At 45.8% G+C, this 71,786-nt stretch overlaps 2 long non-coding RNA genes across 8 annotated transcripts, besides 1 other annotated feature; both read left to right on the top strand.

Moving 5' to 3' along the window:
• The first annotated feature begins 2,470 nt into the window (after positions 1-2,470).
• LINC02968 (long intergenic non-protein coding RNA 2968) lies at positions 2,471-26,036 on the top strand. 6 transcript variants are annotated; one of them, XR_007068380.1, is made up of 8 exons: positions 2,525-2,775; positions 4,002-4,263; positions 11,983-12,078; positions 13,335-13,745; positions 13,839-14,626; positions 17,344-17,595; positions 21,339-21,398; positions 25,736-26,036. It is a non-coding gene; the product is annotated as a long intergenic non-protein coding RNA 2968 (long non-coding RNA). The 6 variants fall into 6 exon arrangements; XR_001755765.2 differs by having other exon boundaries at positions 2,608-2,775; positions 4,002-4,248; positions 13,529-13,745; XR_007068378.1 differs by having other exon boundaries at positions 2,608-2,775; positions 4,002-4,248; positions 13,532-13,745.
• Positions 34,992-35,492: an enhancer, noted in NCBI's record as "H3K4me1 hESC enhancer chrX:1883833-1884333 (GRCh37/hg19 assembly coordinates)". NCBI's record gives its function as "activates a minimal SCP1, AML or CMV promoter by ChIP-STARR-seq in naive H9 embryonic stem cells {active_cell/tissue: H9 hESC(naive)}" and the evidence as "EXISTENCE:reporter gene assay evidence [ECO:0000049][PMID:30033119]".
• LOC105379413 (uncharacterized) lies at positions 41,105-54,654 on the top strand. 2 transcript variants are annotated; one of them, XR_001755770.2, is made up of 3 exons: positions 41,105-41,681; positions 46,372-46,585; positions 51,526-54,654. It is a non-coding gene; the product is annotated as an uncharacterized LOC105379413 (long non-coding RNA). The 2 variants fall into 2 exon arrangements; XR_001755773.2 differs by having other exon boundaries at positions 46,372-46,534.
• Positions 54,655-71,786: the final 17,132 nt, after the last annotated feature.

Here is a 71,786-nt window from a genome sequence, read left to right on the forward strand (position 1 = left end):
ACAGCGCCGGAATCTACCGGTCAGCATCAGGCTTTAAAAGACGCCCTCGTGGCACTGTTGACAACAGCAAAGACTTGGAACCAACCCAAATGCCCATCAATGATAGACTGGATTAAGAAAATGTGGCACATACACACCATGGAATACTATGCAGCCATAAAAAAGGACGAGTTCATGTCCTTTGCAGGGACATGGATGAAGCTGGAAACCATCATTCTCAGCAAACTCACACAAGAACAGAAACCCAAACACCACATGTTCTCACTCATAGGTGGGAGTTGAACAATGAGAACACATGGACACAGGGAGGGGAACAGCACACACCGGGGCCTGTCAGGGGGTGAGGGGCTAGGGGAGGTATAGCATTAGGAGAAATACCTAATGTAGATGATGGGTTGATGGGTGCAGCAAACCACTGTGGCACGTGCATACCTATGTAACAAACCTGCACGTTCTGCACATGTACCCCAGAACTTAAAGTATAATAGTAATAATAAAAATAAACAACCCCCTGGAGGCCAGGCGCAGTGGCTCACACCTGTCATCCCAGCACTTTGGGAGGCCTAGGTGGGTGGATCACTTGAGGTCAGGAGTTCGAGACCAGCCTGGACAACATAGTGGAACCCTGTCTCTACTGAAATAAGAAAAAATTAGCCTGGTGCGGTGACGCATGCCTGTAGTCCCATCTACTTGGGAAGCTGAGGCAGGAGAAATCGTTTGAACCTGGAAGCCGGAGGTTGCAGTGAGCTGAGATCACGCCATTGCACTCCAGCCTGGGCGACAAAGCAAGGCTCTGTCTTGCAAACAAAACGGTCTGAAAGCATGTAGCCTGGTTTTTTAGCGCAGTCTTAGGGGCTGGCTGGGGTAGATATGTCTGTGCTTCCTTTCTGCTGGAGCCTGCTAACTTTCTGTTACTCTTTTGATATCAGGCCCCTAGCTCCTCTGAGGCACGGGAATATCCAGTTTCTTCTCCCCTCTGAAGAACCTGCCTGATAACAACCATAGTGCTTTAAATGGCATCTCCCAAAAGATAAGTCCGTGCCCTTCTCCCTAAAACCTGGGAAGGTGACTTTATTTAAAAAAAAAAAAAAGGGTCGGCCGGGTGCGGTGGCTCACGCTTGTAATCCCAGCACTTTGGGAGGCCGAGGTGGGTGGATCACGAGGTCAGGAGTTTGAGACCAGCCTGGCCCACATGGTGAAACCCTGTCTCTACTAAAAATACAAAAATTAGCCGGGCACGGTGGTGCATGCCTGTTATCCCAGCAACTTGGGAGGCTGAGGCAAGAGAATTGCTTGAACCCAGGAGGCGGAAGTTGCAGTGAGCCGAGATCAGGCCACTGCACTCCAGCCTGGTGACAGAGCAAGACTCCATTTCAAAAAAAAAAAAAAAAAAAAAAAAAAAAAAAAAAAAGGGTCTTTGCTGTCACAATTAAGCCTCTCAACATGAGATCATCCTGGATTGTTTAGATGGGCCCTAAATATCACAACTAGAGTTTTGTTGTTGTTGTTGTTGGTTTGTTTCTTTGTTTTTGTGACGGAGTCTCACTCTATCACCCGGCTGGAGTGCAGTGGTGTGATCTTGGCTCACTGCAACCTCCACCTCCCGGGTCCAAGCGACTTTCCTGCCTCACCGTCCTGAGTAGCTGGGATGACAGGTGCCCCCACCACACCCAGCCTAATTTTTGTATTTTTAGTAGAGACGGGGTTTCACCATGTTGGCCAGGCTGGTCTCGAACTCCTGACCTCAAGCGAACAACTAGCATTTTTATAAACTACAGAAGACGGTGGCTATTCATCTGCCCCCTCTCTCCTGGGTATTTGCGTGTCAGGTGCAGAGATGGAGTCTTCTGAGGGCGCACATCACAGCGTAGACAGAAAGTTGAGGTTGTACATGCCGCAGGTTCCAGATGGAAATCACTAGTGCCTCCTCTTCTCTCTAATAGGCACACTAGACACAGCAGGTGCATTTTGGCGGTGGGATGAGGTCCGACAGTCACCTTTATTTTTTATTTATGTATTCATTAGTATTATTATTTTTTGAGACTGAGTCTTAAACTGTCACCCAGGCTGGAGTGCAGTGGCGGCATCTCGGCTCACTGCAACCTCCACTTCCCAGGTTCAAGGGATTCTCCTGCCTCAGCCTCCTGAGTAGCTGGGATTATAGGCGCCCATCACCATGCCCAGCTAATTTTTGTATTTTTAGTAGGGACGGGGTTCGCCATGTTGGTGAGGCTGGTCTCCAACTCTTTTTTTTTTTTTTTTTTTTTTTTGAGACGGAGTCTCGCTGTCTCCCAGGCTGGAGTTCAGTGCCTCAATCTCGGCTCACTGCAAGCTCCACCTCCCGTGTTCTCGCCATTCTCCTGCCTCAGCCTCCCCAGTAGCTGGGACTACAGGCGCCCGCCACCACACCTGGCTAATTTTTTGTATTTTTAGCCATGGGGTTTCACCATGTTAGCCAGGATGGTCTCAATCTCCTGACCTCGTGATCTGCCTGCCTCGGCCTCCCAAAGTGCTGGGATTACAGACATGTGCCACCACGCCTGGCTAATTTTTTGTATTTTTAGTAGAGATGGGGTTTCACCGTGTTGGCCAGGCTGGTCTCGAACTCCTGACCTTGGATGATCTGCTCGCCTCGGCCTCCCAAATTGCTGGGATGACAGACGTGAACCACCGTGCCTGGCCGACAGTCACCTTTAGAATGTGAACAGTGGACACTGTGTTGGGGTCTCCTACCTGTGCCTGTGATGTGGACTGGCCCATCTCGTCATGGACAAGGTGGGGAACCTTGACTCTGACCCCTGATTTTGGATGTTTCCTCGTGGAAAATAAATATAAACCCAGGGTAGAGTGTGTGAGACAAGCTGGATGCATCCTGTTTTTCTTTATTTATTTTTTTAAGTTGGAGTCTCGCTCTGTCGCCCAGGCTGGAGTGCAGTGGTGCAATCTCGGCTCACTGCAACCTCCGCCTCCTGGGTTCAAGCGATTCTCCTGCCTCAGCCTCCTGAGTAGCTGGGATTACAGGTGCATGCCACCATGCCCGCCTAATTTTTGTACTTTTAGTAGAGACGGGGTTTCACCATGTTGGCCCTGGTCTGGAACACCTGACCTCAGGTAATCTGCCTGCCTCAACCCCCCAAAGTGCTGGGATTGCAGGTGTGAGCCACCATGCCCAGCCAGATGCATCCTGTTTTTTAGCCCACTCAGCAAAGGTCTGTGCCTCACCCGTCTACTAAGCTGCTGCTCTCGGCATTGAAGAAAAAAAGGAGAGGGGGCCGGGCGCCGTGGTTCACTCCTGTAATCCCAGCACTTTGGGAGGCTGAGGCAGGCCGATCACCTGAGGGTCAGGGGTTCGAGATCAGCCTGGCCAATATGGTGAAACCCCGTCTCTACTAAAATTACAAAACTTTGCCAGGCTTGGTGGCGGGTGACTGTAGTCCCAGCGACTCGGGAGGCTGAGGCAGGAGAATTACTTGAACCCAGGAGGTGGAGGTTGCAGTGAGTCAAGATGGCACCACTGCACTGCAGCCTGGGTGAGAGAGTGAGACTCTAACTCAAAAAAAAAAAAAAGGAGTGGGGGAGATTCTCTGTCATTCCCTTCAAGCCAAGAGAGGGCATTGAGCCTCCTGGGCTGAAGCAAGGAGCAGTCTGCCCACTCATGTATAAGTTGAGTCACAGAGATGACATGGTTCTGAAGGACGGGTGAAGTAGATGGGTCTGGACTGTGAAGACGAACTGTCAGCGTTCATAGCACAGAAACCGGCTCGCGTCTGTCTGTGAGCCTCCGAGAGGCAGATTTGAGATGGCTTTCCTTTATTTATTTATTTATTTTTGAGACAGAGTCTTGCTTTGTCGCCCAGGCTGGAGTGCATTGGTCATCTTGGCTCACTGCAACCTCCGTCTCCTGGGTTCAAGCGATTCTCCTGCCCTCAGCCTCCCGAGTAGCTGGGATTACAGGCGCCCACGACCACACCCGGCTAATTTTTTTTTTTTTGTATTTTTAGTAGAGATGGGGTTTCACCATGTTGAGCAGTCTGGTCTTGAACTTCTGACCTCGTGATCCACCCGCCTCAGCCCCCCAAAGTGCTGGGATTACAGGCGTGAGCCACCGCGCCCGGCCTGAGACGGCTTTCCAAGGCTGCAGAAATGAAGTCTGCAATAGCAGATCCTCTTTGCCTGGGTTTGCACGTGATCCAGCAAACCACCCACCGACCCGTTGCCTCATGTGAGACATCCTCAGGGAACAGCAAGGTGAGCGTGCCGCAGGTACGAATCTCTGGTTGTGGCAAATGCGTCTTTTGCAAAAGCCAAACCTGGCCAGCTTTTTGCACCAAATGGTCAGAAAGTAGAATTGAAGAGAAGCGGGTGCTTCGAGACCTGAAGCACATTCTCCAGGATCGGTATTTGAAGTCTCGGACAGGGACCTTCTGCAGCCAGATCATTTCTTGCCATGTTTTCTTCTCAGTCCTCAGACTGGAGAGTTCAATCTTGAGCTTCTCAGGCTGGAGATGAGCGGTGGGTGAGTAGGATGAGGCTTGGCAACTTCTCTGCAGGGTCTGTCTGTTATCACCACTCGGGAAGTTTATGATCCTGCTAACACTAGTTTTTCATGCCTTTTTTTCTTTTTCTTTCTTTTTTTTTTTTGAGATGGAGTTTCGCTCTCGTTGCCCAGGCTGGAGTGTAATGGTGCGATCTCGGCTCACTGCAACCTCTGCCTCCTGGGTTCAAGCGATTGTCCTGCCTCAGCCTCCAGAGTAGCTGGGATTACAGGCATGTGCCACCACGCCCAGGTAATTTTTGTATTTTTAGTAGAGACAGGGTTTCACCATGTTGGTCAGGCTGGTCTCGAACTCATGACCTCAAGTGATCTACCTGCCTCGACCTCCCAAACTGCTAGGAGTATAGGGGTGAGCCACTGCCCCTGGCCTAATTCTTCACATCTGAATAAGGTCACACTTAACTTTCCCCGAGCTCTGTCTTTCCTGACTGAGTTAATGCTGGAGCCGTTAAAACCGAGAGAGCACATCCGTTCTCAGGCAGCATTTGCTAACTTCTTCAGAGCTTCATGGAATGTTCTGCCTTCTCAGGGCATGCTGTGGTTTGGTTTTCTCCTTTTTCTTCTCCTCCTCCTTCTTTCCCCCTCCTTCTTCTCTTCCTGTCTTCCTGTTCCTCTTTCTCCCCCTTCTCTTCTCCCTCCACTTCTCCTCCTCCTCCCCCTCCTTCCCTTCCCTCCTCCCCCTCCTTCCCTTCCCTCCTCCTCCTCCTTCCTCCTCCCCTTCATCCTCATCGTTCTCCTCCTCCTCTTCTCCCCCTCCTCCCCCTCCCCCTCCTCCTCCTCCCCCTCCTCCTCCTCCTCCTCTTCCTCTTCCTCCTCCTCTTCTCCTCTTCTTCCTCCTCCACTTTCTCTTCCTTTCCCCCACTCTTTTCCCTCCTCCTCCTTTCTTCTTATCCTGTTTCTCCTTCTCCCTCTTCTCCCTCCTCTCCTCCCTCCTTCTCTTTCTGCTCCTCCTCCTCGTTCTCCTCTTTCTCCCTCCTCTTTCTCCCTCCTCTTTCTCCCTCCTCCTCTTCTCCCTCCTCCTCTTTCTCCTCCTCCTCTTTCTCCTCCTTCCTCGTCCTCCTCTTCTCCCTCCTCCTTCGTCTCCCCCTCCTCTTCTCCCTCCACTTCCTCTTCCTTCCCCCTCCTTCCCCCCTCCCCCTCCTTCCCCCCTCCCCCTCCTCCTCCTCTTTCTCTCCCTCCTCTTTCTCTCCCTCCTCTTTCTCTCCCTCCTCTTCTCTCCCTCCTCTTCTCTCCCTCTTCCTCCTCCTCTTCCTCCTCCTCCCTCCTCCTCTTTCTCCCTCCTCCTCTTTCTCCCTCCTCCTTTCTCCCTCCTCCTCTTTCTCCCTCCTCCGCTTTCTCCCTCCTCCGCTTTCTCCCTCCTCCGCTTTCTCCCTCCTCCGCTTTCTCCCTCCTCCGCTTTCTCCCTCCTCCGCTTTCTCCCTCCTCCGCTTTCTCCCTCCTCCGCTTTCTCCCTCCTCCGCTTTCTCCCTCCTCCGCTTTCTCCCTCCTCCGCTTTCTCCCTCCTCCTCCTCCGCTTTCTCCTCCTCCTCCTCCTCCTCTTTCTCCTCCTTCTCCCTCCTCCCCACTCCTCTTTTTCAGAGAAGGTCTTGCTCTGTCACCCAGGCCGGAGTGCAGTGAGTACAATCATAGCTAACTGCAGCCTCAAACTCCTGGGCTCAAGCAATCCTCCCACCTCAGCCTCTCAAGTAGCTGGGACCATAGGCATGAGCCACCATGCCTGGCTAAATTTTTAAAATTTTTGTAGAGACAGAGTTTCCCTATATGTTGCCCAGGCTGGTCTCAAACTCCTGGCCTCCAGTGATCCTTCCATCTCAACCTCCCAAAGTGCTGGGATTACAGGCATGAGCCACCCTGCCTGGCCTATTACCTTCTTGTTTATCAAGTTACTTCTTTATATCTGAGGCTAGCTAGATACCTGGAATTTTCCATGTAGAAACTCAAGATTTTCCTTTATTTTCACACGTGAGTTCTGCAGGCCCCTAAAAAGAAGGGTCTCTGCTCCACCTCAGAGCCATGGTTTATAGAAAGATTGAGGACAAAACTTGGTGACCAGGACTCGGGCTGAACCTCCAGGCTCCGTGTCTGGGTCTACAGTTTCTCCTACAGCAGAAGGTTGAAGCATCCCTCATAAACCTGACTCTGAACTTGGGGCCCCCACGGAGCTGGGAAAAGCAGGCACAAGAATTGGGGGTGGCACTGGCACTTAGACCCAAGACAAGGGGAGTGGGAACTCTGAGCTTTGGCCATCATGCTTTGTTCTAAATTTCTTCCTGAGGACGGGCACGGTGGCTCACACCTGTCATCCCAGCACTTTGGGAGGCCGAGGCAGGCGGATCACGAGGTCAGGAGATCGAGACCATCCTGGCTAACACGGTGAAACCCCGTCTCTACTAAAAATACAAAAAAATTAGCCAGGCGTGGTGGCAGGTGCCTGTAGTCCCAGCTACTCGGGAGGCTGAGGCAGGAGAATGGCGTGAACCCGGGAGGCAGAGCTTGCAGTGAGCCGAGATCGTGCCACGGCACTCCAGCCTGGGTGACAGAGTGAGACTCCATCTCAAAAAATAAAAATAAAAAAAATAAATTTCTTCCTGAGGGTCCTGCAGAGAGTCACCCCACAAGCCAGTTAACATTTTAGTTCTGCTGACCCCAGATTTCTAAATAAGTCTTCCCTTCCTTAACCAATTACAAATCAGAAACATCTTTGAATCTACCTATGACCCATAAGCCCTCACTTCAAGACATCTCACCATTTTAGATTTAAACAGATGTATAACTTGCATGTATTTGCAAACCAAAAGGCCTCTGAGACAGGTCTTAACCTTGGCAAAATAAACCTCTACATTGATTAAGGACCATGGTCCATGACACAGCCTTAGAAGGTTCTGAGAACATGGGCCCAACATGGTTGGGTTACAGCTTAGTTTGTTTTTTTGTTTTTGTTTTTGTTTTTGTTTGTTTTTTGTTTTTTTTTTTTTTTTTGAGACGGAGTCCTGCTCTGTCGCCCATGCTGGAGTGCAGTGGTGCGATCTTGGGTTGCTGCAACCTCCGCCTTCTGGGTTCACACCATTCTTCTGCCTCAGCCTCCTGAGTAGCTGGGACTACAGGTGCCCGCCAGCTCACCTGGCTAATTTTTGTATTTTTAGTAGAGACAGGGTTTCACTGTGTTAGCCAGGATGGTCTCAATCTCTTGACCTTGTGATCCGCCCGCCTCAGCCACCCAAAGTGCTGGGATTACAGGCGTGAGCCACTGTGCCCAGCCTACAGCTTAGTTTTATACCTTTTAGGGAGACAGAAGTTACAGGCAGACACATAAATCAGCACATGGAAGGGACACATTGGTTTAGCTCAAAAAGAGGGGACAGGCTTCCAGGTCATAGGTGAATTTAAAGATTTCTTAGGCCAGGAATGGTGGTTCACACCTGTAATCCCAGCACTTTGGGAGGCCAAGTCAGGTGGAACAGTTGAGGCCAGGAGTTTGAGACCAGCCTGGACAACATAGCAAAACTCTGTCTCTACTAAAAATGCAAAAACAAAATTAGCTGGGTATGGTGGTACATGCTTGTAATCCCAGTTACTTGGGAGGCTGAGGCATGAGAATCACTTGAACCTGGGAGGTGGAGGTTGCAGTGAGCCAAGATTGCCCCACTGCACTCCAGCCTTGGTGACAGAGTTAGACTCTGTCTCCAAAAAAAAAAAAGAAGAAATGACTTCTTGATTGGCAAGTGCTTGAAAGGGTCAAGCTCTGCCTGCAAAGTTTGAAATCACGGGAGAGAAATGCTTGGGTTTAGAGAAAGGGGGCTGCAGAAGCCAAGGTTTTTGTTATGTAGATGAAGCCTCCAGATAGCAGGCTACAGAGGGAATGGATGGTGAACTTGTCCTATTGGGCGTTAACAGCTGTCAGAATCTCCAGAAAGGACCTTGTACATCTCTACAGAAGAAATGGCTTTGCAGGGCCATTGGGGTCAAATACTTTGATTCCTTCAAGGCCTGCTATCTGTCATGTAACGCTCTACCAGAGTCAAATCGGAGTTTGGGATCTCATTGCACAAAAAGTCTGGTCCATCTTAAACTCTCTGTTTTAAATGTTAATGCTGGTCAGTGGTGCCTAAACTTCCAAGGGAGGCAGGTCCAACCCCCATTTCCTGTCATGGCCTGAACTAGCTTCTCAGGTTGCTTTGAGAACCCCTTGGCCAACAGGGGACCCATTCAGTCCGTTGGAAACGTGAGAAGTGTATTTTTTTTTTTTTTTTTTTTTTTTGAGATGGAGTCTCTCTTTGTTGCCTAGGCTGGAGTGCAGTGGCACGATCTCGGCTCACTGCAACCTCCGTGTCCCGGGTTCAAGTGATTCTTCTGCCTCAGCCTCCCGAGTAGCTGGGATTACAGGCACGCCCCACCTCGCCTGGCTAATTTTTGTATTTTTAGTAGAGATAGGGTTTCACCATATTGGCCAAGCTGGTCTCGAACTCCTGAACTTGTGATCCGCCCCCTCCAAAGTGATTGGCCTCCCAAAGTGCTGGGATTACAGGCAGGAGCCACCGTGCCCAGCCACTGGGGTTACAGGCACGCACCACCTCGCCTGGCTAATTTTTGTATTTTTAGTAGAGAGGGGGTTTCACCATCTTGGCCAGGCTGGTCTCAAACTCCTGACCTCAGGTGATCCGCCCGCCTCGGCCTCCCAAAGTGCTGGGATTACAGGCATGAGCCCCCGTGACTGGCCAGAATTGTATTTTTTAATTTGGGTTTGTGTGTGTGTGTGTGTGTGTGTGTGTGTGTGTGTGTGTGTGACAGGATCTCTCTGTGGCCCAGGCTGAAATGCAGTGGTGCGATCTTGGCTCACTGCTGTTTCCACCTCCTGGGCCCAAGTGATCATCCTGTCTCAGCCTCCCAAGTAGCTGGGACCACAAGTGTGCAACACCATGCCTAGGTAATTTTTATATTTTCTGTAGAGACAGGGGTCTCACTATGTTGCCCAGGCTGGTCTCGAACTCCTGGGCTCAAGTGATCCACCCTCCTTGGCCTCTGAAACTGCTGGGATTATGGGCATGAGCCACTGCACTTGGCCTATTCTTTAAATTGTATGTGTGTCTGTGTGTGAGAGTTGGAGTCTCACTCTGTCGCCCAGGCTGGAGTAGTTCAGTGGTGTGATCTTTGGTCATTGCAACCTCCGTCTCCTGGGGTCAAGCGATTCTCCTGCCTCAGCCTCCTGATTAGCTGGAACTACAGGCATACATCACCATGCCTGGCTAATTTTTGTATTTTTAGTAAAGACAGAGTTTCACCATGTTGGCCAGACTGGTCTCAAACTCTGGACCTCAGGTGATCTGCATGCCTCGGCCTCCCAAAGTGCTGGGATTACAGGCATGAGCCACTGCATCTGGCCTATTCTTTAAATTTTTCTTGTGTGTGTGTGTGTGTGTGTGTGTGTGTGAGTTGGAGTCTTGCTCTGTCACCCAGGCTGGAATAGTGCAGTGGCACGATCTTGGCTCACTGCAACCTCTGCCTCCTGGGTTCAAGCGATTCTCCTGCCTCAATCTCCTGATTAGCTGGGACTACAGGCGTGTGCCACCATGTCTGGCTAATTTTTATATTTTTAGTAAAGACAGGGTTTCACCATGTTGGCCGGGCTGGTCTTGAACTCCTGACCTCAGGTGATCTGCCCGCCTCAGCCTCCCAAAGTTCTGGGATTACAGGCATGATCTACTGCATCTGGCCTATTCTTTAAATTTTTCTTGTGTGTGTGTGTGTGTGAGTTGGAGTCTTGCTCTGTCACCCAGGCTGGAATAGTGCAGTGGCACGATCTTGGCTCACTGCAACCTCTGCCTCCTGGGTTCAAGTGATTCTCCTGCCTCAGCCTCCTGATTAGTTGGGATTACAGGCGTGCGCCACCATGCTTGGCTACTTTTTGTATTTTTAGTAGAGACAGAGTTTCACCATGTTGGCCAGGCTGGTGTCGAACTCCTGACCTCAGGTGATCTGCCTACCTCGGCCTCCCAACATGCTGGGATTACAGGCCTGAGCCCCTGCACCCAGCCTATTCTTTAAATTTTGTGTGTGTGTATGCATGTTATTTTGGAGTCTTGCTCTGTCACCCAGACTGGAATAGTGTAGTGGCAGGATCTCAGCTCACTGCAACCTCTGCCTCCTGGGTTCAAGCAATTCTCCTGCCTCAGCCTGCTGATCAGCTGTAACTACAGGCATGCGTCACCATGCCCGGCTAATTTTTGTATTTTTAGTAAAGACTAAGTTTCACCATGTCGGCCAGGCTGGTCTCGAACTCCTGACCTCAGGTGATCTGCCTGCCTTGGCCTCCCAATGTGCTGGGATTACAGGTATGAGCCCCTGTACCCAGCTTATTCTTTACATTTTGTGTGTGTGCGTGTGATTTTGGAGTTTTGCTCTGTCGCCCAGGCTGTAATAGTGTAGTGGCACGATCTTGGCTCACTGCAACCTCTGCCTCCTGGGTTCAAGTGATTCTCCTGCCTCAGCCTGCTGATCAGCTGGAACTACAGGCACCTGCCACCATGCCCGGCTAATTTTTGTATTTTTAGTAAAGACCAAGTTTCACCATGTTGCCAGGCTGGTCTCGAACCTTGGACCTCAGGTGATCCGCCTGCCTTGCTTGGCCTCCCAAAGTGCTGGGATTACAGGCGTGAGCCACCGCGCCGGTGTAGTTAACTTTCCTTCTCCAAAGCTCTTGGCAGAATTCCAGGTAACTTATTTTATCCTAATGAAATAGACGACATAGCCCTTTGATGTTTGTATTGACTCCTGTCTCCCAGTGGAGAAAAATCACGAGGAAAAGAAAAGACAAAAATATTTACCCTTTAGGGTTCCCTTCATGTATCACAGTGACCTGCAGGGAAGCTCACATAAATGTAATTTAGAAAAGCTTCCTGTGGCCAGGCACGGTGGCTCTCGCCTGTAGTCCCAGCATTTTGGGAGGCCAAGGGGGGGTGGGGGCGGGGAACGGATCACGAGGTCAGGAGTTCGAGACCAGCCTGACCAACATGGTGAAACCCCATCTCTACAAAAAATTAGCTGGGCATGGTGGCGGGCGCCTGTAGCCCCAGCTACTCGGGGGGCTGAGGCAGGAGAATCGCTTGAACCCAGCAGGTGGAGGTTGCAGTGAGCCGAGATCATGCCATTGCACTCCAGCCTGGTGACAGAGGGAGACTCAGTCTCAAAAAAAGAAAAAAAAAAAAAAAGAAAAGCTTGTTGTGATCAATCAGATGTTTCCAATGATAACGAAAAAGCGACATCCACTGTTCACCTCGTGTTCACTCACCAGCTCACTCAACCCAAAGCACCGTCGTTTCTCAGGACGCACCATCCCATCATTTTTCCCGTAATTTCTCCGGTTAGTGTTGATTCGTGCTGTTAACATGCAAACCCACCTTACGTTCCTGCTTTACGGTTATGAATTGCAGTCTCGCTGTTCTTGGAAGGGACTTCCAGCCTGGAAAGAAAAGGGAGGGATAAGAGAGCATCTGTGGATCTTCCTGGCATATTCCTTCTCCTACAAGGTGAGCTCAAGAGCACAGAGCTTATCTCCACACAAGCAAACTCCCACTCTTCCTGTCATTGAACATAAGGAAGAAACAGGATTCTCCTCTTTTCTCAGTTGCATAAGCAAATCCTTATGCAAACATCTGAAGAGACATCAGAGAATCTTTGCCCGTGCCAGATGCCCTTCGGGGGACAGTCTGCGTCTGCTTTGCTTGGAGTAGCACAGGAGCTTGATGTGCCTGTGGAGAAGAGCATTGAGAGCTTGTTGGAAGGAAAATTGGTCCTGAAACTGCACAGGGCTACCCTAGGATTGGCTTATCAGGGGAGGCATATGTCCTGGTCCTGTAGGTCACAATCCTAGTGTTACTAAAAGGGCTCCCTCTCGGGTCAGGTGCAGTGGTTCACGCCTGTCATCCCAGCACTATGGGAGGCTGAGGCAGGCAGATCACAAGGTCAGGACATCGAGACCATCCTGGCTAACACGGTGAAACCCCGTCTTTACTAAAAATACAAAGAATTAGCCGGGCATGGTGGTGGGCACCTGTGGTCCCAGCTACTCCGGAGGCTGAGGCAGGAGAATGGTGTGAACCCAGGAGACAGAGCTTGCAGTGAGCCGAGATCACGCCACTGCACTCCAGCCTTGGGTGACAGAACAAGATTCCGTCTCAAAAAAGAAGAAAAAGAAAAAAAAAAAAGGGTCCCTCTCCAGACCCCAAGAGAGGGTTCTTGGACCTCAGGCAAGAAAGAATTTGGGGCAAGTCCCTAGACTAGAGTGAAAGCAAGTTTCTTAAGAAAGTAAAGGAATAGGCTGGGCGCAGTGGCTCATGCCTGTAATCCTAACACTTTGGGAGGCCAAGGCGGGTAGATCACTTGAGGCCAAGAGTTCGAGACCAGCCTGACCAACATGGTGAAACCCTGTCTCTATTAAAAATACAAAATCAGCCGGGTGTGGTGGCACATGCCTGCAAATCCCAGCTACTTGGGAGGCTGAGGCAGGAGAATTGCTTGAATCCAGCAGGTGGAGGTTGCAGTGAGCCAAGATGGCGCCACTGCACTCCAGCCTGGGCAACAAGAGTGAATCTCCATCTCAAAAAAGAAAAAGTAAGTAAAGAAATAAAGAATAGCTACTCCATCGCAGAGCAGCCCTGAGGGCTGCTGGTTGGATATTTTTGTGGTTGTTTCTTGATGGTATGGTAAACAAGGTGGATTATTGATGAGTTTTTCTGCACAGTGGAGGAGATTTCCCAGAGTGAAGGGTTCCTCCCCCTTTTAGACCATACAGGGTAACTTTGAGTCATGGCCATGGCATTTGTAAACTGTCCTGGCGCTGGTGGGAGTGTCTTTGAGCATGCTAACACGTTATAATTAGTGTATAAAGAGCAGTGAGGATGACCAGAGGTTGCTCTCTTTGCCATCTTGGATTTGGTGGGATTTGTCCGGCTTCTTTACTACAACCTGTTTAATCAGCAGGGTCTTTATGGCCTGTATCTTGTGCCGACCTCCTATCTCATCCTGTGACTTACAATGCCTAACCTCCTGGGAATGCAGCCCAGTACGTCTCAGCCTCATTTTACCCAGCTCTGTATTCAAGATACATTCACTCTGGTCCCAACGCCTCTGACACTACGTTCCAGGGATTACGGCATGAACATACTGTTTTCAGGACCCTATCTAGCCCACCATGGTAAGGAAACACCCAACAAACATCATGCTTATTAAGTTTCCAGGCAGGTGCCTCTCTATCCCAGCTTCATTGTTGTGTTCTTTTCTTCACAAGTATTTTCAGAGCTGCCCTTGGCCATCTGGAAGATGCATGGTGAAAGAAACGGATGCTTGCTCTCAGCACACACTTCCTTCCCTGACAGTTTGTCGCCTAGCAGCTATTTTGGCTTCCCAAGGGAAATCTTGTCCTTTGCCCTTGTGGGGCTTACTGCAAATCAACTCATCATGAGGAAGATTAATCAGAGAAAAGACATACAATTTTTTTTTTTTTTAAACTGTGAGCATGAAGAGAATCACAGAGTGTATACTCAATCTCCCAATGGGGGCAAAATACTTCTGTAACCTCCTTTCAGGTGGCGAGAGGGGACATGGGAATGTAGGTAATTCTGTTGAGTGGTAATAAGTGATGACTAGGAAGATTGAATGGATACTTGGGAGAATGAATAGGGGGAGGAAACAGAGATTGACTTATTAATGGTTCCCTTTGGAAATTAAATACTCCTTGGAGACCAGTCATTACTTTGTAAAAAAGTCTGTTTGAGCGGGCTTACATCTTAACGTTCTTTCCTGTAGTCAAGAAGAAGATCCCAGGGAGGGAGGGAAAGTGAATTGTAATAATCCCGACATGTTCAGGGAGGGACCCTGTGGGAGGTCATTGAATGATGGGGGGCAGGTGCTTCCTGTGTTGTTCTTATGATAGTGATTAAGTCTCACAGGATCTGATGGTTTTATAAAGCCAGGTTCCGCTGCACATGCCCTCTTGCCTGCCGCCATGGAAGATGTGCTTTTTCTCCTCCTTTGCCTTCCGCCATGATTGTGAGTCTTCCCCAGCCATGTGGAACTGTGAGTCCATTAAACCTGTTTCCTTTATACATTACCTAGTCTTGGATATGTCTTCATTAGCAGCGTGAGAACAGACTAATACAGAACGGAAAAAAAAAATGTTTTACTTGGTGGATGTCTCTGGTTTTTATGTCAATGGGGAAAAGTCCCTTCCAAGGTCTTTTAATCTTTAAGGGTTTTTAATTTAAAATATTCGTTTTGCAAAGGAGCCATATTTTGGGGTGAAATTATCTGTACAGAGCCAGTAATTCATCACAGAGGAGATAATTCTGTTTTATCAGAGACTGACCAAGAGCTATGTTGATCTTGTGAATTTGGGAGATTACCCTTTGCTCAGCTGATGTTCAAGGAAGGCAACGGCTTTGGGAAAAAGTTCAATATGTATCCGTGAAACTGCTAACCTTTGGGAGTTACCGTAGTTTGGATATGGGTTATTTGTTCCCACCAAATGTCATGTTGAAATTTGATCTCCAGTGTTGGAGGTGGGGGTAGTGGGAGATGTTTGGGTCCTGAGGGTGGTTCCCTCCTGAATAGATTAATGCCCTCCCTCAGGGCTGAGTGAGTTCTCACTCTATCAATTCCCTCAAGAAATGCTTGTCAGAAGAGTCTGGCACCTCCAACCCGTCTCTCTTTCTTCCTGTGTCTCTGTGTGATCTCTACACACTGGCTCCCCTCTGCCTTCCGTCATGAGTGGAAGCTCCTTGAGGTCCTCAAGATCCTTCTTGAGAAGAAGATGCTGGTGCTAAGCTTCTTGTACAGCCTACAGAACTGTGAGCCAAATGAACTACTTTATAAAATACCCAGCCTCAGGTGTTCCTTTCTGGCAACATAAAATGGACTAAGACAGGGCCCCATACTCATAGCTACCTTTTCATGTAGGGCTGAAATGAGGAGAGGAGGACACAGACACACACAGATGGAAGACCCTGTGAGTTCTCAGGGAGAAGATGGCATCTACAAGCCAAGGAGAGAGGCTGCAGGAGGAAGCAGCCCTGCAATGCCTTGATCTCAGACTTCCAGCCTCCAGAACTCTGGGAAATAAATACCTATTGTTTAAACGACCTGGTCTGTGGTCCTTTGTAATGGCGGCCTTAGCCAACTAATATACTCCTCAAAAGCCTGACACATATGCTCATTTGGAGATTTGGGAGATGTGCTTGGAAATGACATGATTGAAAGTCTACCAGGCATTTCACATCAATCGTTCCGTCATCCTCTCCAAACCTCGGGGATGGCTTGTCTTTCTCTCTTGTAAAAATCACTTCTCCCTTCTGACCACATAAATATTCCAGACAACAGACTCTTCGGAAACAAGTGCTCACACTTCGGTCCTCTGTTAACTCTCTTCCTAAAGACACCAGACACTGGGGGAGAGATCGGGGCTGGAGGGGTGACTGACTGACAAAAGCGAGACTGTAGGAGCAGAGACATGTCGGATGGGTTTTACAGGTTTCCTGGAGCAACAGCTCTTATTCTGGGCTCCTGGGGTTGCCAACTGCCTGTTATGGGCCAAATTGTGTCCGTCTCCAATTTTATACATGGAAGTCTTGATCCCCAGGACTTCAGACTGTGACTGTGTTTGGAGATGGGGTCTTTAAAGAGGTGATTAAGGCACAATGAGGTTATTAGGGTGAGCCCTGCTCCTATAGCTATGGTATCTTTACAAGAAAAGGAGATGAGGACACAAACACACACAGAGGGATGACCCTGTGAGGACACAGGGAGAAGACAGTGTCTCCAAGCCCAGGAGAGAGGCCTCAGGAGGAACCAGCCCTGCCCACACCTGGATCTCAGACTTCCAGCCTCTAGGACTGTGGGAGAATCAATGTCTGTTGTTTATAAGCCACCGAGTCTATGATATTCTGTGATAGCAGCCTGAAATGGACTAAGACATCCCATAAGAAGAAGAGACGAGGACACAGACACACACACAGGGATGACCCTGTGAGGACACAGGGAGAAGACAGTGTCTCCAAGCCCAGGAGAGAGGCCTCAGGAGGAACCAGCCCTGCCCTCACCTGGATCTGGGACTTCCAGCCTCCAAGACTTGGGAGAATCAATGTCTGTTGTTTATAAGCCACTAAGTCTATGGTATTCTGTGCTAGCAGCCTGAAATGGACTAAGACATCCCATAAGCAGAGGAGATGAAGATTCAGACGCACACAGAGGGACGACCCTGTGAGAACACAGGGAGAAGACAGTGTCTACAACCCCAGGAGAGACGCCTCAGGAGGAACCAGCCCTGCCCACACCTTGATCTCAGATTTCTAGCCTCCAGGACTGTGGGAAATAAGTATATATTGTTTAAGTCACCCAGTCTGTGGTGATTTGTTATGGAGGCTTTAGCCAAGTAATATACTCCTCAAAACCCTATTTCTATTGGGAGATTTCTATTGGAAGGAAGATTCAGAGTGCAAATTTGTAGTATCCCTGCTGATCTATCTCCTAAATGAAACACATCATTCCCAAGCACTTGTCTTTGTGCGAAGATCCATTTTGCAACCAACCATATATAATGTGTGAGGCCTTTTCACAAGACTGGCTTAATTAAAAATTCACATCCTCCTGACATCTTAAATATAAGAGCAGTAAGATATGCAGCTTTAACAGTTTGTAGTGGCTGGGATTTTGAGGAGGGATGTTTTGTCGTTAGCTTGGGAAAATAGGTTCTACTGACATCTGTTCAGCTTAGCTATTATTGTTCTTTTTTGTTACAGAAGTAAAACGGGGAATTTTTTAGAAACACGTCAATTACCTTTGATTTTGTGTCATATACAGAAGGGAATGTTTTTATTCCTGCAAACCCCATAAAAGCCAGTGATGCATTTTCATAGCCCTCTCTTGGCAGAAAACTGCCTTTGAAATTTCTGGATCAAGAACGTATTATTTTCTGATGGCTTTTTTTTTTTTTTTTTCTGGTGATGTATCTCAAAAGCTTCAACTTTTCCCCTCCTGTTAGCAGAATACAGGTGAGTAGTAAAGTACGAACCATTTTTTATTTTCTTCTTACAGTAGAATTTTTTCATCGCTTACAAATATAGGTGCCCCTGGCTTCAGAGAATCACACTTTTCCATGCCACTAAATTCAGACACCACCAAGGACTGTGAATTTGAGCAGAAGTGAGGTGTGTCACTTCCTCCCAGAAGCCTGGGTCGTGGTTGCCCTTGGAGAACATAATTTTTTGAAAATATTTATTTTACTTTAAGTTCTGGGATACATCTGCAGAACGTGCAGGTTTGTTATACTGGTGTACATGTGCCATGATGGTTTCCTGCACCTATCAACCCATCATCTAGGTTTTAAGCCCCACGTGCGTTAGGTATTTGTCCTAATGTTCTCCCTCCCCTCACCCTCAACCCCCTGACAGGCCCTGGTGTATGATGTTCCCCTCCCTGTGTCCATGTGATCTCATTGTTCAACTCCTACTTATGAGTGAGAACATGTGGTGTTTGGTTTTCTGTGTCTGTGTTAGTTTGCTGAGAATGATGGCTTCCAGCTTCATCCATGTCCTTGCAAAGGACATGAACTCATTCTTTTTTATGGCTGCTTAGTAATTCATAGTATATATGTGCCACATTTTCTTTATCCAGTCTATCATTGATGGGCATTTGGGTTGGTTCACTGTTTTTGCTATTGTAAATAGTGCTGCAATAAACATACGTGTGCATGTGTCTTTATGGCAGAATGATTTACAATACTTTGGGTATTTGCGCAGTAATGGGATTGCTGGGTCAAATGGCATTTCTGGTTCTAGATCCTTGAAGAATTGCCCCACTGTCTTCCACAATGGTTGAACTAATTTACACTCAACAGTGTAAAAGCGTTCCTATTTGGAGAACATCTTTTGTTCTCTCTCTCCCTCCCTGAGAGTGGAAGTATTCCAGAACAGGGCTGCTTTATCCCCCTGGGTCCTAGTCTTAAGATGACAAATAGTGAAGCCCCCATTGGTGAGCAGGTGGTATGGGTGAGAAACAGACTTTGGTGATGTTAGCTGCTGAGATTCTGGGATTGTTTGTTATAGCAGCATCACCTGGTCTGTCCTGACTAATACACATATTGACAATTTACTTTTCATCGAATTACTTTGTTGAGCTGTGTGTTAATAGAATGAAAACGCTGCTTTGTGCAAAAAACACTAGCTAATAATATAGACCCTTAGTTCCACGAGCATTTTCTACCTTGTATTCCTTGGTGCAAGGACTTAACAAATCATTTGGCACTTGTACAAGAGCATTCATATAAAGAGGCAGCAGCTTAATTTTGCTTGTTTCCCAAGCAATGTGTTCAGGGAGGTCTAGACACAGAGTGGACAGATGAAGGAAAATGACCCAATGAAGACATTTTCCAGGACATGTTCCCTGGCTGTGCTGTAGGGGTGACCACATTTTAGTCTAGTAAGGTTAAAGATCAGAGCTGAATACTGCTGAAACTTGAGCGTCCTAAAAATTCCCTGTTAAAGGTATCCCATGGAGAGATCCAGGTCTCACTACATGATTTGAAAATGGTCTTATTTGGAGGAATCAAATTAATCAGCTCACAACAAGATGCTTGTATACTTGTGGTGTTGAGACCTCAGTGATGGATACCTTTTTGTTTTTTCTTTGAGACAGAGTCTTCCTCTGCTGCCCATGCTGAAGCGCAGTGGCAATCACATAGCTCACAGCCCCCTTGAACTCCTGGGCTCAAGATATCCCCTCAACTCAGCCTTCTGAGTAGCTGGAACCACAGCTCTGTGCCACCACAGCTGGCTGATATTGTAATGCTGAGATCTTCATCTGTACAAAAAAAATAAAAAATAGCCAGGTGTAATGGTGCACACTTGTAGTCCCAGCTACTTTGAAGGCTGAGGTGGGAGGATTGTTTGAGCCTAGGAGTTTGAGGCTACAGGGAGCCATGATTGCACCCACTGCACTCCAGCCTGAGCAACACAGTGATGTTGCCCAGGCTGGCCTTGAACTCCTGACCTCAAGCAATCCTCCCACCTTGGCCTCCCAGATTGCTGGGATTACAGGTGTGGGCCATCGCACTCAGCCGGTGTTGAATACTTTCCGATGGCAGGTTGAGAAGACATGACTGGTAGAAGAAAAATGTTCCTAGGGCCAACCACATGGGGGCAGACTTTGTTGGGGCACCATGGCAACAGTTCCCAGTGGCAGGACCTGACGTTTCAGGAGCTAGGGAAAAGGGAGGCCATGGAATACAGGTTGAGACGTGGTAAGGACAGTCCCAAATGTTGCCTACCCCAGTTTTGTTCAGCAAAAGTCTCAGTCGTTGATTCCTTTTGTGGGCTGAAGGTATAATTCGGCTTTTTCTGCCCAATATGATGTTTGTGAGATTCATCCATATCATCCAGATGTAGGAGCCTCCTGGATTTGGAGCCTCCTGGATTTTACAGCTCAGGGTACCTTGGGGAACTGGAGGCAGAGCTTACTCTTGTTAATAACTAAAATCATAACAGTGATAGTTGACATTTACCCAGCTCTTGCAGTGTCTAAGGGGCTATCCCAAGAGCTTCCTTTATGTGCGTTGCCTCGTTTAATTTTACAGCCTTCTCATCATGGTTACACCATTATTATCTGAAGTTACAGGTGCACCAACTGAGACCTAGAGGGTTTCAGGACTAGCTGTGCATGCCTGGAAAAGTTTATGACAGTTCTGGGTTTGCAGCTTCAGTCAGTGTGGCTGAGAGCTTGTAATCACCAGGCTTCTGCCCACAGGAAGCAAGCAGGGTGAGGATGGACTGGGTTCCTGGTTATCTTGATTCTGATTCTTTGATAGTAATTAGACACACATGTAGCTGAGGTGCCATCAGCCCTGTTGTTTCCTGAGGTAGCTTTGATGCTGATGGTAGGGTCGGCTTTTCAACTGTGCCTTTGCAGCCCTTGGAATAAATTTCATTGTAGGAAGCACTGAGTCACCATCTTCAAAGCAGGCAGCAAAGACCTTCAGAGCTGCTCCAGGGAACGCAGACAGCTCAGCTAAGTTTGTTTACCTTCTGGAAATGTCAGATTTGGAGGTTCATTGCATTTGTCAGGGGAGCAACGTGCCTCTGTTGACATCGCCTCACCCTGCCGTGCAGCTATGCTTCTCTTCTCTGCTCCTGAAGGTCTCAGACAGCCAGGCTGCAGTCCAAGTGTCACCCCTTAATTTCAGCAGGCAGGCTGTTCTCCCGTGTCAGGGAACAACCTGAGTTTCAGAAAAGTGTCAATTTTGTGCTGCCGAGGAAGAATTTGGGCTTAGGCAAATGGTAAGGTCATAGCAGATGCAAGCCCCAAATTTAGTTCCGAATCGTGTTTTAATTATGATTTCAGGCAAATGTAACACATTGAAATATGTGACAAGTATAAATGTAGTCATACCACCTACATTGGGGAATGACTTGTCCTGCAGCATTTTGGGGTGGGGAAGAGGGAAATTCCCAACATTGTGTTAAAATAATATCCTACATAAGAATACAGAATTAATCAACTGAAATGCTAGATTTGTTTTGGTTTTACTCCAAAGACTAGTTAGACATACTCATGACACAAGAGTCACATAGTCTACTTTTGAGACTTAAAGAGAGAAACTAGAAGCTCAGAAAGCAGACTTTGGCGTTAAGCACTGGGTAAGTGGGAAGAACAGGGAGAAGAATGAGTTTCTATCCTTCATCCGTCTTTGTTCTGCTGCCTGTAAGCCCAGTTCATCTGTTGTTGTTGTTTTTTTCCCAAGGGGATCCGGTACCGAATGCAGCATCTACCAACCACAGGCACTGGATGTAACTATGCTTTGGTGAGCTTTCTTCTTGGGAAAACATGAAGAAATCACAGGCATTATTACTGTGTCTGCGAGTGTTGCTGGCAGGGCTGGCGGTCTCTGTTTTAATTCGCTTAATTGTGCACTAAAGCTTATCTTTTCCTTGCTGGTGCTTGTCCTTAGTTTATCACGCGAGGGAATTAAGATTCATTGGTTGGCCGGGTGCGGTGGCTCATGCCTGTAATCCCAGTACTTTGGGAGGCCGAGGCAGGCGGATCACGAGGTCAGGAGATCGAGACCATCCTTGCTAACACGGTGAAACCCCGTCTCTACTAAAAATACAAAAATTAGCTGGGCATGGTGGTGGGAGCCTGTAGTCCCAGCTACTCAGGAGGCTGAGACAGGAGAATGGCGTGAACCGGGGAAGGCAGAGCTTGCAGTGAGCTAAGATTGCACCACTGCACTCCAGCCTGGGAAACAGAGCAAGACTCCATCTCAAAAAAAAAAAAAAAAAAATTCATAGGTAAGGAATGCGTGGAGGGCTCTTTTATAACGTATCAATGCACAGCATAGATGGAAAGCATTCTTAGATCAAAAGAGCATGCCCAGGTTATTTCCCCAAATGAAACTACCCATAAACAGACTGAGATCCAGATGGTGACTCACCACTAGCAGCTCCCTGGAGAGCTCCACACACGCCTGCTGACAGTCACCATCCCTCTGCTGCCATCACGGTCTTCTAACGCTGCTGGTAGTTTTGAACATTTTCATACTTCATGCAAATACATCATATAGAGTAGGTGATTTTGGGGGTTCAGGGTATAATTCAGCCTTTTCTGCCTAAGATGATGTTTGTGAGATTCATCCATGTCATGGCGTGTCAATATAGCTGTTTCATTGTCAACGACGTTTAGCATTTTCTTGGGTCAACACATCGAGACTTATTGATCCACTCTGCTGCTGATGGGCATTTCAGAAGTTTCCCATTTGCAGATACTGTCAATCAGGTACCTGGGAGCACTCTCGTCCATAGCATTTGTGACATATCTGTGGCTTGCTAGGGAATTTCTACCCGGGGTGGACTTAGCACACCGGGGTCTGGAGGACTATTTTGAAAAGAATGCTGGAAATTCGGTGAAAAGAGGGAGTGACTGATGACAAAAATCCTCCTATGGCAAAGAAGGTGGTAGTGGGCAGAATCTTCTACAGAGATCATCTCACTCTTCATGCACATCCCCACTAAACTTAGGAGAAACTTGAAAAGGGAAGAAATCTTTGCCCAAGGTCACTGTTGGTAAAAACCTAAGATCCTTCCTCCTTCCCTGGATGGCTTGTATTCTAACAGAAGCTCAGATAAATTCTGAAGTAAAGGGTTGGTATTTGATTGAAACCGATTTTGACATGATTTGTGAGTTTTTAAACCTTCCCAGGGGCATTCATTACCTTAAAATTCTAAAAGAAATTCAGGGCCATCTTAAAAGAGCTGATGGTTATAGACAAATCAGGCCATCTAGCAGAAGCATGAAAGAATGGATGTAAAATGAAACTCACCTATAGACAAATCAGACCCTCTAGCAGAAGCATGAAATAATGGATGTAAAATGAAACTCACCTATAGACAAATCAGGCCCTCTAGCAGAAGCATGAAAGAATGGATGTAAAAATGAAACTCACCTATAGACAAATCAGACCCTCTAGCAGAAACAGGAAAGAATGGATGTAAAATGAAACTCACCTATAGACAAATCAGGCCATCTAGCAGAAGCATGAAAGAATGGATGTAAAAATGAAACTCACCTATAGACAAATCAGGCCCTCTAGCAGAAGCAGGAAATAATGGATGTAAAATGAAACTCACCTATAGACAAATCAGGCCATCTAGCAGAAGCATGATAGAGGATGTAAAATGAAACTCACCGTGGCATACTGGAACACTCACTATCTTAGTCTGTTTTTTGTTGCTATGACCGAATACCTAAGACTCGGTAATTTGTAACGAAAAGAAATATACTTATGACAGTTCTGGAGGCTGGGAAGTCCAACAATGAGGAGCTGCATCTGGTGAGGACCTTCTTGCTAGTGGGGACTCTCTCTGGAGAGTTTTGAGATGGGGCAGGCCTCCGAGAAAAACAACCTGGCTTTTGATCACAGACCTGCTCTTCTGATAACTAACCCACACCTTAGATAACTCATTAATTGATTAATTCATGAAGGGATTAATCCATTCACGAGGGCAGAGCCTCATCTAAACACTCTTACATTGGGGACCCAGCCTCAACATGACTTTTGGTAAGGGCAAACCATATTCTAACCATAGCACTTACAAACCATCTGCTTATGTTGAATTAAATTTAGGTGGTTGAATACACACTCAGAGCTGTGACTCTTCGGTTTGATTTATCTCAGAAAGCTCTCAAAGTCCTCATGCTCTACTGAGCCCTCTCAGTATAGGTGGCATTTGCTACATAGCTGGACACTGAAGTTGGCAGCTGAACTTGGCTAGCAACAGGAGAGACTGATGGGTTAGAGTCGTTATGAATTAGTACTATTTTACATTTGTTAGAAAAAAATTGCAAAACTGAACTATTATTATTAATCTTATCATTATTTTGAGAGGGGGTCCTGCTCTATTGCTCAGGCTGGAGTACAGTGGTGCAATCGTAGCTCACTGCAGCCTCAAACTCCATACTGCAGCTCTGACCATACCACGGCTCCGACCACAGCACAGCTCTGACTATACCCCAGCTCTGACTTTACTGTAGATTGGACTATACTGCAGCTGAGACCATATTGCAGCTCCTGCCACAGCACAGCTCCAATCATACCGCAGCTCTGACTGTACGGCAGCTCTCAGCATAGCACAGCTCTGACTATACCGCAACTGTGACCATACCTCAGCTCTGACCATAGCACAGATCTGGCCATAGCACAGCTCTGACTCTACCGTAGCTCTCACTATGCTGTAGATCTCGCTATCCTGGAGCTCTAATCATACCACAGCTCTGAGCATAGCACAGCTTTGAGCGTATCTCAGCTCTGACTGTACTGCAGCTGTGATCATACCGCAACTCTGACCATATCTCAGCTCTGACCATAGTGCAGGTCTGATTGTGCCACAGCTCTGACCCTACTGTAGATCCGACTACACTTCAGCTGTAACCATCCTGCAGCTCTGTGCAGACCTTACATCTGATCTTGCTTCAGCTTTGACCATCCTGCAGCTCTGACCAGACCCCACGCAGTGCTCATCTCACTGCACATCTGACTGCTGCAGCTCTAACCATGCCGCAGGAAGTGAAGGAGACGAGAGAGAGAACTAAGGCTGCAATGCTGTTTGCATAGCTTGTTGGCACGGCCGCCAGGAATCTTGGATCCAAAGTTAGGAGTGCTGCTGCTGCTTCTCCCAGGGATGGGTCTGCCTCAGTATCCCTGCAGAGTCAGTCCTGGGGTGTTGGGGCAGCCGTGCACATGTGGTCTCTGTGGCCGGTGTTCCAGTGGGTTTCAGAGCAGTGGCTGAAACTGTCAATGAAACCCCCAATGTCTGACATCTCAGGAGGCTTCTCAGGTCTCCCACATGGCAGCTTTTTTTTTTCCTCTTTAAAATAAAAACTTTTTTTCATCCTTCACTAAGAAATAGCATTTCCCTATACACCTGACCTCAGCAATGTACACCGTACCAAATAATTACAAATGGTAAGTGCTTTTGTGAAAAGATAATCAACATGCCAGATAAGGAAAGAAATACAACATTAAAAAAAAAGAGGCCATAATTGTCCATACATTTGGCAAACATACAAAGAAAATGGACAATACTGACACGTTTCAGGGTATCGGGCAAAAGGATTCTCTGTTAAGGGTGGAAACTGGTAACATCAACTCTAGATGGCCCATTTACACATTATTTGGAGAGATTAAAAAAGTACCCATCCATTGAACCAGCAATTCAATGTGTAGGAGTGTAGCCTGCAGGTCGCAGGTGCACAAAGACTGTGTAAAGGGAATTGGCTGCAAAAAGGTATTTATTTGCAAAACACTGGGAATGAGTTGGAATCAATTTATAGGTTGATGGTTAAGGGTTATGTACAGTTGTTGGTTGCCAGCAAGAGAAACAGACTCTAGTTGATTGAAGAAATTTAATAGATATCGGGCAGGTCAGATAAAGGATGAGAAGATTAGGGAATTATAAGTAGAACCCCATGAAGGCTGGTGGATAAGAAGTCCATGTGTATACCTGCCATGCCCCAGTTATACACAGCCTGCTTAGGACACAGCTTTGTTGAATTACCTGTAGACCCCAGACTCTGTTGAAGCATTCTTGCTTCCATCACGAATAACTACTGAACTTTTTTTGTTTTGTTACATCCTTCCCTCAGAATTTTGAAGGTCCCTGATAAGACATCTTTGAGGTCAGGCATAAATCATCACTTCACATCTTGACGGCAATGCAACGAAGACAAGTATCTGTCTCTTTGGGTCTGTCTAACAAGGAGCAAAGCCTGGCCTCCCACCAGCATCCAGACAATAGTGGATTCCCTCTCCATAGATGTCAAAAAAGAAACAGATGCTCCCGCAGGTGAAATGAGCTCTGGTCCACAATGCAACGCAGGCTGTGCAGAAAATCAAAGAGGAACCAACCCAGAAGTATCCCCCAGGACAAATCATTAAGGGGGAAAAGGCAAGTGGTACAACCCTTTATTTTATGATTCTACTAGGAAAAAAAATAGCGGCATTCCTTAAAATATTGAGATAACTGGCAGGTAGAATGAACCAAAAACTATTAACAGGGGTTCCCAGGAGAATGGAGGACAATTGAAACAGGGTGTGAAGCGGAGAGGCATAATTCGTTCTAGTGATCCTGTCATTCTCGCCTTTCCAATGATACTATATTGGTGAATGCATTGCCCAGATAACATTTAAAAAGGTTTTAAGTGGCTGGGCACGGTAGCTTATGCCTGTAATCCCAGCATTTTGGGTGGCTGAGGCAGGTGGATCACCTGAGGTCAGGAGTTTAAGACCAGCCTGGCCAACATGGAGAAACCCCGTCTCTACTAAAAATACAAAAAAATTAGCTGGGCGTGGTGGCACATGCCTGTAATTCCAGCTACTTGGAAGGCTGAGGTACGAGAATCACTTGAACCCAGAGGGCAGAGGTGGCAGTGAGCCAAGATCGTGCCATTGCACTCTAGCCTGGGCAACAAGAGCAAAACTCTCTCTCAAAACAAAACAAACAAACAAAAAGATTTAAAGTGGCCGGGTGTGGTGGCTCACGCCTGTAATCCCAGCATTTTGGGCGGCCGAGGCAGGCGGCTCACCTGAGGTCAGGAGTTCAAGACCAGCCTGGCCAACATAGAGAAACCCTGTCTCTACTAAAAATACAAAAATTAGCTGAGCCTGGTGGTGGGCAACTGTAGTCCCAGCTACTTGGGAGGCTGAGGCAGGAGAATCCCTTGAACCCGGGAGGCGGAGGTTGCAGTGAGCTGAGATCTCGCCACTGCACTCCAGCCTTGGAGACAGAGTGAGACTCTGTCTTAAAATAAATAAATAAATAAATAAATGCAATCTGTCTTAAAATAAATAAATACATAAAAAAGTTTAAAACATGTTTAACAAGCATGAATACATATATATGGTCATGTGAGAGTGAGTATACAAGCAGATAATGGTCTGGCCATCTACATAGATAAAACTCTGACCCACAACCTGCCAAGAAAACCAACCCCTTATCCACTGTAACCAGCGCAGGAAGTCACCTGCTGTGTACAAGTCAGACATGCAGGATGTCAGATTACTATCTCCAGCAAACAGTCCAGGAAGGCAAACAATATCTTCAGGCACCATGGGCCCTAAACAAGATTTGATTCATAACCACCAGATTTCCTAATGTTTGCCCCTGATTTAAAATTAGATGGCTGGCCGTGGTGGCTCACACCTGTAATCCCAGCACTTTGGGAGGCCGAGGCGGGCAGATCACGAGGTTAGGAGATTGAGACCATCCTGGCTAACATGGTGAAACCCCATCTCCACTAAAAATACAAAAAAAAAGTAAACTGGCATGGTGGCAGGTGCCTGTAGTCCCAGCTACTTGGGAGGCTGAGGCAGGAGAATGGCATGAACCCGGGAGGCGGAGCTTGCAGTGAGCAGAGATCATGCCACTGCACTCCAGCCTGGGTGACAGAGCGAGACTCTGTCTCAAAAAAAAAAAAAAAAAATTAGAAAGCTGAAGAGACACCGTCCTAACCAATCCCAGGGGTGCCCCACTTCTCATGAGCCTCCTACAGCTTTAGAATGTGGACAGCCTCTAATTAGGGCATGCCTGCAGTCTTCCTGATTCTCCTATCTGGGGTTCCTGCTTTTACATTTTTGCTAAATGCAAGGGACGGTGGCTGCCTCCCTTGGTATAGCAAGCCCTGGATAAATCGTTTCTTCTTGCTCGCTGTTGGGTGAGCTTCTATTATTTCCATAGTGACCAGTCATCATCACCTTGTCATCAGCAGCATGTCAATGTAGCGTGGAAAGTGGGGCTGGTGGATGGAGATGTCTTTTGCAGAGCCAGGGATTCCACGTGGAGCATTTACATTGGGACATTCACTGTTGAGGGTGCTTCCCCTCTCCCCTGCAGACCACCCCCACCAAGGGTCAACCCAAGACCCCCAAGCTCACTTTCTTTCCTCCAGGTCTTCACTCTGATGTCAAGTCGTTTCATCTCTCTGAGTTCCTCTTTCTTTATTTGCTAGAAAGGGATCCTGCCCTCCCTTTCCTATGACTCTTAGGTTTGTTCTGTGATAAGGTGATTCAAGGGGTAGACACTGCTTCATAAGCTGACCCACAGTGACTGCTGGAAATGAAAGAGGTTGGCTGGGCTCAGTGCTTCATGCCTGTAGTCCCAGCACCTTGGAAGGCCATGGTGGGAGCATTGCTTAAAGCTGGGAGGATCGTTGGAAGCCTGGGCAACATGGCAAGACACTCATCTCTACAAAAATAAAAATAAATTATCCAGGTGTGGTGGTGTGTGCTTGTAGTCCCAGCTACTCTGACGGCTGAAGTAGGAGAATCCCTTGAGCCTAGGTGTTTGAGACTGCAGTGAGCTAGGATTGCATCACCTCACTCTAGCCTGGACAACACAGTGAGACCCTACCTTCAAAAAAAAGAAATTAAAAAAACAGCTCACCCTTCATTTCCACACCACTGATGTTGGCAGTTGTGATGCTAGAAGTGAAATTGGTCCTGTTCTCTCTTTGCAAATAATTTCATTTAGACTTGAGGGGGTCTCCTTCTAGCTCCTAGTTTCTTTGTGTATCTGTGTGTGTGTGTGTCAGAGAGAGAGAGCAAGACAGAGAGAGAGAGACAAGGATATTTTTCTCTTTTGGTGTTCAGTGGATAGGCGTCCAGGAAGGAGTGTTTGCTGGTTTTCTGGGGAGTAAAATAAAAACAAATGTGGATTTAGATAAGAAAGAGATTTGAAAAGACAATTACAGGCTGGGTGTGGTGGCTCATGCCTGGAATCCCAGCACTTTGGGAGGCTGCGGTGGATCACTTGAGGTCAGGAGTTCAAGACTATCCTGGCCAACATGGTGAAACCTTGTCTCTACTTAAAAAAAAAAAAAAAGAAAAAGAAATAGCCGGGCGTGGTAGTACACAGCTAAAATCCCAGCTACTCCAAAGGCTGAGGCTGGAGAATCACTTGAACCTGGGAGGTGAAGTTTGCAGTGAGCCGAGATTGCACCACTGCACTCTAGCCTGGGCAACAGAGCGAGACCCTGCCTCAAAAACAAAACAACAACAAAACGATAAAAGAAAAGAAAAGACAATTGCAGTAGGGAGATTGCTTGACTGTAAGATTTGTAAGCATCTCAAAGACTCAGGCAGAAACAAATTTCATTTATAGGGAGAGGCATGTCAGAATAATTGATCAGGAAATACTTCCCCTTGTCGTTTGTTGATTTTTCAGGAGGGGTTGTTGAAGAGGGGCTGTCCCACGTTCCAACGTACGAGGGTGTTCAGAGGAGCTGGGGGTGGGTGGGGGAGGAGAAAACTTCAAGTTTGGTCCACAAGCACTTTATTCCTATTGATTGTGGGGATGAACAGGTCAGCTAGACATTTACAAAGGAAAGAAGGAATTTGGAGGCCAGGCACTGTGGCTCACACTTATAATCCCAGCACTTTGGGAGGCCAATGCGGGTGGATAACCTGAGGTCAGGAGTTCAAGACCAGCCTGGCCAATATGGTGAAACCCGGTCTCTATTAAAACTACAATGTTAGCTCGGCCTGGTGGAGCATGCCTGTAATCCCAGCTACTCGGGAGGCTGAGACAGAGTTGCTTGAACCCTGGAGGCAGAGGTTGCAGTGAACCAAGATCACGCTATTGCATTCCGGCCTGGGCAACAAGAGCATAACTCTGTCTCAAAAAAATAAAAAATAAATAAAAATTTAAGAAGAAAATAAAAAGAAGGGATTTGGAGAGTCTGGTCTGGCCTTGCTCTGGAGATCAAGAGGAAGGCAGCCATGCATCTTTCCTAAGTCATGAGAGAAAGGCAGGAGTTTACAGCAAGTCACTTCTCAGAATACAAAAAGGTAAGGGGGATTGAGACTATCCTGGCTAATGCAGTGAAACCCCATCTATACAACAACAAAAAATTAGTCAGATGTGGTGGTGCATGCCTGTAGTCCCAGCTACTTGGGAGAGGCAGGAGAATGGCGTGAACCCAGGAGGCAGAGGTTTCTTCCTTCCTTCCTTCCCTCCCTCCTTCCCTCCTTCCTTCCCTCCTTCCTTCCTTCCCTCCCTCCTTCCCTCCTTCCTTCCCCTTCTCCTTCCTTCCTTCCTTCCTTCTTTCCTTCCTTCTTTCCTTCCTTCTTTCCTTCCTTCCCCCCTTCTTTCTCTCCTCTCTCTTTCTTTCTCTCTCTTTCTCTCTCTCTCTTTCTTTCTTTGATGGAGTCTCACTCTGTCACCCAGCCTGGAGTGAAATGGCACATTCTTGGCTCACTGAAACGCCCACCTCCCAGGTTCAAGTGATTCTTCTGCTTCAGCCTCCTGAGTAGCTGGGACTACAAGCGTGCACCACCACACCCAGCTAATTTCTGTATTTTTAGTAGAGATGGGGTTTCAACATGTTGGCCTGGCTGGTCTTGAACTCCTGACCTCAGGCGATCTGCCCATGTCGGCCGCCCACAATGGTGGGATTACAGGCATGAGCCACCCCACCTGGCCCAGGTAGGGGGATTTCTTACCCTTCACTGTTTTCTAGAAACACAGTGCTCAGAAAACGTTCAATAGTGTCTGGGACAAGATACTTAGGTCATTTGAGGGTCTTTTAAATAAAAGAATAAAAAATTACGTATACACATTTAGACATGAAAGAGAATTTTTGTTTAGAATAAAATCACAGCAAATTGCAAAATCTGGAAAAGCTGATGGGCAGCCTCCAAAATCACAGGATTTACAGAACTAACATTGTTATGCATTCACCGTCAGACCCAATCCTATTTCCCCTACAACTTCTAGCCGGAAGGTCTTTGATCAGCGATTTTTGTCTCATCCATACAGGCACGGGAAAGGTATTTCATTCTTTCCTGTAGCACAGCTGACTGTCATTTATTTATTTTTCAGACTTTAGAAAAGTATCTTTGAGCCGGGCGCGGTGGCTCACGCCTGTAATCCCAGCACTTTGGGAGGCCGAGGCGGGCGGATCACAGGGTGAGGAGATCGAGACCATCCTGGTTAACATAGTGAAACCCCATATCTACAATAAAATACAAAAAAAATAGCCAGGCGTGGTGGCGGACACCTGTAATCCCAGCTACGTGGGAGGCTGAGGCAGGAGAATCGCTTGAACCCAGGAGGTGGAGGTTGCAGTGAGCCGAGATCACACCACTGCACTCCAGCCTGGGCAACAGAGCAAGACTCCGTCTCAAAAAAAAATAATTGAGCATCGTAATTTCTTATTTATTTTGAGACGGAGTCTTGCTGTTTTGCCCAGGCTGGAGTATAATGGTGCAATCTCGGCTTACTGCAACCCCCGCCTCGCGGGTGCAAGTGATTCTCCTGCCTCAGCCTCCCGAGTAGCTGGGACTACAGGCACCTACCAGCACATCCGGCTAATTTTTTTTTTGTATCTTTACTAGAGATGGGGTTTTTCCGTGTTGGTCAGTCTGGTCTTGAACTCCTGACCTCAGGTGATCCAGCCATCTCGGCCTCCCGAAGTGCTGGGGTTACAGGTGTGGGGTACTGCACCCAGCCAATTTCTGTTTTTTGTTTTTTGTTTTTTTTTTGAGATGGAGTCTTGCCCTGTCGCCAGGCTAGAGTGCAGTGGTGCGATCTCGGCTCACTGCAACCCCCGCCTCCTGGGTGCAAGCGATTCTCCTGCCTCAGCCTCCTGAGTAGCTGGGACTACAGGCCCCTGCCAGCACATCCGGCTAATTTTTTTTTTTGTATTTTTACTAGCGATGGGGTTTTTCTGTGTTGGTCAGTCTGGTCTTGAACTCCTGACCTCAAGTGATCCAGCCATCTCAGCCTCCCAAAGTGCTGGGGTTACTTACAGGTGTGGGTCCCTGCACCCAGCCAATTTGTTTTTTTGTTTGTTTGTTTGTTTGAGATGGAGTCTTGCTCTGTCACCAGGCTGGAGTGCACTGGTGCGATCTCGGCTCGCTGCAACCTCCGCCCTCCCGGGTTCATGCCATTCTCCTGACTCAGCCTCCCAAGTAGCTGGGATTACAGGAACCTGCCATCAAGTCCGGCTAATTTTTTTTTGTATTTTTAGTAGAGAAGGGGTTTTTCCATGTTGGTTCAGCCTGGTCTTGAACTCCTGACCTCAGGTGATCTACCCCCTCAGCCTCCCACAGTGCTAGGATTACAGGCGTGAGCTACTGCACCCATGTCAACTATGGGGAAAAGCTCATTAATTTTCTCTTCTATAAAATTTGAAAGATTTCTTGACGTTGCAGTTTCTTTTCCCATGATCATTTATCTCAATCTCATTTGAATTGACAGCATTCATTAGCTCGTTGGTTCTCAGTGTTCTCAGAGTAGCAGTATTTCAAACATTGTATGCTACCTACGTTGATGTTGTACTTTTTCCTAAATTGCTAAAAAATAGAAGGGTTTTTGCAATGAGATAATATGAGTGACTTTTTTTTTTTTTTTTTTTTTTTTTTTTGGAGATGGAGTCTCACTTTGCCATTCAGGCTGGAGTGCAGTGGTGCGATCTCGGCTCACTGCAACCTCTGCATCCCGGGTTCAAGCAATTCTCCTGCCTCAGCCTCCCGAGTAGCTGGTACTACAGGTGCCTGCCACCACGCCCAGCTAATTTTTGTATTTTTAGTAGAGATGGGCTTTCACCATGTTGGCCAGGATGGTCTCAATCTCTTGACCTCGTGATTCACCCACCTTGGCCTCCCAAAGTGCTGGGATCACAGGTGTGAGCCATGGTGCCCGGCCTCTTTTTCTTCTTTTTGTTCTTTTGAGGCTGCGAATGGATTGGATAAGGCCATCCCATGTTGGAGAAAATGATCTCCCTTTCTCAGGCTACCAATTCAATTTCTAACATCACTGGGAAGCACCCTCACAGATACCCCAGAGTGACATTCAATCAGACATCTAAACACCCCATGATCCAGTCAAGTTAACACATAATATTGTTCCAACCTCATTCTAGATATAAGAAGGGCCCTAAATGCAATGACAGCTGTTCTAAGAGACAGAAGAGGAGACGCAGACACAGAGGAGAAGGCCACGTGTAGACAGAGGCAGAGACTGCAGTGATGTGGCCACAAGCCCAGGGATGCCTGGAGCCCCCAGGAGCTGGGAGAGGCAGGAAGGATCCTCCTCTAGAGCCTCCAGAAGGAACTGGATACAATTGGAATGGGTTATATGGTGATCCCCAAAATATATGTTTATTTCCTTTTCCCCAGAACCTATAAATGCAATCTTACTTGGAAACAGGATCTCTGCAAATGTAATTAGTGAAGGATCTTGAAATAAAACCTGTCCTAGATTAGGGGGTCCTAAATGCAAGGACAGGTGTCCTTCTAAACACAGAAGGGGAGACCCAGACAGAGGAGAAGGCCACATGGAGACAGAGACTGGAGTGGTGTAGCCACGAGCCCAGGAATGCTGGGAGCCCCTGGGAGCTGGGAGAGGCAGGAAGGATCCTCCCCTAGAGACTCCAGAGGGAGCCCAGCCCTAACATACCTTCATCTCAGACTCCTGGTATCCAGGATTATGTGAGCATACATTTCCATTTTAAGCCTTGAAGGTTGTGAAATCTGCCACGGCTGCCCTGAAGGTTGTGAAATCTGCCACGGCTGCCTTGAAGGTTGTGAAATTGCTCACGGCTGCCTTGAAGGTTGTGAAATTGCTCACGGCTGCCTTGAAGGTTGTGAAATTGCTCACGGCTGCCTTGAAGGTTGTGCAATTGCTCACGGCTGCCTTGAAGGTTGTGAAATTGGTCACGGCTGCCTTGAAGGTTGTGAAATTGGTCACGGCTGCCTTGAAGGTTGTGAAATTGCTCACGGCTGCCTTGAAGGTTGTGCAATTGCTCACGGCTGCCTTGAAGGTTGTGAAATTGCTCACGGCTGCCTTGAAGGTTGTGCAATTGCTCACGGCTGCCTTGAAGGTTGTGCAATTGCTCACGGCTGCCTTGAAGGTTGTGAAATTGGTCACGGCTGCCTTGAAGGTTGTGAAATTGGTCACGGCTGCCTTGAAGGTTGTGAAATTGCTCACGGCTGCCTTGAAGGTTGTGCAATTGCTCACGGCTGCCTTGAAGGTTGTGAAATTGCTCACGGCTGCCTTGAAGGTTGTGAAATTGCTCACGGCTGCCTTGAAGGTTGTGCAATTGCTCACGGCTGCCTTGAAGGTTGTGAAATTGGTCACGGCTGCCTTGAAGGTTGTGAAATTGGTCACGGCTGCCTTGAAGGTTGTGAAATTGCTCACGGCTGCCTTGAAGGTTGTGCAATTGCTCACGGCTGCCTTGAAGGTTGTGAAATTGCTCACGGCTGCCTTGAAGGTTGTGAAATTGCTCACGGCTGCCTTGAAGGTTGTGAAATTGCTCACGGCTGCCTTGAAGGTTGTGCAATTGCTCACGGCTGCCTTGAAGGTTGTGAAATTGCTCACGGCTGCCTTGAAGGTTGTGAAATTGCTCACGGCTGCCTTGAAGGTTGTGAAATTGCTCACGGCTGCCTTGAAGGTTGTGCAATTGCTCACGGCTGCCTTGAAGGTTGTGAAATTGCTCACGGCTGCCTTGAAGGTTGTGAAATTGCTCACGGCTGCCTTGAAGGTTGTGAAATTGCTCACGGCTGCCTTGAAGGTTGTGCAATTGCTCACGGCTGCCTTGAAGGTTGTGCAATTGCTCACGGCTGCCTTGAAGGTTGTGAAATTGCTCACGGCTGCCTTGAAGGTTGTGCAATTGCTCACGGCTGCCTTGAAGGTTGTGAAATTGGTCACGGCTGCCTTGAAGGTTGTGAAATTGGTCACGGCTGCCTTGAAGGTTGTGAAATTGCTCACGGCTGCCTTGAAGGTTGTGAAATTGCTCACGGCTGCCTTGAAGGTTGTGCAATTGCTCACGGCTGCCTTGAAGGTTGTGCAATTGCTCACGGCTGCCTTGAAGGTTGCGAAAGTGGTCACGGCTGCCTTGAAGGTTGCGAAATTGCTCACGGCTGCCTTGAAGGTTGCGAAATTGCTCACGGCTGCCTTGAAGGTTGCGAAATTGCTCACGGCTGCCTTGAAGGTTGCGAAATTGCTCACGGCTGCCTTGAAGGTTGCGAAATTGCTCACGGCTGCCTTGAAGGTTGTGAAATTGCTCACGGCTGCCTTGAAGGTTGTGAAATTTGCCACGTCTGACTTGAAGGTTGTGAAATTGGTCACGGCTACCTTGAAGGTTGTGAAATTGGTCACGGCTGCCACTGCAAACTTTCGTATGGATAGAAGACCCCCTTTCTGACTCATCTGCACGTTCTGGTCTGGAATTTGGGATGGCAGTGAACCAGCTGCCCAGTGTATACTGATCTCTCCCCTTGTCTGTGTGTCTAGGAATGGAACAGCCATACAGCCAAGAAACCCACCACAAAGAGTGTTCTTGAATGTCCCAAACTGCAGGCAACTTTTCTGCTCTGGCCCATGGGCATGTCCTGGGAAGCTTGTGGTACAGAAAATCCAGCTTACAGCTTCCATCCGGGTAGAGCTGACCTTCCAAAGAGTGGAAGCTGTCTCAGTTCCTCGCCTGGTTGGGGGCAGATATCTGAAGGCATGGATGCTAGAGAGATTTCTCCTTGGCTAAGGTCCAAGGTTATTTTCTGGGTACTTCCTTGCTCGTGATATTATTTTGTGAGCTCTCTAAATGCTTTGGAGTGTTGAGCTTTACCCTGTTGTGTGTTGTGTATTAAGAAACGCAATTAGATCCCGTCTCTACAAAAGAAGAAAAAGTAGTGAGGTATGGCAGTGTGTGCACCTGTGGTCTCAGCTACTCTGGAGGCTGAGGTGGGAGGATCGCTTGAGGCTAGGAGGTCGAGGTTGCAGTGAGCTATGATTGCACCACTGCACTCCAGCCTGAGTGACAGAGCAAGACCCATCTCTTAAAAAAAAAAATGCAGCTGGGTGCGGCGGCTCATGCCTATAATCCCAGCACTTTGGGAGGCTGATGCGGGTGGATCTCCTCAGCTCAGGAGTTCGAGACATGGTGAAACCCCATCTCTACTAAAATACAAAAATTAGCTGGGTGTGGTGGTGCATGCCTGTAGCCTCAGCTACTTGGGAGGCTGAGGTGGGAGGATCGCTTGAGGCTAGGAGATCGAGGCTGCAGTGAGCTATGATTGCACCACTGCACTCTAGCCTGGGTGACAGAGCAAGATCTTGTCGCAAAACAAAAGCAAAACAAAACAAAAAAAAATGAAAACAAAAACAAAACACATTCATGCTTCCTCCCCCAGGATTGCAAGTGTGTTGTCTGGGAGCCGTTTCCTTTTTCCTCCCTTTTCCTTCACACCTCATTGAAACTGGCAATTGTACTTCCTACTCCCCAGGAATTTTTCCATTTCTACCACTCTCCGTCTCTCCACTACCCCCTGTTGCAAGCTCCTTGGCTGGGACACTCTCAGCGTGGGATACATCAGCCCATCTCCTCCCTGCTCTGTTGCCTTGGGGATGTGCCACCTCCCACCAACCACCTTGCCTCTCCATGCTGCGCACTCTTCACTCAGAAACTCGAGATGATGGCCGGGTGCAGTGGCTCACGCCTGTCATCCCAGCCCTTTGGGAGGCCGAGGCGGGTGGATCACAAGATCAGGAGATCAAGACCATCCTGGCTAACGTGGTGAAACCCCGTCTCTACTAAAAATACAAAAAATTAGCCAGGCGTGGTGGCAGGTGCCTATAGTCCCAGCTACTCGGAAGGCTGAGGCAGGAGAATGGCGTGAACCCAGGAGGCGGAGGTTGCAGTGAGCCAAGATCGTGCCACTGCACTCCAGCCTGGGTGACAGAGCGAGACTCCGTCTCAAAAAAATAAACTCGACATGATGATGGCTGTGTGTTCACCTGAGAGGTCCAGAGCTCCCCAGATAAACCACGTCATGCAAAAAAATGCTTTGAGACAACGACAGGCAAGCCCAGGTGGTACAACAGGACACAGAAACCATCCCAAAACAAACACTCATGATTCTCCTGTATGACACCAGGAGCCAGCTGTTTCTCACATGCCCCAGCCACCTCCCAGTCCCAAACCTTTCTTCCTTGGCCAGCTCCATGTCTTCCATTTGGAATGTCTTCCAGGGGTCAAGTCTGGGGTTCCCTGGGGTCCCCAGTTGGCCTCACACCGTGGATGCCCTGGGTATTGGCTCTGGACGATGACTTTTGAGCAGCTTTTCTGACAGCATCCACCACCTGTGGCTGCCTCCCTGGCAGAGGCGGTAACCATGGAAACGGGGAAGCCAGCCAAGGATCATCTGTGATGGGAGAGTGGGAGGGAAAAGGAGGCAGACAAAGGGGGCAGGCATCGGTTCATGAGTCGAAGGGCGTCGGCACCTGAGTGTGGTAGGCCTTTTACAATTCACACCTCCCCAGCGTGTCTACAGGTATCACGTCCCAGGCCCCCAGGAGGTAAGGAGGAGGGTGAGAGCTCCTCACATCTGTGGCTCCGTGGAAGAGGACGCGTCCTGTGCCTCCACACCACACCCTTGACATTGGCTGTTGTGATGCTCTGGGTATAATCAGTCCCTGCTCCAACTCTTTCCATGGCACTGAAGCCTGGATAACACAGTGTAAGACCTCATCTCTAAAAATAAGAAGGAGGCCAGGCACGGTGGCTTAAGCCTGTCATCCTAGCACTTCGGGAGGCCAAGTCGGGCTGATCACAAGGTCAGGAGATCGAGACCATCCTGCCTAACAAGGTGAAACCCCATCTCTACTAAAATACAAAAAAATTAGCTGGGCGTGGTGGCGTTTGCCTGTAATCCCAGCTATTCAGAAGGCTGAGGCAGGAGAATCGCTTGAACCTAGGAGGCAGAGGTTGCAGTGAGCCAAGATCGCACCACTGCACTCCAGCCTGGGCGACAGAGTGAGACTCTGTCTCAAAAAAAAAAAAAAAAAAAAGAATGAATACACAATAAGTCAACAAATAAATAAATACCTCCAGAGTGACTGCAGCCCAGAGGGCTTCTTTCTGTTTTTTTCTAGCACCATCCTATGTGGGGGTCTCCAAGAGCAATCCTCAGGTGTTGTGATACGGCTGCTAGGAGGTCTCCTGGGATGCTACATATAGTTATACTCACACTATGATTTCTTCTTATTTTTTATTCATTTTATTTTATTGTTTGTTTTAAGACAGAGTCTTGCTCTGTCACCCAGGCTGGAGTGCAGTGGCGCAATCTCTACTCACTGCAACCTCTGCCTCCTGGGTTCAAGTGACCCTCCTGCCTCAGCCTCCCAAGTAGCTGGGATAACAGGCACGCAGTCACTACATCCGGCTAATTTTTGCATTTTTTTAGTAGAGGTGGGGTTTTTCCATGTTGGCCAGGCTGGTCTTAAACTTCTGACCGCAGGTGATCTGCCTGCCTCGGCCTCCCAAAGTGCTGGGATTATAGGTGTGAGCCACCACGCCCAGCCTATTCATTTATTTGTTATTTGTTTATTTTTATTTTTAGAGATGGGGTCTCAGTCTGTGGCCCAGGCTGCAGTGAAGTGGAAGGAGGAAAAGAATGGGACCTATTTCACCTGGAGTGTCGCATCCACCAATATCAATGCTGCTGAAATGAAGGAGATTCTCTCTCTCTTTCTCTCTAGAGGTGGGGTCTCTGTGGCCCAGGCTGTAGTGCAGTGGGGCCATCATGGCTCACTGTAGGCTTGGCCCCCAGCCTGAAGCAATCCTCCCATCTCAGCCTCCCAAATAGGCCTGACTGCAGATGCTTACCACCACACCTGGCTAAATTTTCTATTTTTATTATTTTATTTTATTTTTTGAGATGGATTCTTGCTCTGTCGCCCAGGCTGCAGTGAAGTGGCATGATCTTGGCTCACTGCAACCTCTGCCTACCGGGTTCAAGTGATGCTCCTGCCTCAGCCTCCCAAGTAGCTGAGACTACAGGTGTGCACCACCACGCCCGGCTAATTTTTGTATTTTTAGTAGAGACGGGGTTTCACAATGTAGGCTAGGATGGTCTGGATCTCTTGATCTCATGATCCACCCTCCTTGGCCTCCCAAAGTGCTGGGACTACAGGCGTGAGCCACTGTGCCCAGCCCCCCTCCCCCACCCTTTTTTTTAAAAGTCTTCTGCAGTGGGCTGAAGTATGTCTCTGCAAAGTTTATGTCCACCAGAACCTCAGAAGGGAAACTTATTTGGAAATAAAGTCTTCGTGGACGTCGTTAAGATGAGGTTGCACTGGAATAGAGTGGGCCCTAAATCCAATGACTGGAGCCCTTGTAAGAAAAAAAGAGAACACACAAAGGAGAAGATGGAGACAGAGGTTGGACTGACACATCTATGAACCAAATGTGTTTGTCTGTTTTTATGCTGCTATAAGAAATACCTGAGTACCTGAGACTCAGGTATTTCTTGCTGCTATAAGAAATACCTGAGTACCTGAGACTGAGTAATTTATTAAGGAAAGAGGTTGAATCAACTCACACTTCCACATAGCTGGGAAAGTCTCAGGAAACTTACAGTCATGGCAGAAGTCAAAGGGGAAGCAAGCACTTCTTCACAAGCTGGTAGGAGAGACAGAGAGTGAGGGGGGAATAGCTAAACACTTATAAAATCATGAGATCGGCCGGCACGTGGTGGCCCATGCCTGCAATCCCAGCCCTTTGGGAGGCTGAGGCGGGTGGGTCACCTGAGGTCAGGAGTTCAAGACCAACCTGACTTACATGGAGAAACACTGTCTCTACTAAAAATACAAAATTAGCCAGGCACAGTGGCTCATGCCTGTAATCCCAGCTACTTGGGAGGCTGAGGCAGGAGAATTGCTTGAACCCGGGAGGCGGAGGTTGCAGTGAGCCAAGATCATGCCATTGCACTCCAGCCTGGGCAACAATAGTGAAACTCCATCTCAAAAACAAAAAACAAAAAAAAAAGAAAACAAAATCATATCTCATGAGCATTCACTCACTATCATGAGAACAGCATGGGGGAAACTGCCTCCCTGATCCAGTCACCTCCCACCAGTTCCCTCCTTGTACACCTGGGGATTTGACATGAGATTTGGGTGGGGGCACAGATGCAAACTATATCGCCAGGCATGCTGAATTAACCGCTTCCCATACCCACATGTAAAACTTCAAAGCTGTCAGTAACGCCTCACGCATGATCCTCTTCCATCAATCCCACCTCCAGTTACGGCCAGAGAAGACACAAGACCCCAGTTCAAAAAACTGTCTTTTTTGTGGAGCTCTTCTTTCTACTAAGACTTTAGTTGTGTATATCAATTGTGACTTCAATTACGTATAATGGATCTCTCCCGATTTGGGTGAGATTACAATTCCTGATGAGATTTGGGTGGGGACACAGAGCCAACCATATAATTGATATGAGCAGGGGGGCTGGTGAAAGGTGATTGGATGACGGGGGCAGAGTTCTCGTGAATGGTTTTCATGAATGGTTTCGCACCATTACCCCCTTGGTACTACAGTAACCGAGTTCTCATGAGATCTGGTTGTTTAAAACTGTGTAACACTTTTTCTGTCTTCTCTCTTCCTCCTGCTCTGGCTAGGTAAGACACTTGTTCTCACTTTGCCTTCTGCCATGTTTGTAAGTTTCCTGATGTCTCCTCTGAGCCTCCAGAAGGAACCAAGCCTACTGATACCTTGATCTCAGCTGTTGGCCTCCAGAAGTTCGAGAGAACAGACGTCTGCTGTTTCAAGCCACGCAGTTGTTGGTATTTTTCTACAACAGCATCTGAATCCTAATGCATGCCCTCTAACTGTGGGATCGATTTTGGGGTGCTGAGATGTGGCCTGTTTCTCCTATGACCTTCCTTGTGTTTTTAGTGCTCTTGGAAGAAGAGAGAATTAAGCATAGAATACCCACAGAGAGGAATCTCTCTTTCTTTTTTTTTTTCTTTGAGACAGAGTCTTGCTCTGTCACCAGGCTGGGAGTTCAGTGGCACGATCTCGGCTCACTGCAACATCCGTCTCTCAGATTCAAGCAATTCTCCTGTCTCAGCCTCCCAAGTAGCAGGGACTACAGGCGCATGCCACCACGGCCGGCTGATTTTTTTTTTTTTTTTTTTTTTTTGTATTTTTAGTAGACATGGGGTTTCACCATCTTGTCTAGGATGGTCTCGATCTCCTGACCTTGTGATCTGCCCACCTCAGACTCCCAAAGTGCTGGGATTGAGGAATCTTTCAACCCCTTGCTACCTTTCAAATTGCATAGGAACATTGAAAAGATGATAAAATGTGGAGGCTCAAAGAAAACAAGCAGTGTTCAGCATTCCGAAAGTGGCCTGGTTTGAGGAAATTAATTATTTGGCATCTCTGAACAAGTGGTGTTTTGGACTCCTAAACTTAAAGATAAATACATATTGTTTCCTACCCTTCATTCGTCTTCCTTCTCCTCGCCCGACCCAGAACTCCAAGAAGGCTAATCTCTTCTGCAATATCGTAATGGCCTTGAAGCAATCTAACATCTGTGTTCTTCCTTTCCTCATCTATGAAATTACTTTCAAATAACCAAATTAAACAGGATCTTCCATTTGGGCTGGAATGGTAAGAGCGGCAGAGGACAGCATGTTCCCATTTATAATAGCAGGCACGGAAATTCAACCAGACTTTGCTGATCTAAGAGATGCTCTTGGAAGACCCCATTACTTAAATGATCTAGAAAATGTCCTCCCGAGTCAAGGTATGTCTTAAGGAAGAAAAACGTACAAACAAAACCCAGAAAACTGTTTTAAGAGTCTTATTCTGATGAGACTCTATTTGTATTTGCCAAATAGCTGTGATTTTCTGGAATGCAGGACAAGCTGATAAATTAGGCAGGATGAAGACACTTTTTTTCTCAAGGGCAGGAACACAGATAAGAGCACCTAAGTGTAACACTTTGTTCTGGGACACAGCCCAACTCCAGTCCTTCTGTAGAATATCTGTATTCAGTCAGAGGATATCAAAGATGGATAGAGCCTTGGGAATTATCTAGCACAACCTTATCCATTTTACAGCTGGGGAAACCAGAGCTGGGAGGGCAACTTCCAAATTGGTAGTGATCCATCGTACACAATTGAAGTCATCATTGGTAGACACAACTGAGGTCCTAGTAGAAAGAACAGCCTCACAAGACAGTGATTTGAACTGGGGTCTTGTGCCTTCTTTGGCCATGACTGGAGGTGGGATTGGTGGAAGTGGGTGATGGGTGAGGCTTTACTGACCAATTTGAAATTTTGCATGTGTGTACGGAAAGGAGTTGACTCAACAGGCCTGGCGATATGGTTTGCATCTGTGTTCCCACCCAAATCTCATGTCAAATTGTAATCTCTAGTGTTGGAGGTAGAGGAGCTGGTGGGAGGTGATGGGATAAAGGGGGCAGAGTTCTCATGAATGGTGTAACGCCATCCCCCTTGCTACTGTATAGTGAGTGAATTCTCATGAGATTGGGTTGTTTAAAACTGTATGGCATCTTCTCTCTCTCCTCTCTTCCTCCTGTTCTGGCCATGTAAGACACCTGCTCCTGGCTGGGCATGGTGGCTGAAGCCTGTAATCCCAGCACTTTAGGAGGCTGAGGCAGGTGGATCGCAAGGTCAGGAGTTCAAGACCCACCTGGCCAACATGGTGAAACCCTGTATCTACTAAAAATACAAAAACTAGCTGGGCATGGTGGCAGGCACTTGTAATCCCAGCTACTTGGGAGGCTGAGGCAGGAGGATCACTTGAACCTGGGAGGCAGAGGTTGCAGTGAGCCGAGATCTCGCCACTGCATTCCAGCCTGGGCAACAGAGTGAGACTCCATCTCAAAAAAAAAAAAGACAAAAAAAAGAGATACATTTTCAACTTTCACCCCCCCACACCCCAACACTCTCCCCTTTGGACTCCCCAGTGTCTGTGAACTCCATCTCTTATGTTTATGGGTACCTATTATTTAGCTCCTACTTATAAGTAAGAACATACAGTATTTGATTTTCTTTTTCTGAGTTATTTATCTTAGGATAATGGCCTCCAGCTTCATCCACATCTCTTTGGAAGACATGATTTCATTCTTTTTAAGCCTGTGTAATATTCCATGGTGTATAAATACCACAGTTTTTTTTTTTAATCTAATTCTCCAATGGCAGATACCTAGACTGATTCCGTATCTTTGTTGCTGTGAATATACTGTGATAAACATATGACTATGGGTGTATTTTTGATGGGATGATTTCTTTCTTTCTTTTTCTTTCTTTCTTTCTTTCTTTCTTTCTTTCTTTCTTTCTTTCTTTCCTTTCTTTCCTTTCTTTCTTTCCTTTCTTTCTTTCCTTTCTTTCTTTCCTTTCTTTCCTTTCTTTCTTTCTTTCTTTCTTTCTTTCTTTCTTTCTTTCTTTCTTTCTTTCCTTTCTTTCTTTCTTTCTTTCTTTCTTTCTTTCTTTCTTTCTTTCTTTCTTTTCTTTTCTTTTCTTTCTTTCTTTCTTCTTTCGAGACAGAGTCTCATTCTGTCACCCAGGTGGAGTCCAGTGGTGTGATCTCGGCTCACTGCAATGTCCACCTCCTGGGTTCAAGCAATTCTCCTGCCTCAGCCTCCCAAGTAGCTGGGATTACGGGCACCTGCCACCACACTCAGTTAATTTTGTATTTTTAGTAGAGATGTGGTTTCACCATGTTGGCCAGGCTGGTCTCAAACTGCTAACCTCAGGTGATACATTGAAAGGATGATTTCTTACCCTTTGGGTTTATGCCCAGGAGTGGGATTCCTCGATCAAATCATAGTTTTATTTTTAGTCTTTTGAGAAATCTTCATACTGTTTTCCATTCAAGCTTTATTTACAGCCGTGGTTCCCAACCCTTTTGGTACCAGGGACCAGTTTTGTGGAAGATGATTTTTTCCATGGATGATGACCTGGAGATGGTTTTGGGATGATTTGAGTACATGACATTGATTGTGTTCTTCATTTCTATTATTATTATTACATTGTAATACAGAATGAAATAATTCTACAACTCACCATTGCATAGAATCAGTGGGAGCCCTGAGCTTGTTTTCCTGCAACTAGATGGTCCCATCCAGGCGTGATGGGAGACAGTAACAGATCATCACACATTAGATTTTCATAAGGAGCACGTAACCTAGATCCCTCACATGTGCGGTTCGCAATAGGGTTCACACTGCTATGAGACTCTAACGCCACTGCTGATCTGACAAGAGGTGGAGCTCAGGTGGTAACACAAGTGATGGGGAGCAGCCGTTAACACAGACGAAGAAGCCAGGTATGGTGGCTCATGCCCGTAATCCCAGCACTTTGTGAGGCCAAGGTGGGCGGATCACCTGAGGTCAGGAGTTCAAGACCAGCCTGGCCAACATGGTGAAACACTGTCTCTACTAAAAATACAAAAATTAGCTTGATGTGGGGTGTGACTACCTGTAATTCCAGCTACTCAGGAGGCTGAGGCAGGAGAATCGCTTGAACCCAGGCGGCGGAGGTTGCAGTGAGCTGAGATTGCACCACTGGACTCCAGCCTGGGTGACAGAATGAGACTCCATCTCAAAAAATAAAAAATAAAAAAATACAGATGAAGCTTTGCTACTCACCTGCTGCCCACCTCCTGCTCTGTGGCCCGGTTCCTAACAGGCTATGGACCAGTGGTGGTCTGTGCCCTGGGGATTCAGGACCCCTGAGTTACAGCACCAATTTACAATATCCCTTTTTCTGGGGTCAGACGTTGAATGCATACCTAGCTTAGCTCCGTACCTGGTGCTATGCCCCGAATGCTTATTGATCTTGTTTTCTGGGTATTGTGGATGAGTGAAGATCCATGCACTGATGTTGGGTTGTTTCATTGTGGTCACTTCTCATAGCCCCCATCACACTGCAGCCTTCTCTGTGTCTCTGCATCCACATAGTTGGAGCTAGCCATCTCACTCAGGGCTTTCTTGGAAGCATAGGGAGTTGCTCCATGCTGCAGAACGGATTCCATCTGTGCAGTGAGAGAACAGGAATTGATAGATAAATGTTCCAGCCTTTCCATCCTTCAGAGGGTCCTCAGCAGGATACAGACCCCCTTGCCCATGGCAGTAACAAGTGCCATAGCAACCCCAGCTGTTGGATCTTCCCCATATGGCAGCACTCCTCTCACCATCTCTTATTTTTGCTTTATGCAATCACCTTTTTTTTTTTTTTTTTTTTTTTTTTTGAGACGGAGTCTCGCTCTGTCCCCTAGGCTGGAGTGCAGTGGAGCGATCTCGGCTCACTGCAAACTCCACCTCCCGGGTTCGCGCCATTCTCCTGCCTCAGCCTCCCAAGTCGCTGGCACTGCGGGCACACACCACAACACCTGGCTAAGTTTTTTTGTTGTTGTTTTTGTTGTATTTTTAGTAGAGATGGATTTCAACATGTTAGCCAGGATAGTCTCGATCTCCTGACCTCATGATCTGCCCGCCTCGGCCTCCCAAAATGCTGGGATTACAGGCATGAGCCACCATGCCAGGCTGCAATCACCTTTTAAATAATCTATCAGTATCCAGATACTGCTTTTCTTTTCTCTTTTCTTTTTTTTGAGATGGAGTTTTGCTCTTGTTGCCTAGGCTAGAGTGCGATGGCGTGATCTTGGCTCACTGCAACCTCCGCCTCCCGGGTTTAAGCGATTCTTCTGCCTCAACCTCCTGAGCAGCTGGGATTACAGGTGCCCGCCACCAGGCCCGCCTAATTTTTTTGTATTTTTAGTAGAGACTGGGTTTCACTGTGTTAGCCAGGATGGTCTTGATCTCGTGACCTCGTGATCTGCCCACCTCGGCCTCTCAAAGTGCTGGGATTACAGGCATGAGCCATTGTGCCCTGCTGCAATCACGTTTTAAATAGTCTATCAGTACCCAGATACTGCTTTTCTTTTCTTTTTCTTTTTTTTTTTTGAGATGATGGAGTTTCACTCTTGTTGCCCACGCTGGAGTGCAATGGTGTGATCTTGGCTCACTGCAACCTCTGCCTCACGGGTTTAAGCGCTTCTCCTGCCTCAACCTCCTGAGTAGCTGGGATTACAGGCGCCTGCCACCACTCCCGCCTAATTTTTTTTTTTTTTTTTTTGTATTTTTAGTAGAGACGGGGTTTCACCATGTTGGCCCAGCCGGTCTCAAACTCCTGACCTCAGGTGATCTGCCTGCCTCCGCCTCCCAAAGTGCTGGAATTACAGGTGTGAGCCACTGCACCCAGCCAGATGTTGGTTTTCATCTCTACTTTTGAGGAATGCTGATCTAGTACATGTAGGGAAGACTCATGTATTGTCACAACAACCATGAAAGCAAAGGACAGAATCTGGGTGTCAGGGAGTGACATGGGTAGAATTGTGTGCCCTACAACATTAGGTTCAAGTTCTGACGCCAGGTACCTGTTAACGTGACCTTCTTTGGAAATCAGGTCTCTGCAAATGTAATGAGTCCAGACACCAAGGGAAACGGAGAAGATAAGAAGCAGAGATTGAGGTAATGCGTCCACCAGCCAAGGAGCACCAAGACGTGCTGGCGACCACCAGATGCTAGCGGGGAGACCTGGAACAGATTCTCCCTCAAAGCCTCCAGAAGTAAACCAACTCTGTAGACACCTTCATTTCAGACTTCTGGTCTCCAGAGCTGTGAGAGAATCCATTTCTGTTCATTGCAGCCACTTTTTTCTTTTCTTCCTTCTTTCTTTTCTTTTTTCTTTCTTTCTTTCTTCCTTCCTTCCTTCCTTTCTCTCTCTTTCTCTCTTTCTTCTTTTCCTTCCTTTGCTTCCTTTCCTTCCTTTCCTTGTTTCTTCTCTCTTTCTGAGATGGAGTTTTGCTCTGTCACCCAGGCTGGAGTGCAGTGGCGCAATCTCGGTTCACTGTGACCTCTGCCTCCTGGGTTCAAGTGATTCTCCTGCCTCAGCTTCCTGAGTAGCTGGGATTACAGGCACAAGCCACCATGCCCGGATAATTTTTTATATTTTTGGTATAGACGAGGTTTCACCATGTTGGCCAATCTTGTTTCAAACTCTTGACCTCAAGTCATCCAGCCACCTTGGCCTCCCAAATTCTGAGATAACAGGTGTGAGCCACTGTGTCTTGCCTGAGCCATTTCTTCAGCAGTGATTTTTTTTTTTCATGGCTGCCCTAGCTAAGGAATACCATTACAATGAAAGCTGAGCTGCTTAAGCTACAATTTTTTTTATTACTTATTTATTTACTTTTGTTTCAGTCATTTTTGGAGAACAGGTGGTTTTAGGTTACATGGATAATTTCTTTAGCAGTGATTTTTGAGATTTTCATGCACCCATCACTCAAGGAATGTACACTGTACTCAATGTGTAGTCTTTTATCCCTCACTCCCCTCCTACCCTTTCCCCCGAGTCCTCAAAGTCCATTGTATAATTCTTATGCCTTTGCATCCTCGTAGCTTAGCTCGCACTTATGACTGAGAACGTTTGATATTTAGTTTTCTTATACCCAAGTTACTTCACTTGGAATAATGGCCTCCACTTCCATCCATGTTACTGCAAAATACATTATTTTGCTCCATTTTATGGGTGAGTAGTATTCCGTGGTGTATATACACCACACTTTCTTTATCCACTCCTTGGTTGATGGGGATTTAGGCTGGTGTCATATTTTTGCAATCGCGAATTGTGCTGCTATCAGTTACCACTAAAGAACTCATCCATGTAACCTAAAACCACCTGTCCTCCAAAAACTACTGAAACAAAAGTCAGTCAATCAATAAATAATAATAAAAGGCAAGTGCCTTTTTTCATATAATGACTTCTTTTCCACTGTGTAGATACTCAGTTCTGAGATTGCTGGATGAAATTGTTGATCTACTTTTAGTTCTTCAAGGAACCTCCATACCTGGATCAAATGGTAGTTCTATTATTAGTTCTTCAAGGAGTCTCCATACCTGGATCAAATGGTAGTTCTAGTATTAGTTCTTTAAGGAGTCTCCATACCTGAATCCAATGGTAGTTCTACTATTAGTTCTTTAAGGAGTCTCCATACCTGGATCAAATGGTAGTTCTATTATTAGTTCTTTCAGGAATCTCCATACCTGGATCAAATGGTAGTTCTAGTTTTAGTTCTTCAAGGAGTCTCCATACCTGGATCAAATGGTGGTTCTATTATTAATTCTTCAAGGAATCTCCATACCTGGATCAAATGGTGGTTCTATTATTAGTTCTTTAAGGAGTCTCCATACCGGGAACAAATGGTAGTTCTAGTATTAGTTCTTTAAGGAATCTCCGCAGTGGTTTCCATAGTGGTTAAACTAGTTTACATTCCCACCAGCAGTGTAAAAGTGTTCCCTTTTCACCACATCCACACCAACATCTGTTATTCTTTGATTTTTGAATTATGGCCATTCTTGCAGGAGTAAGATGGTATCTCACTGTGGTTTTAATTTTCATTTCCCTGATCATTAGTGATGTTGAGCATTTTTTCATATGCTCATTGGACATTCATATATCTACTTTTGAGAATTGTCTATTCATGCCCTTTGCCTATGTTTTGATGGGATTGTTTGTTTTTTTTTCCTGCTGATTTGTTTGAGTTCCTTGTAGATTCTGGATGTTAGTCCTTCGTCGGATTCATAGTTGGGCAAATTTTTCTCCCATTCTGTGAGTTGTGTGTTTACTCTGTTGATTCTTTGTTTTGCTGTACAGAATAAGCTACAATTTTAAGGAAGAGGATTTGTGGCAACTTACGTAGCTCAGTAAAGAGAGTGAGTAGGACCTCAAAGCATTCTTTAAAGGAGAGAGAGGACATGATCCAACTTAGACAAAGAGAATGTTCTGGCCACAGAGGCAATTTGGCCAGAAACTAGATAACAGGATGTCAAACTAGATAACAAGGAAGTCTACCTTAATTCAATGGCACAAGAGCTTGAAATCATCAAAGAGTCTTTCTGAATACTACGCTAAAGCAATTGCTTTTAATGAATATATTCAGACTTGCCAAGGCTGAGACCTCAAATACTATCTTGAGGTCTTTAACAGCTATCTGATGCTGTCAATGATTTTGTATATAAAAAGACCTTGGAACAGGAGGTTGCCATTTAGTGAACAGGGTTGGCAGTATACCTTCCCGCCTGCTTTGCATAGTGACTCATTGTCTACTCAACGAGGATTCTTAATAATCATGTCATTGGTGACACATAGGCAGTCAGTGGATTTTTTTTTTTAATGACAAGTGGAAAAATGTTAAAAGCCAGCTTTGATTAAAATGTGAGTTAAGCTGGAAAGCTCAGTGAAATCCATCCATGGCTGTATATTAAGAACTGTAACCTGCCACTGTGTGTAACACCCGTTATATAAACTCATGTAAAGATTTCAGTCACGCCGCCGGACGTGGAGACTCATGCCTGTAATCCCAGCACGTTGGGAGGCTGAAGCGGGTCGATCACCTGAGGTCAGGAGTTTGAGAACAGCCTGACTAACATGGTGAAACTCTGTCTCTAACAAATACAAAAAATCAGCTGGGTGTGGTGGCTTATGCCTGTCATCCCAGCTACTTGGGAGGCTGAGGCAGGAGAATCGCTTGAATCCGGGAGGCGGAGGTTGCAGTGAGCTGAGATTCTGCCATGGCACTCCAGCCTGGGCAACAAGAGCAAAACTCCTTCTCAAAAAAACAAAAAATGAATTTCAGCCACGCAATACATTTGGGTAACTACCAAGTATGTCTCCGCTGGCAATCCTTGAGAATCAATAGAAGTTATTCCAAAATATAAGCTGGTATAGTGATAAACCTGGTGAAAAGCACCGTGTTTTATAATGCAATGTCTAAGCCCACAGTGGCGCCTGTGTCATGGATGGAAACAATTTCCAAGTATGGCAGTGTGGGCTGCAGCTGTTCCACAGAAGATCGTAAAGTATATGGAATGGTAAATGCATGGCACGTTTTGTAAAATAATTAAATGAAGCCCAATGCTGCCATCCCTCAGGTCATATTTACATAGATGATTGAGCTGTCTGATTCACTGAGGGTTCTCTCTGTGTGTCTCTTTGGTGAAGCAATTTATTCTGCTTTTACAGATTAGAGTAGATATTTTCTAAGTGACGAAATACAATTCTTCCAGTGGCACAATATAAAATCGTATTAAAGAGCATTAAAGCATATAAGCTAACAGCATGCATACTTATCTACAAACTGGTTTCTAAAAATGGAGAAGCATTTTTTGCTTTCAGATGGAGATTGTGTACTCAGATCTCGAATTCTGTTTCCTTAAAAAATGGTTTAATGAACCCTAATGCATCTACCACTCAGGTTTTAACGATTACAAACAGTTATCAATGTGTTTTATTTTTCCATTTTAATTTTTTTGGCCACGGTATTTGAAAGAAAATCTTAGACATCATTATCATTCTGCCTTTCAATTCTACAGAACTTTTTTTTTTTTTTCCTCATCAGGCCTTTTTGTTCTTCGACAGAGTCTCACTCTGTCGTCCAGGCTGGAGTGCAGTGGCGTGATCTCGGCTCACTGCAACCTCTGCCTCCTGGGTTCAAGCAATTCTCCTGCCTCAGCCTCCCAAGTATCTGGGATTACAGGTGCCCGCAACTATGCCCGGCTGACTTTTTTGTATTTTTAGTAGACACTGAGTTTCACCATGTTGGCCAGGCTGGTCTCAAACTCTCGACCTTGTGATTCACCCGCCTTGGCCTCCCAAAGTGCAGGGATTACAGGTGTCAGCCACTGCGCCCGGCCCAACAATACTTTTATCTACTCATCAGTATGTGTTCAAATTTCCCTCAGTCTTAGAAATGACTTTCTGTGGTTGGTTTCTTTAAATAAAAATGGAAAGAAACTCCACACACTTTAGATGGCTGATTTGTCTCATAAAAGTTTTTTGATTTGTAATAATTCACCATCTTCCCTTTATTTTGTCCTGATTATATAGTCCATATCCCTTGTGACTTTCACCATAGAAGGACTTTATCCCTGTCTTCAAAAGCCATAAAAATAGTCCCCGTTGCTAACTAACAACATTGATGCTTTTGTGACCTAGGAAAGCTTCTAAGTGTAGCTTTGATCTCCTTTGTTGAGACAGAAATGGGCTGAACAGGGACCACCCCTGAGCCAAATTCTCCAGCAAGTCACTCCTGGGCCCCTTCTCTTTCTTTTCTTTTCTTTCTTTTTTTTTTTTTTTTGACGGAGTTTTGCTCTGTTGTCCAGGCTGGAGTACAGCGGTGCAATCTCAGCTCACTGCAATGTCTGCCTCCTGGGTTGAAGCAATTCTCCTGCCTCAGCCTCCCGAGTAGCTGGGATTACAGGTGTGCACCATCATGCCCGGCTAATTTTTGTATTTTTAGTAGGGACGGGATTTCACCATGTTGGCCAGGCTGGAAGGAAGGAGAAAGAGAGAGAGAAAGAAAGAGAAAGAGAGAGAGAAAGAGAGAAAGAGACAAAGAAAAAGAAAAAAAGAGAAAGAGAAAGGAAGAAAGAGAAAGAAAGATGAAAGAAAGAGAGAAAGAAACGAGGGAGGGAGGGAGGAAGGAAGGAAAAAGCAAAGCAAAGTTGAGTGACTACAGTTTCTGTACATTGGACCAATTTGGCACATTTCTTTATATAGGACAATCCATGTCCATTTACCTGTGTTCTGTGAGACAGATGAAGCCTGGACTTCTGCTATCCTGCCCTTGCTGGGAATGAGCAGGGTTGTACCTGCACTCATCATGGAATAAGCACTAAAGAAACAAAGCTACAACAGAAGATGTCCTCTACTGCAGGGCACCTTACATTCCAATCCTCCAATATGGCAGCGAGTCAAAATCTCAAAAGACCTGAGTGCCTTCTGCGTAAGTCCCCGTAGGCTTCTAGTATTCATTTTACAAGTATACTGATGCTCTCAGTTGATGCTGAGGGGGTGGCTGTTCATGAAGATGATGGAATTGGCTTCGGCAGAGGTCTCTCTTTGACCATCTAGAGGCACTGTTGCTTATCTATCAGGAAACGGAGGGAGGCACTGGGAATTTGAACTCGAGCTCTGGAGTTCTTCCATGCAGCTGTGTTTACGTATCATCAAGCACCGATTCATTGCCCGTTGGGACAGAGGAGAATCAGGCCTGGTCTGGCATCATTGCCGGGTGGGTGTGAAATGCCACTTCTACCGAGACCAACTGGAAATGAAAGATCGTCAACAGTCAAAAAGGTCACTGCATAAATGCCTGTGAAGTCCAAGTAACTGTCAGAGACAGAATACGCTTTGCAGCGGAGAGTTTTCCAGGAAAGAAAAATGGTCTCTGTGAATGTTCTTTGGGAGGCCACGGATGGCTTGTTCTGAAGTGAATGGAATTGCTTTGCAGAAGACGCATAGCCAGGCTGAGTTCAGGAGGTATCTCTTTTTTTTTTTTTTTTTTTTTTTGAGACGGAGTCTCGCTCTGTTGCCCAGGCTGGAGTGCAGTGGCACAATCTCAGCTCACTGCAACCTCTGCTTCCCGGGTTCAAGCAATTCTCCTGTCTCCACCTCCCGAGTAGCTGGCATTACAGGCACTGCCACCAAGCCTGGCTAATTTTTGTATTTTTAGTAGAGATGGAGTTTCACGATGTTGGCCAGGCTAGTCTCGAACTCCTGACCTCAAGTGATCCACCCACCTCAGCCTCTCAAAGTGCTGGGATAACAGACGTGAGCCACTGCACCCGGCCCAGGAGGTGTCTTAATCCATTTGCTGTTGCTACAACAGAGTAACACCGTCTGGGTAATTCACAGAAGAAGTTTATTTTGTAAAGTCCTGGAGGCTGGCAAGTCCAAAAGGCATGGTGCCTGCATCTGATGAGAGCCTCTTGCTATAGTACAACATAGTGGAGGACTTATAATGCCACCAGCTCTGTCCATGTGGGCCTCGCTTTGATGATCTTACCTAATTCTAATTGTCTCCTAAGGGTGCCACTCCAAATACTACAACATACTAATTTGAGAGAGAAGTTTCCAACACATGAAGCTTGGGAGACACAAACCATACAGGGTGGAGTCAAGACGGCTTGTTTAATTCGGCCAACTTGAGCAAAGAGGCATAATGGTTATTGCCTCTCTGGGTTCACTAAACACATAAACATGCCCACACTAATAATTCATGTCGACCGCAGTACTCTCTGCTTTTCCTGAATAGCATATTGTGTTGAACAGGTTATACGACCTTGGGTAGAGACTTAGCTCTCTTTAAGCCTCCATTTCTCATCTGTAAAATGAGAATGAAAGATGGTTTCTCCGTATTTATGGAAGGGTTCCAACAAGGTAAAGTGTGTAGCGTACTTTGTCAATTCTAAAGCACTCTTCTGATATAAATTATAGCATCCCCGGATTCATTGTTTGAGTTGGTTTCTTTTTTAAAATTAATTTCTGTTGTATGTATTTAAGGTGTGCAACATGATTTTTTGATATAGTGACATAGTGAAATGATTATAATTGTTAAGAAAATGAACACAGCTATCATCTCACATATTTACCTTTTTTGCGACAAGAGCACCTTAAATCTACTCTCTTAACAAAAATCCTAAATATGAAATGTATTATAGTCCTTATATTTTGCATTTGATTTCTAGACTTATTCTACATCATCTATAACAACCACCATTTTTTCTATTTCTATATATTTTCTTTCTTCCTTCCTTCCTTCTTTCCTTTCTTCCTTTTTTCTGATAAGGAGTCTCGCTCTTTCGCCCAGGCTGGAGTGCAGTGGCGTGATCTTGGCTCACTGCAAGCTCCGCCTCCCGGGTTCACGCCATTCTCCTGCCTCAGCCTCCTGAGTAGCTGGGACTGCAGGCACCCACCACCATGCCCAGCTAATTTTTTGTATTTTGTATTTGCCTTCCTTTCTTTTTCATTTCCTTCTTTCTGCCTTCTTTTCATTCTTTTATTTTTGTAGATTCTTTATATAAGTGAGATCCAATACTTTTAACTGAATGTGAACATTTCTTTTACAAAATAAAATGTATGTTCAGGCTTTTACTTAATCCATGCTAGTAAGAGCCTGGTTCAAAAATGAGCTGCAGGTTTTTTCAAAGAGAATCACAATCATTTCTGTGGAATAGGTGAAGTGAAAGACATTTTTAGAAAGTTTGCATCTTTTTGCAGAGACTTTTAATGAAGGGGTTTATGTTTTCCGCTCTGTTCGTTTACTGAAAGCAAAAGAAGAAAAGTGAGGAAGGGATTATACAAAGAAAGTGACTGAAAAATTCTGAAAATATCTGTTTTCATAAGATAAGAGCTTTATTCTAGTTCTGAACATATAATCATAGTCATCATTGTCCTTATTTAAATAAAAACAGCTAGCTGGGCAACTTAGTCTCATTGAAATTCCTGAGATCTTCATTCTTTCTTGGTATTTGGCTGAAAAAAGAATAAGTTTATCTCATTCTTTTCCCAAAGTATAGCACAAGGTTGAGAGCCTGGACTCGTGGCATGCATACCTAATGAGACCGTTGTATTACTTGGGGTGAAACTCCTTCCATTTGACTTGATGTAGTTATTTTCTTTTTCTTGCAAGGGAAGCAAACTTTGGGTTCTACCTGGGTCTTCCTTAAGCATCAGGTGTGTTTCAAATGGATAGATTTAATAATAATTGATCCACTAATAATTGATCCACTGGGCAATGATTTTTTAAATGTTTGTTTTCAAATTTAAAACAATGCCTCAAGTTTAGAAATGCCTCTCCTCGGCCGGGCGCGGTGGCTCATGCCTGTAATCCCAGCACTTTGGGAGGCCGAGGCGGGTAGATCACCTGAGGTCAGGAGTTTGAGAACAGCCTGGCCAACATGGTGAATCCCCATCTCTACTAAATATAAAAAATTAGCTGGGTGTGGTGGCACATGCCTGTAGTCCCAGCTACTGGGGAGGCTGAGGCAGGAGAATCACTTGAACCTGAGATGTGGAGGTTGCAGTGAGCTGAGATTGTGCCATTGCACTCCAGCCTGGGTGACAAAACGGAAAACTCCATCTCAAAAAAAAAAATGCCTCTCCTCTTCTAATTACCTCCCATCCCTCTCCCACTTCAAAGATCCTCATTCTGATTTTTCAAGGCTGAGTTCTGGGTTGGCAGGACAGTCTTGAATGAGGATCTGAATGTAGGAGTATTCCTGCAATTAGTCTTCGTTGCCACTAGGAGGTGGTGTGTAGCGGGGTGTCCTTTTGAGTTGACTTGCCAAGAAGACCAGGTGTAGGGTTAAGCATGATTTTCCAAATGGAAGCTTCAGGAAAGCTTCAAAAGATACCTTATGCACTGTAATGCACAGCATTTGATATTAAAACAATACATAGCATCTTAAACAATACATAGCAAGTGAAGTTTCTCTCAGGCTTCCCTCACAAAGAGCAAGCCTTGCTTATGGTGTCCTTGTTCTGTCCTATACCTTATCTCAGGCACTGTGAGCTGGGAATTAAAATTTTCTTTCCTTTTTTTTTTTGAGACAGAGTCTCGCTCTGCTGCCCAGGGTGGAGTGCAATGATGCAAACTTGGCTCACTGCAACCTTTGCCTCCTGGGTTCAAGCAATCATCCTGCCTCAGCCTCCTAAGTAGCTGGGATTACAGGCGCCCGTCACCACACCATGCTCATTTTGTATTTTAGTAGAGATGTTGGTTTCACCATGTTGGTCTGGCTGGTCTCAAACTCCTGATCTCAGGTGATCCACCTACCTCCACCTCCCAAAGTGCTGGGATTACAGGTGTGAGCCACCACACCCAGCTATCTTTACATTTTAATTATGGCAAAATACATATAACATAACATTTACTACTAGTGACATTCAGAACATTCCCCATGCTGTATAGCCATTACCTCCATCTCCTTCCAGAACATTCAACATTCCCCATGCTGTATAGCCATTACCTCCATCTCCTTCCAGAACATTCTAATCACCCTAAATGGAGACCTTGTACCTATTAAGCCCTCACTCCTCCTTTTCCCAACCCATGCAAACCCCTAATCTACTTTCTATCTCTAGGGATTCATTCCTTCTAGACATTTCACATAAATGGAATAACCCAAGGTGTGGCTTATTTATATCTGGCTTCATTTACTGAACATAATGTTCTCAAAGTACACTCACATAGCAGCGTGTGTCAGGATTTCATTGTGTTTGATGGCTGTTTCATATTCCACCATATGGATAGACGCCATTTTGTTTCTCCATTCACCTATGGGTGAACATTTGGGTTGTATTTACCCGTTGGTGATTGGGAAGAATGCTGCTATGAATAATTGGATACGTATTTTTGTTTGAACATTTGTGCTATGCTCTGAAGGTTTCTGTGTCCCCAAAGTTCATATGAGGAAAGCTAATACTCAAGGTGATAGTATTAAGAGGTGGAACCCTTGGAAAGTGATGAGGTCAAGAGAATGGAAGCTCCATGGATGGGATGAGTGCTCTTATCAAAAGAACCCCAGAGAGCTCCTTTTTTTCCTTCTACCATGCAAGGACACAGCAAGAAGGTGCCATCTACGAACCAGGAACTGGGTTCTTACCAGACACTGAATCTTCTATGTCTTGATTTTGGACATCCAACTTCCAGAACTGTGAGCAATAAACATCTGGTGTTCAAAAGCCACCCAGTCTAAAGTATTTTGTTACAGCAACATACAAAAAGACAGTGGCCCCCAAAATCTCCTCTCATCACAAGGAGCCCCCTTCACTTCACCCACAAAGGAGGCAAGATTTGAGGTCATCAGGCTCCCAACCAAGGGACTGGGTGTTCTGATCTATGTTTTAACTTTTCAATCAAGTACATCACTTCCAGCTGGGACTCTGGGTCTAGCACAGGGAGAAATAAAGTGTGAACCATCATTACAAGCTCAGGGAGGGAGGGAGAAAGTGCAAATCGAAGAGCTGGAAAATCATCGAGCCAGCCCAACTGTTGGGAGATTGGGGATTCTTTGTGCACGGAGCAGAAACAATCTCCTGCACGGGGTGGCGGCTTGGGCCAGGACTTCTCGGCATTGAGGAGTTACAGAGCTGTTTTGTAGCTAAACCGACTTTCATTCCAAGCACTTCTACAGAGAACGAAATCAAACAGCGGTGATGATGGGATCCCCAGGCCCGGCCAGTGATCTGCTTAATTACTGACCAGGGAAGCTTCAGTAGCTTAATTGGATTGATGGGCACAGTGCCTAGTCCTCCACCCACTGGTCCCAGAGATTTTTATGGATAGCATGCTGATCTTCCATGCCCTGAGGCTTGGGGTCCTGTGTCCAGCATTCCCCACCAACTGGGCAGATGCTGCTGGATTTATGTCAACAGCGAGTTCTGCAGGCACACCTCTAAAACACAGTCTCATAGTGTCTTCTGTTTTCAGGAACAAATACAAATTTTCTTCTCACATAAGTTATATCATGAACATGAGCATTTAACAAGGGACGGTGTGTGTGTGCGAGCACGTACATGTTGTATGTTGTGTGTTTTGTGTGTGTATGAGAGAGACACCACAGACACACTAGCCCCATGAAAGGCCAGGGCAGTGAGGCCTGGACCATGGTCTGCTAAGGACCTGGTGTGGCACACTGATGGTTATCACAAGTGGCCTGGGAGGTGTTCTGTTGGCCCCAGGGGTTCACTGACCATCATCACAGGTGGCCTGTGATGTGTTGACTTGGTGGGGCCCACTGACCACCATTGCTGGTGGCCTTAGAGGTGATCTGTTGACCCCAGGGGCTCACTGGTGACCACTGCCGGTAGCCTGGGAGGTGGTCTGTTGACCTTGGGGACTCATTGATGACCATTACAGGTGGCCTGGGAGATGGTCTGTTGACCCTGGGGAGTCACTGATGACCATTTCAAGTGGTCTGTTGACCTTGGGGGCTCACTGACGGCCATTGCAGGTTGTCTGGGAGGTGGTGTGTTGACCTTGTGGGCTCACTGATGGCCATTGCTGGTGGCCTTGGCGATGATGGTCTGTTGACCCCAGGGGCTCACTGGTGACCACTGCAGGTGGGCTGGGAAGTGGTCTGTTGACCTGGGGACTCACTGACCACCATTGCTGGTGGCCTTGGAGATGGTTTGTTGACCTTGGGGACTCACCACCATTGCAGGTGACTTGGAGATGGTTTGTTGACCTTGGGGACTCACTGACCACCACTGCAGGTGACTTGGGAGATGGTTTGTTGACCCTGGGGACTCACTGGTGACCATTACAGGTGGGCTGGGAAGTGGTCTCTTGACCTGGGGACTCACTGACCACCACTGTTGGTGGCCTTGGAGATGGTTTGTTGACCCCAGGGGCTCACTGATGACCATTGCAGGTGGCCTGGGGGATGGCCTATTGACTGGGCACATCCTACTGATTCACTGCAGAAGACGGGCAATTTGCTGAGCACCTAGAAGGGCCTATCAGTGCCAGGGTTAGTGGGTCCAACCTCAAGGTCCTGCACCTAGAGGACCTAACACAGACAATGTTCTGCTGGCTGCTGAACACTTGGACCTAACCCTGACCATCTTCTGCACATTGCCCAGGACTAGTTGGCCCCACTTCTTCTCTTCTCAGAGCCCACGATAGGCCCTGTGGTCACTCCCTCTGCAGAGGTGGAACTGAAATTCCCTCAGGTCACATTCCTGGTTATGCAGGAAGCTGAGAATGAGACAGGAATTCCAAACCCAGGTCAGTGGCCTAAATATGGTCCTGTGGGTCTGACCACAGGCAGTTACAAGGCTGGAACCCAGGGGAAAGCTGCCTTCCCACATCGCGCTGGGTGCACACCTGGAGCATTACACAGCTTGGGGGGATGAAGGGTAAGACCTCAGGCCCCTGGGCAGCCATGCTCTTATGAGTATGTATATCCTGGAGCAGGTCCTGCCACTTCAGGCCTCCTTACTAGTGGTGGAAGAGGCAGGTGCCTGAGCCCCTCTTCCCCATTCTGACTTGTACCTTTTGACTCCTAGCCCTTTCCACTCTCCCTCCCCAGACCTCCTAGTTCAGGACATGCCTGAACACCTCCGGTAACCTTCCCATGTGTAGTTTCCAGTATACCAAGAGGAGCTTGTGCGGTGGTTGAGCTTTAAGCAGCAGAAAGTTTCTCAGCAATTTGCCTCGTATATATTGGTATTGGTGTGCTCCAGGGAGACAGAACCAATTGTATCATTTCACGATAAGAAGAGGTTCTAAGTCGGGCGCAGTGGCTCACACCTGTCATCCCAGTACTTTGGGAGGCTGAGGTGGATGGCTGAGGTCAGGAGTTCGAGACCAGCCTGGCCAACATGGTGAAACCCCGTCTCTACTAAAAATACAAAAATTAGCCAGGCGTGGTGGTGGGTGCCTGTAATTCCAGCTACTCGGGAGGCTGAGGCAGGAGAATCGCTTGAACCCGGGAGGTGGAGGTTAAAGTGAGCCGAGATTGCGCCATTGCACTCCAGCCTGGGTGACAAGAGCGAAACTCTGTCTCAAAAAAATAAAGTAAAATAAAATAAAATAAATAAAATAAAGAAAAGGTTCTAAGCCGGTCATGGTGGCTCAAGCCTGTAATCCCAGCATTTTGGGAGGCTGAGGTGGACAGATCACTTGAGGTCAGGAGTTCGAGACCAGCCTGGCCAACATGGTGAAACCCCATCTCTACTAAAAATACAAAAAATTAGCCGGGCGTGGTGGCGGGTGCCTGTGATCCCAGCTGCTTGGGAGGCTGAGGCAGGAGAATCGCTTGAACCTCGGAGGTGGAGATTGCAGTGAGCTATCGTGCCACTGCACTCCAGCCTGGGCGGCAGAGCCAGTCTCAAAATATATATATATAAATATATATATATGTGTGTGTGTGTGTGTGTGTGTGTATGTATATGTATGTGTGTATATCTACATGCACACGAGTTTGTATGTATATATGTGTGTCTACATGCATGAATGTTTGACATATGTACATGTATATGTAGACATATATTGTATATGTATATACATATATGTATACACATACACGTGTATATGTATACATATATTGTATATGTATAAATATACATATATGTATACATATACACGTGTATGTGTATACATATGCATATACACATATATGTGTATATGTATAAATATGCATATATGTATACACATACACGTGTATATGTATACACAAGCATATATGTGTATGTATATGTCAAACATGTGTATGCATGCAGACACACACACACACACACACAAATATACGTCCAAAGACAGCATCTGAAGGACTTCAGGCTAAACCTACCTGGTGGAAGAAACTATTCTCTTAACTCTCATTTCCAAATGAGAAGTATATTTAAGATGGGTGTACTTCCCTCACGGTGAAATGGTTTTCAACTTCTCAGGGAGAGAAGTCTTATTTCCTCTTTGCCTTTCTCCCCCCATTTTCCCTTTCTTTCCTCTTCCACATAGAGCATTTTAGATGCGTCCAGGGGGCCATGGTCTGTCACTCACTCACTTCTCTTTAGCTTACAGAAAGACAACATGCTATGAAAAAGAAAGAAAAAATCTCTCTTCTCAGTTTCTGATGTTTGCTTATCTGTTATTCTTGTAGATGTATATTGCCAGATTTGTATATGTCAATGTGTTATGGAAATTTTAACAGATATAAAAAGTATAAACAATAGTGAATTTCAGCCAGGTGTGGTGGCTCACGCCTGTAATCTCAGCACTTTGGGAGGCCAAGGCGGGTGGATCACAAGGTCAAGAGATCAAGGCCATCCTGGCCAACATGATGAAATCCCCACTCTACTAAAAAGGCAAAAAATTAGTCAAGTCATGGTGGCGTGTGCCTGTAATCCCATCTACTCGGGAGGCTGAGGCAGGAGAATGGAGTGAACCCAGGAGGTGGAGGTTGCAGTGAGCCGAGATCACGCCACTGCACTACAGCCTGGGCGACAGAGCAAGACCCCGTCTAAAAAAAAAAAAAAAAAAAAAAAAACAGAATAGTGAGTTTCAGCCAGGTGTGGTGGCTCATGCCTATGATTCCAGCACTTTGGGAGGCCGGAGAATTACTTGAGCCCAGGAGGTCGAGGCTGCAGTGAGCCAAGATCACGTCAAGGCACTCCAGCCTGGGTGATGGAGCGACGTTCTGTCTCGAATTTTTAAAACAAGAAGGGTGAGTTTAAAAGCTTGTGTACCTGCGCAGAACTTCAAGAAAATATTGCAATGTTATCTTCTTCACTTTCAGCCAGAAACTTAGCCAGGTGTGGTGGCAGGTGCCACCTGGAGATCTGGATGGGGGTCGTATGAGAACATCACGTTCTTTTTCTGAGCCTCTGGTATCCAGCCTAGCCTGTAGGCATTGCTTCCTCCGATGGGCAGTTTGTGCCTCTGGAAATCACCCTTCTACCTCCCATACCCCCCATCCCAATATCTCTGTGTGCTTGGCACATAGGAGGTGGGACATTTGGTAGAGAAAATACGTGCTGAAGCAAATGGAGTGAAATTGGGGAATCTGATAGAAGCAAATGGAGTCAAATCTGGGAATTTGATAAGCCTCCCATTCACACTGGGGATACTGGGACCAGATCCAAAGCCAGCAGCATTGAAACAGCGGTTGAAGCAGCGTTCAAACAGTATTGAAACAGATTTGTGGACACCGCAGTCGTGCATGCATTCCTCATGAGGAAAGGCTGTCACTCTTTAAATTTCTCCCTGACTTGGGTGTCTGCAAATATCCATGAGTCTTATTCTCTACGTGGACACACAGATGTCCACTCGGATACCTCAGCCGTAGAAGAATCACCAAGCATCTATGACCCACATTGTTTATCTATTTATCTTGCCAGTCGTTTTGTGGGGAGGAAGGGGGCTTGCTTTGTTTAAAAAATTATTTGAGGCCAGGCACGGTGGCTCACGCCTGTAACCCCAGCACTTGGGGAGGCTGAGGCTGGCGGATCACCTGAGGTCAGGAGTTCGAGACCAGCCTGGCCAACATGGCGAAACCCCGTCTCTACTAAAAATACAAAAATTAGCCAGGCGTGGTGGCAGGTATCTGTCATCCCAGCTACTCAGGAGGCTGAGGCAGGAGAACTGCTTGAACCCGGGAGGTGGAGGTTGCAGTGAGCCAAGATTGCGCCACTGTGCTTCAGTCTGGGTGACAGTGCGAGACTCTGTCTCAAAAAAAAAAAAATTTGAAGTAGTGTACAAGAATGTAGGAGAGAAAAAAACCCTAATCCACAGAGCATCGAGTTCATTATAAATACACACGAGACTGACTCGTCTTCTCTGGGAAGATGACAAGAGTTGGAAAGGCCCTGACTTGTGATTGGAAGGAAGGCTTCAGGTACTTGGAGTGAAAATGAGAATTAAAGGCACAAGAAAACAGTTATTTTGCAACAGGAATATATTTGGCAGGGACCTCCAAATCCCAGTTGTGGACCCATTGCTGGCTGCAAGTACAGGATCTCAAACATGGTTTATCTATGTTGCCTATATTTTTTGGAGAGGAAGCGGGCTTGCTTTGTTTAAAAAATTATCTGAGGCCAGGCACGGTGGCTCACACCTGTAACCCCAGCACTTGGGGAGGCCGAGGCTGCTGGATCACATGAGGTCAGGAGTTCGAGACCAGCCTGGCCAACATGGCGAAACCCCGTCTCTACTAAAAATACAAAAATTAGCTGGGCATGGTGGTGGGCACCTGTAATTCCAGTTACTCAGGAGGCCAAGGCAGGACAATTGCTTGAACCCGGGAGGCGGAGGTTGCAGCGAGCCGAGATTGTGCCATTGCACTCCAGCCTGAGTGACAGAGCAAGACTGGCTCAAAAAAAAAATTATTTGAAGTCGTTTACAAGAATGTAGGAGAGAAGACTGGGAAGATTGGCATCTTGGGAAGATGCCAAGAGTTGGAAAGGCCCTGAGTTATGACTGGAAGGGAGGCTTCAGGTACTCGGAGGAAACATGGGGATTAAAAGCACAAGAAAACAGTCATTTTGCAACAGGAATATATCTGGCAGGGACCTCCAAATCCCAATTGTGGACCCATTGCTGGCTGCAAGCACAGGCTCTCAAACCTGGTTGGGCAGTGGGGACCCTCTGGGCAGAATCACCTCCATCCCACCTGGGTTTCCACTTTAAACCCCCCAGTGGGGATTTTCCCATTCTGGAGACCTGGATGGGGTCCTCTGAGAACATCAGGCTCTTTTTCTGAGCCTTTGATCTCCAGCCTAGCCTGAATCAGGCTGGATGTCAGAGGTGCATCCTCCTTAGAATGAAGGAAGAAGGGACTTGGTAATGTTCTATGTACACACGGCAGGGTGATGCTTTGGGGTGTTTGTAAACGAGGTTTCTCCCTCTCATTCAGTTGCTCATCTTCCCTTTCACCCACTGCCCTGCCAACTAATTTGAGTAGCCTGATGGTGCTTGCTTCATCTCGCCAGGGGAGGGATGGGTTAGACCAGAGAGATGGAGAAAAACCAGCCTCTCCCTCGCTTGACTTCAAGGTCTGTTTTCAAGAGGGAGGCGCGCGTGGGTTTGGGTTAGACCTAAAGTGGTTGATGCTTAGAGGGAGGGATTTCTTTGCTCTCAGACTAGGGGGCAGAGATGAGGTAGCGAGGATGGAATATAGAGGTGATTGAAGGTATCTGGAAAGATATGCGTGGGCAATATGCAAATATTACACCATTTTATATAAGGGACATCCATGAATTTTACTAGCATCTGCTGAGTGTCCTGACATCAATCCTCCACAGATAACAAGGGATGACTGTATATAGATGACTTAGAGATACAGAAAGATATATAGAGAGATAGGGCGATACAGAGATGAAAGATTAATTGATGATAGATACCTGGATGGATAGATAGGAGATAGATAAATACATAGATACATAGATAGACGACAGATAGATACATAGATAGATAGATACATACATAGATAGATGATAGAAAGATAGATGATAGATGGTAGATAGATAATAGATAGATAAGTAAATAGATAGTAGACAGAAGATAGACAGTAGACAAGTAGCTGGTAGGTAGATAGTAGAAAAGTGGTAGATAGATAGATAGAAGACAAGTCGCTGGTAGGTAAGTAGACAGACAGTAGACAGGTAGCTGTGTAGACAGATGATAGATAGATAGATAGATAGATAGATAGATAGATAGATAAGATAGATAGATAGAAACATAGATGATAGGAGACAGGTACATAGATATCTGGATGGATAGATAGGAGATAGACGACAGATAGATAGATAGATGATAGATGGTAGATAGATAGATAATAGATAAGTAAATAGGTAGATAGTAGACAGAGATAGAAGATAGATAGTAGACAAGTAGCTGGTAGGTAGATAGGTAGATAGAAAAGTAACTGGTAGATAGATAGAAGACAAGTAGCTGGTAGGTAGGTAGATAGAAAGACAGTAGACAGGTAGCTGTGTAGACAGATGATAGATAGATAGATAGATAGATAGATAGATAGATAGATAGATAGATAGATGATAGACAAAGATAGATAGTAGATAGATAGTAGATAGAAAGATAGATAGATGGATAGTAGATAGATAGATAGAGATAGATGATAGATAGGAGACAGGTACATAGATTGATGTCGTGTTGATTGACAGATGATAGAGCCATATACACTGAGGTGTGTACACACACATGTATAAACGCACATTGGATATACAGATGTATATATAGAGAGAGAACCATATGCACAGAGTCATGTACTCATATGCCCCCCACTGCTGTGTCACTGCGTACATTTTCAGAAATCCACCTATTTCTGAGTCGAGGAAGAACCTGCTCTCCCAGGGGTAAAGGGGTGTGCCGCTCCAGGATGACATGCCACCCTGGTGTTGACTCTTTCAGCCTCACACACAAACCCCACCCGCTGGGTCAGGGTTTACACCCTCTTCAGTGAATGTCCTGGATTTCCTGGAGAGGCTCAGCCAGGCAGGAGGGGACCAGGAGAGGCGCTGGCCATTCCTCCAGTTTGGTCACCAAGAGGTGGGTGGTTTCAGCCTGAAAGATGCACCTGCAGGACCTGTGGGTTGAGTAGATGGTGTCACCTGAGGGGCAGGGGATGACCAGCGTCCCTGGGTGGAGAGGGCTGCGTGGACAGTGCACTCATCCCACCTTGCTGCCCCTCAGTCGCCTGGCCACAGAGACTCCGGGTCCACCACATTGAACCCCCACTGCCACGATGCCCTTCACCCTTGACGTGAAAGTCCCTTCCTCACCTGAGCCCGCCAACGTCTCTCCATCCTCACTTCCTCATCTCTGCCCCCAGTCTATCTACTTATCTATTTATCTATGTATCTATCTATCTACTATCTATGTATCTATCTATCTACTATCTATCTATATCTATGTATCTATTATCTATCTATATCTATGTATCTATGTATTATCTATCTATATCTATCTATGTATCTATCTCTATCTACCTATCTATCATCTATGTATCTATTTATCTATCTAGCTATCTATGTATGTATCTAGTATCTATCTATCTAGCTATATATCTATGTATCTATGTATTATGTATCTATCTTCTATCTATATCTATCTATGTATCTATCTATCTCTATCTATCATCTATGTATCTCTCTATCTAGCTATCTATGTATCTAGTATCTATCTATCTAGCTATCTATGTATGTATCTATGTATTATCTATCTTCTATCTATCCATCCATATATCTATCATCAGTCAATCAATCCTTTCATCGCTGTATCGCTCTATCCAGGTATCTTATCTATTTATTTTTCTCTTTCTATATTTCTGTATCTCTAACTCATCTATATACAGTCATCCCTTGTTATCTGTGAGGGATTGGTTCCAGGACACACGACAGATAATAGTAAAATTCATGGATGTGGCTGATATAAAATGGTGTAGTATTTGCATATTAGCTATGCACATCCTTCCAAATACCTTCAATTGCCTCTATATTACTTATAATACTTAATACAATGTAAGTGCTATGTAAATAGTTACTATACCATATTGTTCAGGGAATAATGTTTTAAAAAGTCTGTACATGTTCAGTACAGATGCATTTTTTTCCAAATATTTTTCATCTGTGGTTGGTTGAATCCACGGATTTGGAAGCCACAGATATGAACAGCCAACTCTGTGTGAGTGTGTGGGTATATATACATATGTATGTGTGTATACATGTATATGTATATATGTATGTGTATATATGTATGTGTGTATATGTGTATATATGTGCGTATAGATGTATGTGTGTATATATGTACATGTATATATGTGTGAGTGTATATATGTGTGTGTATATGTATATGTGCATTTATATGTATATATGTATATGTGCATATATGTATGTGTATATATGTACACGTATATATGAGTATATATGTGATTTGTATATATGTATGTGTATATATGTGCGTATGTATATGTATATGTGTGTATGTTTATATGTACATGTGTATATATGTACATGTGTGTATATATGTATATATGCATGTGTGTATATCTGTCTGCATGTACATGTATGTGTGTATATATGTATATGCACATGTCTGTGTGTACATATGTGTGTATATATGTATATGTTTATATGCACGTATGTACATGTATATATGTGTGTATATATGTACATGTATATATATATGTGTGTATATATGTGTGTATATATGTATGTGTGTGCATATGTATGTGTATGTGTGTGTGTAGATATGTATATGTACGTGTGTATATATGTGTGAATATGTATGTGTGTATATATGTATATGTGTATTCGTGTATGTATACACTACATTTATTCTATTTATCTCATAATTATGTATAAAACATGTAAGACAGATGCTAATTGTTGCCGCTCACCTACCTACATTTTCTCTTTAAGAAACATACGGTTTCAGATTTTAAAATGAAACAGACTTGAAGCCATGTGGAAATTTTTGACTGAAGTTCTCCAGTGGCCAATTTCTGTTTAAAAAATGTAAAAAGACCAAGGATTTCACACACTCCATCAGGCACCTAATAAAGAGACTCATGCATCTGTCAGTAACAGCAGCCCAGCAACCCAGCATTGCACGGTTAGAATATCTACTAGGAAGTGAAAAATAAATAACCGTTGTATCTGAACCTTTACAGGGTCTCAAACACCTGCCTGATTCACAATGGTGCATAATTCCAGTGATTTTCCATTTATGAAGGTTCTTGGAGCACCTGGTCTCTCTTCCCTATGATCATGCAAAACCAGCTTTCAAAACCTTTTCATCGGCGGATTAAACAGATTCTCATTTCCCCTCTCCCTTAATACGTTCCAAGGTGTTTGAAAGAGTCGTGGATACATTTTAATTTTCTTAATCATAGTTTTGCGGCGAATTGTCACGTCACCGGGTTCATTTGTTTGGAAGTGTATTGAAGCTTCCTCTTCTGTAACGTTATGAGATAATTGCTTTCTATCCAAATCCCATTCTGTGAACCCATGTGTCCAGTGGAGGGTGCCTGTACCCAAGCTAAGTTACTCTTTCAGCCCGGGAGGCTCTAAAATCCAAAGAATGCTTGCTTGTCTAAAACGTCCAGTTCAATATCTGGACCTTTGCTTTTTCTTTTCTTTTTTATTTTTAACCAGTAGCCTAGTTAGAAGGTCCCTTTCTCTTTATTTTTATTTTACTTTAACTTCTGGGATACATGTGCAGAATGTGCAGGTTCGCTACAGAGGTATACATGTGCCATGGTGGTTTGCTGTACCTGTGAACCCGTCATCTAGGTTTTAAGCCCTGCATGCATTAGGTATTTGTCCTAATGCTCTCCCTCCCCTTGCCCCCCACCCCCTGACAGGCCCCTGTGTGTGATGTTCCCCTCCCTGTGTCCATGTGTTCTCATTGTTCAACTCCCACTTATGAGTGAGAACATGCGGTGTTTGGTTTTCTGTTCTTGTGTTAGTTTGCTGAGAATGATGGTTTCCAGCTTCATCCATGTCCCTGCAAAGGACATGAACTCATTCTTTTTGATGGCTGCATAGTATTCCATGGTGTATATGTGCCACATTTTCTTCATCCAGTCTATCATTGATGGACATTTGGGTTGGTTCCAAGTCTTTGCTATTGTGAATAGTGCTGCAATAAACATACGTGTGCATGTGTCTTTATAGTAAACTGATTTATAATCCTTTGGGTGTATACCCAGTAATGGGATTGCTGGGTCAAATGTATTTCTGGTTCTAGATCCTTGAGGAATCGCCACACTGTCTTCTACAATGGTTGAACTATTTTTCATATCGTTTCTATTGCATAAGCACTTTCTTAAATAAAAAAAGTTTTATTCCTCCTTCCCAATATGTAGGCATTTTCTTAGCTTTTTTGAATTGCACTAGAGGGTCCTACAGTTTGCTTTTGTGTGAGACAGGACACTTTGCTGTGCTCCTGATCTTACCAGGAAGGCATTTAGCCCTTCCCTGCTAAGTATAATCAATAGCTGTCAGTTTGTAATGTGCTTTATAAGGTGGAAGAAATTGTCTCTATTCCTACTTTAAGATATATATATATATTTTAACATGAATGTGTACATTTGTCAACTGTCTTTTTGGCATTTACTGTAATCATATGCTTTTAATTCTTTATTCTGTTGTCATGGTGAGTTACCTTGATCTGCTTCAAAGGCTGAGCCAACCCACATTTCTGGGATAGATTCTTTCCTTCCCCAACCCTTGGTCATGAAATATTCTCTTCTCCTCTCCTCTCTCCTCTCTTCTCCTCTCTCCTCTCTTCTCCTCTCTCCTCTCCTCTCTCCTCTCCTCCCTCCTCTCCTCTCTCCTCTCCTCTCCTCTCCCCTCCCCTCTCCTCTCCTTTTCGGTGTGTGATGTTCCCCTCCCTGTGTCCATGTGTTCTCATTGTTCAACTCCCACTTATGGGTGAGACTCTCTTTTCTTTCTTTTCTTTTCATTTATGTTTTTGAGACGGAGTCTCACTCTTGTCATCCAGGCTGGAGTGCAGTGGCGCGATCTCAGCCTCACTGCAACCTCCGCTTCCCGGATTCAAGCGATTCTCCTGCCTCAGCCTCCCGAGTAGCTGGAATTACAGGCACCCAGCAGCACATCTTGCTAATTTTTGTTATTTTTAGTAGAGACGGGGTTTCGCCATGTTGACCAGGATGGTCTCAATCTCTTGACCTGGTGACCCGCCTGTCTCGGCCTCCCAAAGTGTTGGGATGACAGGTGTGAGCCACTGCACCCGGCCAATACTATTGTTTTAGTACTGGTGGTATTAATCTGTCAACATCTTGCGAAGCCAGCATTCCCTGGATACTAACACCAGACTAGGACATTGTCAGACTCTAAAACGAATGGCAAAGATTCCTCATGAGCAAATATACAAAAAGTCTTTAATATAATGGGCTGAGAAGTATATGCTTCCATTTTCTGGAAGCATTTCTATAGCATTGAGGTTTTTTTTTTCTTGAATAATTGGTAGAATTTACCTGTACAGCTGTTTGGGGTTGGAGTTTTCTTTGGGAGTATTTAATGGCAAATTCATTTACCTTATTCGATATATAAGAGAGCAGTGAGTGAGCTGAGCCTCTTTCAAACCAGAACCCCTGTGGGATCCCAAGACCTTCCACTGAGCCAGATGCTGGAATCCACCTCAGTACCCCACGGAACTCAAAGAACAGGCTTAAACAGTGAGAAAAACACCCTTTCGAGTCAGATTAAAAACTGGGACATTTCCATGTTTCTGTTTGACGCCATTTGGTGCGTGTATAAATATAATCTCAAGGGATAACTTCCAGTTCCAGGCAGAGCAAAGGACCATGACGTCTCAGCCCAGAGAGAAAGGCTTTGAATATCTGCCATCCTCTCAGGAAAAAATAAAGGCGTTTTTCCATAGTTCCCTTCCGACTTATCTTCCCCTTGACATATTGCATCAAATGCTTTAAAATTTTATTTTTGGTGTTGGCTCATGACTCACATCCATGCTTCAATGTCTGAAATCTAATTAATATTCTCTGAGTCCCCCTGTTGAGTTAGCCTGAAGTCCCAGCCTTTGAGCAGTGCTCAGATGTTACAGGAAGAAGAAAGTAATCGAAACTTGGTGAGTTTGAGACACTTTTGAAATGTTCCTCTGCGTTTAGAGATCCTGCTAGTTCTCATCTCTTGCCAGTTCCAAAGTGTAACACATTCTGCTTCCCTGAGCTAATAAAAATCAATTTCTGCTGCTCACAGTTTGTCTTTCTCAGAAAGACGGGTCTCAGGCTATTTGTCTTGGCCAGGTGCCACAGAAGTAACCGCAGGGAGAAACTGGTCTTGGATGTTCTGCCCGTAAGATTAGTCATCTTGGCCGGGCACGGTGGCTCACGCCTGCAATCACAGCACTTTGGGAGGCCGAGGTGGGCGGATCACTTGAGGTCAGGAGTTCGAGACCAGCCTGGACAACATGGTGAAACCCCGTCTCTACTAAAAATACAAAAAAATTACCCAGGCGTGGTGGCGGGTGCCTGTAATCCCAGCTACTCAGGAGGATGAGATGGGAGAATCGCTTGAACCTGAGAGGCAGAGGTTGCAGTGAGCCGAGAACACATCATTGCACTCCAGCCTGGGTGACAAGAGTGAAATTCCATCTCAAAAAAAAATTAATCATCTCCTGGGTTTTTTGTTTATTTTTATTTTTATTTTTTTTGATATGGAGTCTCACTCTCTGTCGCCCAGGCCGGAGTGCAGTGTCGCGATCTCAGCTCACTGCAACCTCCGCCACCCAGGTTCAAGCGATTCTCCTGACTCAGCCGCCTGACTAGCTGGGACTACAGGCACATGCCACCATACCTGGCTAATTTTTGTATTTTTAGCAGAGATGGGGTTTCACCATGTTGGCCAGGCTGGTCTCGAACTGCTGACCTCAAGATCCGCCCGCCTCAGCCTCCCCAAGTGTTGGGTTTACAGGCGTGAACCACTGTGCCTGGCCAGAATGATCTGGTTTTAAACATCAATACTGCTGAGGTTGAGAAAATCTTCTTTAGCATGAGAGACTCAGTCTACATATTCTCTCTCTGTCTTTCATCTGTCACTATTGTTATTATTCTATCTGTTCATCTATCTATTAATATCTACATATCTTCTATATATCATCTATTATCTAACATCTACCTATATCTATATATCATGTATTATCACGTATCTATCCATTGTCTATTTCTATCATTTATCATTCTGTGTATTGATCATCTTTTTTTCTATCATCTATGTAACTCATCTATCATCTGTCATGTCTATCATCTATTTTTCTATCATCTGTGCATTGATCGATCTAGCATCTATTATCCCTCTCTATCATCTATTGATCTATCTACATATCTATCCGTCTACCTACTTAGCATCTATCTGTCATCTATTGGTCTTTCTACATATCTACCTACCTACCTACCTACTCAGCATCTATGTATCTGTGTATCCATCTATCATCTATTGATCTTCCTACATATCTACTTACCTACCTACTCAGCATCTATGTATCTATCTATCATCTATTGATCTCTCTACATATCTACCTACTAACCTACTCAGCGTCTATGTATCTATGTATCTATCTATCATCTATTGATCTCTCTACATATCTACCTACCTACCTACTCAGCGTCTATGTATCTTTGTATCTAGCTATCATCTATTGATCTATCTACACATCTATCTACCTACTTAGCATCTATCATCTATTGACCTATCTATATATCTATCTACCTACCTACTCAGCATCTATTATCTATCTATCATCTATCTATCATCTATCTAATCTATCTATTGTCTATTGATCTATCTACACATCTATCTACCTACCTAGTTAGCATCTATCATCTGTTATCTATCTACATATGTGTCTACCTATCTACTTAGCATCTATCTATCATCTATTGATCTATCTATATATCTATCTATCTACCTACTTAGCATCTATCTCTGTATCATCTATTGATCTATCTACATATCTACCTACCTATCTACTTAGC

Source organism: Homo sapiens, chromosome X (assembly GCF_000001405.40).
Source record: "Homo sapiens chromosome X, GRCh38.p14 Primary Assembly".
Taxonomy (NCBI): Eukaryota; Metazoa; Chordata; class Mammalia; order Primates; family Hominidae; genus Homo; species Homo sapiens.